This window comes from Heterodontus francisci, unplaced genomic scaffold (assembly GCF_036365525.1).
Source record: "Heterodontus francisci isolate sHetFra1 unplaced genomic scaffold, sHetFra1.hap1 HAP1_SCAFFOLD_54, whole genome shotgun sequence".
Taxonomy (NCBI): Eukaryota; Metazoa; Chordata; class Chondrichthyes; order Heterodontiformes; family Heterodontidae; genus Heterodontus; species Heterodontus francisci.
This window is the reverse complement of record NW_027140250.1, coordinates 6,418,422-6,490,510: the sequence shown is the minus strand read 5'-3', so window position 1 is coordinate 6,490,510 and position 72,089 is coordinate 6,418,422.

Sequence of the window (72,089 nt, the reverse complement as noted above, 5' to 3'; positions counted from 1 at the left end):
AAATAGAGGCATAAATACAAAAGCCAGGAAGATTTGCTGGACCTTCATAAAGCTCTGGTTCGACCCCAAATAAGCAACTGGCTCTGATATCACAGTCCAGGAAGGATTCAATGTCCTTGAGAGGTTTCACAGGACATTTACCAGAATGTTTCCAGGTTTGAGGGGTTTTGGTCACGATGTAAGGTTAGAAAAGCTAGTGGTATTCTCACTGGAGCAAATGAGATTCGGGGAGAATTCATGAAGGTGTACATGATTATGACAGGCTTACATTGGTTAGACAAGCAAAAACTGTTCCTATTAACTGATGGTGAGATTGAAGGTGCAAAAGATACAGGGGGAATGTGCGAATGGCACTGATCTGGAGATAGATGCCCATGAGGGTGCTGGAAAGAAAGGCAATCAATAATTTCAACAGAAAATTGGATGAGCACTGAAAAAAAAATCTTGCCAGTCTAAGGTGAGCGGAAGAGTAGGGTTGACTTGATTGCTCTGAAGTGAGTCAGCATGGGCCGAATGGCCTCCGTCTTTGCTGCACAAGAATCAATATCTCTATATCTCTAATCTTTCACAAGGTTATTCAGAGTGCTCCGAGGAAAGACAGACACAATTAAATAAGGAAACATAAGAAATGACCAAAAGTTTGGTAACGAATTTCAATGAGGATATCAAAGGAAGTGTGGGAGCTGAAGAGATGGTAGGACCAGGCAAGTGTTCCTAGAGTTATATTTAATAAGATAAGACATGGGCATGGATTGTGAGAGGGCAAGACTGGAGAATAATACAACCAAACAATAACATCTTGAATTTATTTTGCGCATTTAAACTGGAAAAACGTTGAAGGATAAGTCACATAAATTTATTGATGGGCATTTCGATAATGCCCAATAAAGGTATTAGGGAGGTAACCATAACCAGACGATTGCATTGTTGTTAGCACTTATATGACGGTAGAGAGGATTCAGTAGAGAATTCTGCAGCATCGGTCTGATAACAGCAAGAATGTGGCCGGTAAAAAACTAAAAGCCGAATGTGGTGTGTTTTATTTATAGGAACTTCCAGAAGGCATCCGACAAGATGCCACATCAGAGCCGCCTAAAAATAACGCGCTTCTACTTGGAGGCAACCTATTGGCTGGGCTGGGGAATTGGACAAACGGGTGGCGACAGATTAGCGTCAAAGGCTATGTGCTGAAATTGTCAGGTTATTGTTATTGTTGTCTCCCAGTGATCTCGACTCGGGTGGTACCTTTTTACTAAATGTCCAAATGAATAGGATGAGGGAATGGAGGCTCATTTATCTAAGTTTGCTGAAGAGTGTAACTTAAGTGCCACAGTAAATGGTGGAAATGAGAGAAACAACGGTGCAAAGAGACTTGATTATTTAAGTGATTGGTAAAACTGGGGGAGATTGAGTGCAATACGGGGAGGTGCAAGGTCTTCAATTTTGTACCAAAGAAAGATAGATCAGAGTGCTATCCTCATTGTGAGAAGCTGGGAGCTGTGGAGGAGCAGAGAGTTTTGCATGTCCAAGTACATAAATCACGAAGGGGAATATTGAAATCTCATAACTGTTCGACAGATATTTGTGAGACAAGTGTATTAAGCATTACAGTAACACGACAGTCAAATGTATTAGTAGGGATAGAGGAGGTCGTGAGGGTTTTGAAATGCATGCTAAAGAAAAATAAACTCAAGGCTTCTGGGTCCTCCATTCAATGTAGATCAGTAAAGAGAGCAATGATTGGTGAGGCAGCCTGTTGGCTGGGCTGGGGAATTGGCCAGCAGCAAGGCGACAGATTCGTGTCAAAGGCAATGTGCTGAAATTGTCAGGATATTACTATTGTTGTCTCGCAGTGATCTGAAACCTAGGATGGCAAAGGATAAAGGCAACAATGTTTTGGATCAATAAGTGGATGAAAGGTGGAGCATGGGAGGTCAGTCTGGTGTTCATTCATAAAGTCGAGTCTGAATGTAACAAAGACATAGAGGAGTGTTTCAATATCTGCTGGGCTGAGCAAGAGTGGAGTCGCAGGTGCTGCTGAGGTGGAAGGAGGTCATCTCTTTGACGGAGTAATACATGTGTATGGAGCATAATTTGGGGACAATTCGAGTGGAACTCGAAGCCAGAAGCCATCATGTGTATTGGAATTGGTGGCTGGGATAGACAGTTTGTGAGGACGAAAGGTGATGGATTTAGTCCTGTCGCTGTTTGATGGGAGAAAATTGTGACCATCCAAAACAGTATGTTGCATAAATAGTCTGATAACACAGAGACGGTAGGGGCAGCTTTGACAGAGAGAGGGAATATGGATGTCATCAGTGTACAAGTAAAATTATGGCCCACACCATTCGGTGAAAGGTCCAATGGAAATTCACCATTGAGGATGAAGAGAAACATCAAAGGTAATGCTGATGTGGGGTGAGGGGAGATTCCATTACTGGAGATTCTGTATCTGATCAGATGGATAACTGTGAAAACAAGGAAGGAAGTCTCACTGAGAGGCAAACGTCAGAGGCATGAGGAGGTGGTAGATTGTCCGAGAGGAAGTCGAGTTGACGAATATATGTTTTATCAGTGGCTGATGGGCTGAGACAGGGCTCTGGACCGTCAATTTAGGGAGGCAGATTTAGTCATCCTTTATTTTGGAAGGATGTGAGATTGGAAGCTCAGATCGGAAGGACGAATAGAGTAAAGGTTACAAAACATAATTTTCTGCCTGATGCAACAACTACGAAGGGGAATGAGGTCGGGGGTGTTTGTGGTAGGGCAAACGATGATTGCTTTGGTGTTCTGTACGTTGAACTGGAGAAAACTGCAGCTCGCACAAAACTGACAGTTGTTGTCTGAGCACACAAAGGCAGTGGAGAGTCGAGAATTATGCTGGAGAGCTGGAGCTGTGTGTTGTCAGCACACATGTCGAACATGACCCCATGTCTGTCGTTGTTGTTGCCGTTGGGAAGAATGCAGAAGTGGAAGAGGAGGATGCAAAAATCGTATGTTCAGGGGTTGGTGATTGAACAGTTTTGGTAGTGGGAGAATAGCCATTGCTGGAGATTCTCTGGCTATGGTCAGATCAGTGAGTCAAGAACCAAGCAAGGGCAGTTCTTCCATAAGCGGCCAATGTCGGAGGTATGGAGCGATTACGGGTGAGTTTTGATGCAGTTTTACAGGAATGCAGAGATGATGATGGCTTTGGTTATGACCGGATCTTACCTGGGAATGATAATTTTAAATGTAAGTTGTTGGGTGGATTGAGATCTAATCAGGGTGAGTGAATGCGACAGTGTGGGGTGAGCTGGACTTGTTGAGGGATGGATTTGTACAGCACAGTGTTGGATGGAAGGAAGGTTGAGATCCTGTTGCCAGTCAGGAGTGAACCAGAGGGTTATTGTCCGTCAGTGCCACAGGTCTATTTTTACAGAAGCCACAGTAGAATAAACCGCTAAACATGTGCAATAACAATAACAGACAGAGGAGTATCATTCACCCAATGATACGTGCACTAAGTTATCAGCTGCAATCTCACACATGGATTAAACTGTTTTCTTGTAAAGTTTCTCATATTAACTGCTCATGTCCTTGGATTCAATGTATACTGAGGAGACATCGGTGACATTTGTAAATGAATCGTTTCGAATGAATATTATCATTGCAATTATTTTAAACCAGTAAACTCTGCTGTGCATTATTGTGGAATCAATCTTGTATGATTACCGGTTTCAGTCTTATCCCCGGCAGAGGTCTGATGAATATAATTTGCTGGATTTTGAGATGTTTGTTTTGTCTGCACCATTTTCTTTACAATGCAGTCAAAGTTGCTGATGTAATATGTTTGTTCAATTGACTGCCACTAATAGCAATGATCAGGGGTATAGCCCATGTCATTGGAGACATATCCTCTGTATAAATTACTATCTGTTATAATGGATCAGTTCATCGTGACTGCCAGAGCTCTGATTCTCAGACCAACACAGGTCAATGCTTCACAAAGAAGCTAAATATCCTGTAATGCATATGATAGGACGTATTTACTATCCAGTTTTTTCAGCCTTTGGAGTTTCCGGTAAGCCGCTTTTTCTCCAGTTGTTAATGGTGTAAATTAGCATTATTTGACTGCTGTATCTGAAAATGCTTTACTCGCTGTATGTTTTACACAGCCGTCTGTTCACTTTGATCATTTGAATGACGGATTGTCATAAGTCTCTGTTCATTTGGTCCTGTAGCAGCTGCATAATAACTTTGATCACTGTTAGTCAATTCCTTGCATGATTACTGGTTTATTCTCTTTACTGGATGTGTTGTTGGATGATGGAATATCCTCATATTTTAGATGTTCGGGCTTGCATGAGCTTCTTTATGTCTGTCATGATTTTGTTAATCAAGCCCAATAGTTTTATTTGGTTAATGTCAGAACTAATTATACTGGAATCAGGTGCAAGGATTATGTATGCAGGAATATAAGCAATAGGAGAAGGTGTACGCCATTCGGCCCCTCGAGTTTCTTCGCCTTTCTATCTGATCATTCCTGATCTGATCTTGGCCTCAAATTCTCTTTCCTGTTTCTTCGTCATCACCACAGAATCCACGAGAGTTCAGAATTCTCTCCATCATAGACTGAATGGAATCAATGGCTCAGCCTCCACAGCTCTCTGGGCTCGAGAATTCCAACGATTCATCACCCTTTTCGAAAACAAATTCCTCCTCATCTCCTTCTGAAATGCTCGACTTATGCCGCCGAGTTCTGGATTCCCCCTGGAGGGAAATGTTCCTTACCATCCCCCAGTCAAGCTCTCTCAGACTTCAGCATGTATCAATACTTCTCTCATACTTCTAAACTCAAAAGAGCATCGGCCTAACCTGTTCAACCTTTCCCAACAAGAGAGCCCCTTCACCCAAGGAGTCGAATCGTGATCCTTCTCTGAACTGCCCTCAATGCATGCGTACTCTCCTTATGGAGACCAAAACTAGACACAGTAATATAGATGTAGTCCAAACAATGTTTTAGAACATTTACCAGACTATCAGGAGTTCTTAAAAGTTTCACTTTGTGGAACAAACCTGTCTTGGAATATTACTTCATAAAACTAATTTTGCTGATTTATAGTAACACAGTTCTCAGTGTTGCAAGGAGGCAGTAGTTTCTGCCTTCCCCAACATCATGTCTCACTTGGATTTCAGTATTTCTATTGGTCATCACTGTTGTTGTATTATTTCCTTGTGTGAACCGAATGCTGCTGCAAAGTTCTGGCAGGTGAACAGAGTTTGCTGCTGACACTTTATCATCTCCTTCTCTGATTCACTGCGGATGAATTTATGTACTTCACCTGACTTCAATTCAATAGTAAAAATGTTCATTTTCTGTTGTGCATTGTATTTGTTGGGATCCAGAGCCCCTCTCGTTATTTGCAGATTATGAAACGCAGCGTTGTTGCGTTTCTTTGTTGACCCAGCCCACAGACTAACTCTGAACTTCAAAGTTACAACAGAAAGCATTTCAATTACTGTGAAATAAAAACAGAAGTGCTGGGAAATACTCAACAGGTCAGGCAGCATCTGCAGACAGAGAAGCAGAATTAACGTTTCAGGTCTGTGACCCTTCATGAGAATTGGCAAGCCTTGGAAAGGAATTAAGTTTTATAGCAAGGGAAGGAGCAGGGGTGGCTTGGTGCGGAAGCGATAAAAAGGGAATGTGTGTGATCCGGCAGAGGTCAGGAGAGATAAAATAAGAAGCCGTCCTGAGGCAACAGCGAAGAGGGTGTTAATGCTTCCATTGAAAGACAAAGCATTCGTCCAGAGACAGTGTTAATAGCAAAGTTATGAGCAACTCTGTCCGCACGACGAACAGGCACATGGTTAAAAAATACAATACAATAAAAAAATATAAAGGCAACAAAGGCCAGACCTGCTCTAAAATTATTTAACTCAGTGTTCAGCCCGCAAAGCTGTAGCGTGCCTAACTAAAAGATGAGGTGCTGCTCCTCGAGCTTGCATTGATGTTAACTGGAACACTGCAGCAGGCCAAGGAACGAATGTGGGCATGAGAGCGGGTGTGGGGTGCTGAAATGGCAAGCGACCAGAACCTCGGGATCATGCTTTTGGATTGAGTGGAAGTGTTCCACAAAGCAATCAACCAATCTCCATTCGCTCACCCAATATAGAGACAGCACCACAGCGTAGGGCAGGCGATGGTATAGTGCTATTGTCGAGAAACTAATAACTCACGCACCCAGGAGCTGTTCAAATCTCCCCTCAGCAGGAAGTGGAATTTGATTTCACAGAGTAAATTTGGAATGGAAAGCTGATTTAATAATGGCCATGACACCATCATCGATTGTTATTAATGCCCATTTGGTTCATTTATTGCCTTTGGGGATTGAAATCTGCTGACATGTGACTCCAGACCCACGGCAATATAGTTGACTCTGAAATAGCCTGGCAAGTCACTAAGTAGTATAAAACCGCTAAGAAGTTAACAAGAATAATACTGGATGGAGGCAATGACCATCTCCAACAAGAGAGAATCTAATAATCTACGCTTGACGTTCAATGGCATTACCAGTGCTGAATCCCCCATGATCAACATCCTGGGGGTTACTATTGACCAGGAACTGAAGTGGAATAGTCATAATGTGATATGTTTCAATACATCTTACCTTTAAAGCATCCCAGCTCAACCAGTCCATACAAAGCTGCCCCTTTACCCTGGAAATCAGCCCAACAATCCTTCTCCTAACTGCCTTCAATGTGTGTATATTGCTCCTGAAGTAAGAGGACTACAATTGGAAACAGTACTCAAGGTATGGCGCCACCAACGTTCTAAGAACATTTTCACCCTGTGGAACTAGCTTGTTCTGTAGTCGTACTTTGTAAATCTAATTTTAGTGACTCAAAATGACACAGCTCACAGGCTGGCAGACACGGATGGTGGGGAAGGAGGGTGGTTAATGAATGTAGGAAGGCGGGCTTTTGGAAGGGGTGGGCTGTTCTCTGATGGGGCACTTTGATGGGCCACAGATTGCCCACGGAGGAAGACAGCCACGCCTATATGGAGGACACTCATTTTACTGATCTTAATTCCACCAGCGGCAGGAATAGGCCCTTAAGCAGGTAATAATAGGCCTCTTAGGGCCCTCAATTGGCCTCTGGCCGGGGAAGCCTTTTTCCACTCCCAATTTGTAGCAGTGCAATTGAAAGATGACGGTCCCTTCCTCCCCTTCCAGACATCGCACATCTATGGGACACACACTTCCTATTCTATCTCTAAGAGTGGGGTGGCATTACATCCAGGCCTAGTAGTCATCACACTTCCTCATTGGGAAAAGGAATGCCTTACTGCAGTAAGGGCTTCGTTGAAACGGTTAGAAAATACAATCCGATCTTGATACTGTGAACATTTTTTTTACAAGTAACTTATTGTGTACTGCAGAGGTGACATGCAATCATAAAACACATACTATATTTTACTAATACTATATACTATTTAGCTGACAGTAGCTGCTCGCCTAATCAAAGTTCAACTGCACTCTGGTGGGGGCTTCAAATTTGGCGCAGATGGAAAACTCTTTCGCCTCAGTCGCCTCTGTGCCAAACTTAAACTTAGACATACATGGTCTACAGTTTGTGGATGACTGCAGTTTCATTGCCCATACTGCTCCAGATTTCAAAGTCACTCTCGATCTCTTCAATTCTACACGGAAGGGACTTGAATGTCCTGTAATGTTGCCAAAAAAAAACTGTTATATCAATCTATTTGTGGTTATCCAAATATTCCATATCCGATATATGTTGAAAGAGAGACCCTGGAATGCGTTGAAAACTTCCCATAGCTTGGCAGCCACCTCTCTCAAAAGGCCGCCATTGATGGGGAGATCCAACACCAGATCAGCTATGCCAGCTCAGCCATCTGCAAACTACAGCAGCGAGTGTTTGCCGGTAGAGACTTCTGCAAGTTAGAAAAAGTGCTATTGTACAAACAGTTGTCATCACCGTACTCCTGTTCTGCAGTGAGACCTGAACTGTGTATCAGCAACACATAAAAGCGCCCGAGAAATTTCATCAGCTATGACTCTTTTCTGCATCCTCCAGATTAACGGGAAGAACCATTGAAAACACACTAGTTTCATTTTTTAAACCAGCTCCATTAGCATTCACGCAAATTTCCTTGAGAAAAACAAGATACTCCATTTGGATGCTCGAAAGTCGTATCCCTCGCCAGGTCCTGTTTTCCCAATTCTCAAATGTCCTCCAGGGAGGAAAAAAGAAATGCTTCAAAGACACTCAGAAGCTCTCTCTGAAGCGTGGCAGCTTTGATATTGATGACTGGGAGGAATTTGCTACCAACCGTTCAAAATGGTGACAACTTGTCAATCATGCTTTGAATCCAATCGCCTTAATGATGAGGCAGAGTGGCGACCGAGCAGGAAAGAAAAGGAATCAAATCCCACACTCGGGATCCCACTACCTCGTGTGAAGTCCTGTCCCACGTGCCCAAAAATCTGTGGGTCGAGAATTGGTCTATTCAGTCACATGATGACCCATGGCAGCCAATTGTGAACCTGTGTAGACGTCGTCCTCGAATCAAGGGACAGCCGACAATTTTACTAAATTTACCAATAACAAATGTAAGATTAATAGAATTCAGACAAGTCAAAATTCTCACAATTCAGACCTTTCCTTCAGACTTGCCTCTCTTCGAACTCTGGTCAGAGCATTAGCAATGACAATTTCATGTGCAAATGCCTGAAACAAAATTCTTCTTGAAACAACCTGGCTTTCTCTGTTCTGCTTTTTCTGCAGAGAAGCGAGTGGTTTGTGATTGGTGTAAAGCAATATTTACCAGTGACTAGTGGTCATATCTGCATTAAGACTGTTGTAAAGCCCGTACAAGATGACAACACTGGTTCAAATCTCAAAACCGGAGCTGGTGCAAATTTATTTCAATTCAATTAATTAATAAAGTTACTTCACTAATAAAAGACAATTTGTAATTGAAGGCTATTTTCAGGAATGGTGCCATGAAAACTGACATAGGGTGTCGCAAACACCCGCCTAGTTGACCTTCAGGGAAGGAAATATGCATGTCTGCTTTACATGTGACTCCAGACCCACATCCATATTGTTAACTCTTAACTGGCTTCTGAAATGGCCCAGCAAGCCATTCAGCTGTCAAGGGCAATTAGGGATGGGCAGTAAATGTTGGTTGTGCCAGGGTCACCCACTTCCCATTACGGCAACATCAATTATTATGCCTTGGGAAAAGTCTACTTTGTTCTAGTCACGTTAGTGATAATCTGAAGGAGATGAATACACTTCCAAAGATTTCCCTTTAAAAAGGGTCTCCAGGAGCTTGTCTAAGATGATTTCGGCCACTCCATATTGTGGCAATAGTTCAAATTGCACAATGTAAACTTCTACTCCCTCTTCACTAATTTTACATTTTCAGGTTCGCCATACTTCGCCAAGTCAGAGCGACGAGGAATTTCCACTTGGTCAATCTCATCTTTCATCTCCAAATCACGTCCTCCAGCTTTGAGTCTTCCATTCTCAATTCAAGATTGAATGCACATTCTATGTTTGTATATCTAAAAGATTACAGGTCAATTAGTTTATATGATAACAATATTCCGTACTAATCCTCTGAAGAGGATTATCAACACGATGGTGCCAAACAGTTCCACAGTGTAAGAAAATCACGAATTTTCTCCAAGAGTTTTCCACGTCCTCACCTCCAAGATGCAGATATGGAAGCAGTGATTGAGTGTTTCAGTGCCAGATGGACTAAGACAGTGCGAGTGGCTCGCGATGTTCGGGAGGTGCAAATGGGTATAGTTTATGATCGAAGGCTTATGAGATCTGAGGTTCAGATCAGGGACCAACAGAATAAACGTTAAAAAACATCGTACTGAGCCTGGCACAATAGCTAGGATGGGGAATGGTGTCAGTGAAATGAGTATGGACTCTGTGGTAGAGAGAAATATGATTGCTTTGGTATTTCATATATTTAGTTGGAGAAAACTGAAGCTCCAGCTGAACAGACATTTGTAGTATGGTCACACAGAGGCAGTGGAAGGTCGAGAGAATTGGCGGAGAGCTGGACCATGGTGTTGCCCGCACACATATGGAAGCTGACCACATGTCTGTCGGTGCTGTTGGCATTGGATAACATGTCGATGTGGAGAAGGAGGAGGCAAAATAGGAAGGTCAGGCACAGGCTGGTGGGTGGAGGGAATCCATTGCGGGGTAAGCTGTGGCTTTTATTGTATCGGTAAGACATGAACCAAGAAATGGCATTCCCACCGAAATTGCCCAATGTCAGAGATATGGAGAGATCACGGGCGAGGTCTGATGCAGGTGTGGAAGAGAGGGTGGAGATAGTGAATTTCGAGACCGCGACCAGGTTTTAAGATGAGGACCAGAATTTTAAACGTAAGCTGTTGAGCAATTTGAGATGTAATGTAGGTCAGTGAAAATCATTGCGTTGTGTGAGCTGCTGGACCTTTTGGGGGATGGAGATGTACGGTAGAGTTTTGGATAGAAGGAAGGTGGATGTTGGTGCCCCAGTGAGGAGTGAACTGGAGGAATAGTCTCAGGAGATGGCCCACTTCTAATTTTACTCGTCTTTAGCTACTGTTTTATTTACAATTATTTTATTTGCATAAAATAGCAGCGAGAGAGTTGTCAATGGAGCACACTCAGAGTCTGCCCCTACTATCACCCATAGTAAGTTCTCAGCTGCAACCCTGAGCATGTATCTAACTGCCGTCGTGTCAAAGTTCACATTGAACTGCTTGTGTCCCTGGATTCAGTATATCCTCTGGAAAACTCTGTAGCATTTATTCATGAATCATTAGGAGTGAACATTGTCATTACAATTGCATGAAGCCTGCATGTGAAGCCGCTCATTATTGTGGGATCTGTCTTGTATGCTTACATGTATCGGCCTTATACCCAAGAGAGGTCTGATTAAGATATTTTGCTGGACTTTAAGATATTCATGTTCTATGTACCATTTTATTAACATCGCAGACAAAGCTGCCGATGTAATGTGTTTGTTCCAGTATCTGTCACTAATAGCAATGATCAGGGGAATAACCATGTCAGTCGAGACTTATCCCCTATATAAATCAGGGACTGTGAATATGTATCAGCTCAGAATGACGACCAGAGCTCTGGATTTCAGAACAACATCAGTTGGTGCTTCTCACAGAAATGGGATATCCAGTAATATACCAGATTGTAGATATTTACTATCCAGTTCTTGCAACCATTGGAATTCCCGGTAAGCTGCTATCTCCAGCTGTTATTGTAGCAAATCAATGTTAAATCGACTGTTGTATTTGATAATGTCTTACTTGCTGAATGTTTTACGCAATTGTCTGCTCTGTTGAATGATGGGCTGTCCGATGGCTCTGAGCATTTGGTGTTGTAGCAGAAGCATATTGACTGTGATGATCTATGTTCAACAAATCCTTGCATTAGTATTGGACTATTCACTGTGATAAATGTTTTGCCCGTTGATAGAATTCCTCATATTCTAAATGCTCGGGCTTGTATGACATCCTTTAAGTGTAATGATTTATGTTGTTCCATCCCTGAGAATGTGCTCAGATTAATATCTCAAATTAATGTATTGGAATCAGGTGCTCGGGATAAGTGTGTAAGAATATAAGCAATAGGAACCAGCGTAGGCCATTTGGCCCCTCGATCCTGCTCCACAATACATTAAGATCATTTGTCATTTGATCGCTGCCTGAAAACTATTTTCTCCCTTATTCTCCACAATTCTTGAATAGCCTGTAGTTCAAAAATCTCTCTACCTTCTCCTTGAATATAATCAATGACTCAGCTTCTGCAGCTCTCTGGGGTCCAGAATTCCAAAGATTCATGACTCTCACAGAAAATGAATTCATCCTCAGCTCCACCTGAAATGTGCACCTTTTGCGCCCATCCCCCTCCCAAGTTCTTGATTCCCCCTCAAGGGGCAACATCGTCTCACCATTCTTCCTCAGAATTTCGTATTTCAATATGTCTCCCATACTTCTAAACTCTGAAGTATATAGGCTGAAACTCTTCAACCTTTCCTCTCAGGACAGCCCCTTTTAACACACACCAGAGTCATCGGAGTGAGGCTGCTCTGAACCTCCCTCAATTTATGTGTATTCGTCCTTAAATAAGGGGAACAAAACTGTACACAGTAGTCTAGGTGTGTTCCCTTCAAGGTTGTACGAGCAGTTATCAGACCATCAGGAGTTGTTGAACTAACCTGGCCTGAGATATTATTTCACGATTCTAATTTCGGTAATTTACAATGAGGCAGCTTCGTGTCCTCTTTCCCCAACATCAACGGCTGGATTGTAAAGGTACACCAACGCTGGTACCAGTGGTGGGGGTGGAGGGAGGGGAGGGGAGAGGGTAAGGGGACATGAAAGACACAGCGGGGTTAGGCTCGTAACAGACCCAGCTGCTGGCAGGGCCCGTCCTGACCTCAGCGGCGGATGAGACCTTGTAAAGGGCAGGAATAATGTGTAATGCCATTGGGGGTGGTGGGAGAGTCATTTTTTTTTTCATTAAATTTTATAAACGTTAAAATAAGCGTGTCTCTAAAAATTTAAACAATCATTTAGGGCAATAATCCCATTAAAACGACGTCGGAAACTGAGCATTGGCGCTGAAAGCCGTTGCCAGGGACGGAGGGACGGCTCGCCTCTCCCTCCACGTTATCATTAGTTTGGGAACAGCCGCCTGGGCCATGTTAATGAGCCACGGATTTAGAATCACAGATGCTCTGCGACTTAGTGACGTGTGTGAGGGTCACAACATTTTCCACCCGTCACCTATTTTGGCCCCATGAGTGGGTTTCACTGGAATTTCAATATTTTATTGGTTATCACTTTGATGAAGTATTTCCTTATGGGGATCTGACGCTGCTTCAGAGGTCTCGCAACTGAACTGAATTTGCTGATCACCCTTTAACAACCCCTGCTCTGATTCACTGCAGTTCAATGCATTTACTGTCAGAGGGATTCGTTGTAAATGTTGTATCAGTTTGGACTGGATTTCTTGGAATCACGAGCCATTCTCGTTAATTGCAGATTATAAATCGCAGTGTTGATGGTGTCGTTTTGTTGATTGAACAAATCCACAATCTAACTCTGGACTTTAAAATTGCAAGAGATGAAATTTCAAATAGCGCGGGTTCCGGTCTGGAAGAGGTACTCAATTTTATTTGTTCTATGTATTGTGGATAGATTGAATAGTGCCAGTTGTGGGAATGAGTGTCCACCTTACCTGTGTAGATGAATGTCCTGGGTTATTTGTGGGATGTGTAGTTAAGGACCGAATTCTGTACCGTTACATGCGCTTCTTGTGTACTTTGGTGTTAAAAGTAAATATTTGAATTGAAGTAAGAAAGCAATCCAACACAGAATGTGATTATTGGTGCCACCCAGTGATCTGGACTGAGGGCACAGCTTTTCACTACATTGCCACATAATTTGAATTAAGGAAGCGAGGGCCATCCATCTAGGTTTGCTGACGACTGCAAGTTAAGTGACTCAGTAAATAGTGCAGATGAAAAGAAAATAGTACAAAAGGGTTGTCGATAGTTTAAAAGATTTGATAAACTGTGGGTTATGGAGTTTAATATGGGGAGGTTTGAGGTCATTCACTGCGCACCAAAGAATGATAAATCGAGCAGATGAGAAAGGGGTCTAACGTTCCCTCTCAGCCTTCACCTGATCTTAACGTAACAGGGTTTAATTATAAACACACCCTGTTTAAAGCTCCCCCTTGGTGATTCCCTGTTCACTGCTTTCCAATTTTAAGGCAAGGAAACCATCCCAAACCATGTTATCTTAGGTTTAAAGAATAAAGGTTGAAATTCTACTAAACTTAACGCATAGGGATACAAGATGCGCCCACCCTCGCATGCATACGCAACACACACATGCAGTAGAGACAGAAAAGAGCCGAAACAATGAATTGGAATAGTTTGAGGCAGTATCTGAAGACGGATTTTTGTTATGGTTCTTTGAGCTCGCTGCAGAGTCCCTGATTGTAGTTAGACCTAGCTTTTCGTTAAGGCCCAGTATTATTCTTAAACCTTTCTCTGTGGAGGGGACATTTCTCTCTTGGCGTTCATGTGTCTTCAGTGCAGTTGGAGATCCATGAGAAAGGGAGGGAGAGCCAGTCAGCTGATGTCTTTTCAGTCCAGGAGCATTCAATCTCTCTGATTTCAAACCTTTTGTACAATTCAGAAAACCCAGGTTGCCAAGCAGGTTAGTCATGAGACTAGCTGGCTTGGCCACGTCTGTTTGTGTATTCGGCCATCTTAGCAGTAAACTTGGAATGTCCTTTACACGCCATAACTTGGTGCCCAAAGTCCATTTTAGGATAAATGGATCAGGGAAGCAACCCTTTTGTCCCTCCAAGCACAATCAGCCAGTCTGCAAATGATTCTTCAGGCAAGCGTCTGGTTATTTGCTTCAACAAGTCCTTTTTTCACTCCAGTAACAGTTTTAAAATCAATGTTCATATGATAAATTTAATCTGCCCCATTCTTGGCATTTGGGGATCTGCATGACAATAGATTCTTAATCGTGAGAAGCTCAGAGCTGGGGACATGCTGAGAGGTTTGCAGGTCAAATGCATATATCATTATAGGGGACAAATTAAAATTAGAAAACTGAGGTTGATAGACTTTCTGAGGTAATCATAAAAAGAATTAAGGATACAACGCAAGGGAATAAATTACTAGGCATAAATGGATGTTTTGTTGTTTGAAATGCAAGGAAGGAAAAATAAACTGGAGGTGTTGGGATTCTCCATGCAATACAAGTCAGTAAATAGAGCAGTGTTTCTTGAGAGGAACGGGTGTGGGTTAGGATAAAGGCAGCAGATTTCTACATCCAAAAGTCAATGGATAGTGGGGGGGGGGCGGGGGTGGGGCTGTCAGCCACGTGACAATTGGTACATTCGAGTCTGGATGAGACAAAGGCATGGATGTACGTTTCTGATGAACTGAGACAAGAGTGGAACCAAGAGTAGTGATGCTGAGATGTGGAAGGATGTGATGTCACGCTTTGGCGTGACACATGGTGTTATGAACGTGACTCATTTTTGTTAAAAATATATATTTTAAAAAATATTTAGTTAAGCTAAATAATGTGTCAGATTTTTTTAAATCAGGAGGACTGAGGGAGCCGTATTAGAAACAGTGTTGCTGTTTGTTACATGGCTTGGGTTAACGACAAGCAGAAGCTCTGACAACAGGGGCAGAAAGGTGACAAACACTCCTTTGAATGGACAAACCCAGTGGGAACAGAGAACATCTGGGTGGGCAGAAAACTGCCAAAAGTTTTGGTTGTCAGTCACTGTGTTTGTAATATAAATATGTATATATATATATATATATATATATATATATATATGTGTGTGTGTGAGTGTGTGTGTTTCTGTGTGTGCGTCTGTGTGTCTATGTGCACGTGCGTGAAGCGTGAAGATACCAAAGGGAACTTTAAAAAATAATGTTGGATTTTTAATAATTTGATCGATGTGATATTGTTTTAATTCATTGCTAATTATGATTTGTTCTATAATAAACAGTTAATTCTGCTGTTCAGTAAAGAAACATGGTTAGTACATTCTACTGTGGGGAAGATAATTGACTGGGTCCGTAATTGAGACCATTTTAATAATATGTTGTGACCTGTGGAAAGGTGGGAGTGAATGAACAGTGCACACCTCCAACCTCGGTCGTAACATGAGCATGACGCATAACCTGGGGTCATATAGTGTTCTGAGGGTCATTCAAAGACAGCAGCCATCAGGTGGATTGGAATGAATACCTGGGACACAGTTTCTGGATTGGAATAAAGGTGATGGATTCAGTCCTGCCAATGTTAGAGAAACGACAATTATGACCGATCCATAGACATTTTGTTGGATAAGTAAATAAAAGCAAAGTATTGCAGATGTTGGAAATCTAAGATAAAAACAATAAGTGTTGTAAATGTACAATGGGTCTGTCAGCATCTGAGGAGTGAGAAAGAAAGTTAACATTTCAGGTCCGTGACCTTTGATCAGAACTGTCTGAGTTGTGCTCATGCTGGATTGTGGAGGGTGATTTACCTGAGTTCTCATGTTGAGTGAAAATGTGGAGGCTTGTATAATCTGGAGAAGCGATTAGACAGAGTACAAGCTGTGGATAGAGAGAGAAGTTAAGTGAGAGAGAGAGCAAGCGAGAATGAATAGGGAAAATGAAATAGAGGGAGAGAGAGAAAGGCAGAGCAAGAATGAAGGAAGAAGGAGAAAGAGAGGGACAGAAGCCACAGTGTGAATAATTCATGAATATGAACTGTTTAATTTTATGTAACAATTATAGTGAAACTGTGAGTTGAAGGTATAATTAGGATTTTGCTAGATTGGGTGAGATTTACTGCTGGACTCACTCCCTGTGTGTTAGTCCCGTCATATCCTCAACCTGTTTTAACGAATATTCCTCTTAATTATTTCTGAACTGAGTAAATAACTTAATGGAAGCAGTTATTTACCGATGAATTGGTGCTTCACTTTGTTCGCTTTCCAAAGCCTTCAGGAGCTGCTGCCTCCCCAGTTCCCAAATGTCATTTTCTTTGCCTCCCTCCAATCCACTCATTGGCTCAGCCTCCATTGGCCTCTTCCCCGATCTGAAGTCTAAAACTCACCACAGCGGCTCTCGACATTTTCACTTTTTGGGTCAGCCCATATTAGCTCTCCTATCCAGTAAGCCAAAAACAGCTTCCCTGCTCCTCACTTACTCGGCCATTGGTCTGGAGGCTAAACTGGATTTAAACCAAAGGATTCCTTCTTTGAAAAACCCTTCGCCCTTCTACACTGGCAGCGCGCCATCACCGAGACCTTCCACTGTATCCAGTGATCATTTTATTTCACCTTTATTTTGACAAATCAATTTCCCAATCAATTATTGATAAATGTGTTCAAATAATATTCTGAACGAAATGGTGGATGCAGCAACAATGCTATAAATTTCACACCAGATCATGTCAAACTGCTGTTTTAGTTTGAGGTCTGATCAGTAATTTCTCTGCATCCCTTTCTATTTCTTTCAGTTAACCTGGTGGCAATTCTGATCCTGTCCCGAGGAAAGTGCCGTCTCTCCAAATGTATCACTCGCTACCTGGTGGGAATGGCAGTGGCCGATCTCCTCGTCGTTATCACAGATCCTATTTTGAGGTGGATTCCACGTATTTATTTCCCAGATTCATTCCTGTCCATTACTCCCATCTGTTGGTCAATTGTTTTCCTGATTTTTGCAACCACAATGATTTCTGTCTGGCTGACAGTCGCTTTCACATTTGATCGATTTGTGACCATTTGTTGTGAGAAGATAAAGATGAAATATTGCACTGAGAGAACAGCGGTTGTGGTTATTGGAACAGTGAGTGTGCTGTGCTCTTTACAAAGTCTTCCCTGGTACTTTACAATGGAACCTTTATATATAATTGATAATGTTCCCTGGTACTGTATCTACCAGCAAATATTCAATACTTCCCCCGCATGGACCGCGTTTGAGTTGTTTCATCGCATTTTAACTCCTTGTGTCCCGTTTATTCTGATTTTGCTGCTCAATGTTCTGATGGAAAGACGTATTTTAGTGGCCAGTAGAGACCGCAGGGGACTCCGGGGTCTCAGCAGAGGACAGAATCACAATGACCCAGAGATCGAGCATCGACAGACATCCATCATTTTACTGTTTAGTATATCTGGCAGTTTTATACTGTTATGGGTGACACAGTTTGTATTTTACATCTATCAGCGAATTACAAAACAATATCCTTCCTCCGTCAATGACACTCTTTATGTCATAGATTACACATCAGTAATGTTGCAGCTTCTCAGTTCCTGCACCAACACATGTATTTACGCTGTGACCCAGACTAAATTCCGAGAAGAGCTGAAGAAGATCCTGAAATACCCACTTAATCTAATTGTTAAGTTAGTTAAATTATAGAAAAAGTGAACATTTCGTGTTTTAGTACTAAGACCCACTCCAGATTCCATAACCTAAACTCAATACATGGGTATATATTTTCTGTTCACAGTTAAGAACCCTAATATGATTGTAAACTTGATTTTGTAATATTTTATGAATCATTGGACAGAATGAAAGCGGTTATCTTTGCAGAAGGCACAAGAATTGTTTCTCAAAAATGACGGTGCTAAAGAGCACAGCTGACCATCAATTGAAGCAGTTTTGTATCAAAGGGGCTTCTGTTGGCTTGATGACAGAGAGAGATGGTGGTGTACGGGTAATATTACTGAGCTGATGATCCAGAGGCCCACGTCAATCACTTGGGAATGCAGGTACAAATCACCGCATAGCAGCTGGTGGAATACAAATTCAATTAATTAATAAAAATCTGGAATTGAAAGCTGCTCTGAGTAATAGTGCGGTGAAATAAAAAGTGGAATCGTCGAACAATGTCGTTATGGAAGATGCCTGGGCTACATGTAATTCTATTCACGCATGTTGACAGAGAAAGAGGGAGAAATGGTGTGAGACAGAGAGCGAGAGATGGAGGGAGAGACAAAGTGAGGGACAGAGAGAGATGGAGATACAGAAACGTGGAGAGTAAAAGAGAGATTGAAAGATATATAGAGAGACGGGGGGAGCAGGATAGGTACAGACATGACAAAAGGGAGAGACAGAGGGAGGATGACACAAGTTGCAACAATCAGTAACAATCCCCATTCTCCGCCCAGTCATGTGTTCTGGTTTCGTGTGAATGTTTTAAGGGCGAGTGTTGGAACTGTCTTCTGCAAACGCCCATCGATGCTAAATCAATTATTCCATTTTAAATCTAAGATTGCCCTTATTGAATGCATTTCGGAAATTGAAAAAATCTTCTGTCACTCTCTGTCCCTTGGTCCTTCTTTTTCTGTGTGTGTGTGTCTGTGTGTATGCCTGTAAGTGTGTGTGCTTGAGTGTGAGCGCGCGCGCGCGCGCGTGTGTGTGTGTGTGTTTGTGTGTGCCAATGCATGTTTCTCTCTCATCTCTCAGAACCTCAGAAAAACTCCACATACATCTGTCAGTCATTTTCTGTTGGTTGCTTCTGGTGAGATCACAACTGCAGAGGGTGCACATCTCATGCAGGCTGGTAAGAAACCCATATCCCACTATTTATTGGCATGCTCTGTATGCTTTAAACATTTCTAATTGTTTCATTCATAACAATTGATCAAATCTGACAATGCTCACCGCTTGACAGTCACTATGTTTACTTTACTCCCAGGCTGATTACAAACACTGATAATAGTGTCGAGGAAAGTTCGAATTTACCTCAGTGTTTGGAAAATATCAAAGCCTAGTTCAACACCCAGCAAAGTATATTATATGATGCGCGGCTGAAAATGTTGTTACACTCAGCATGCACAGTACTTTCATGTTGCAATAAGTTGTCATTCTTCTTTGGCCTCTTTATCTCGAGAGACAATGGGTAAGCTTCTGGAGGTGGTCATTGGTGTGTGGAGCAGCGCCTGGAGCGGCTTTAAAAGCCAATTCTAGAGCGACAGGCTCTTCCGCAGGTGCTGCAGGGAAATTTGTTTGTCGGGGCTGTTACACAGTTGGCTCTCCCCTTGCGCCTCTGTCCTTTTTCCTGCCAACTGCTAAGTCTCTTCGACTCGCCGCACTTTAGCCCAGCCTTTATGGCCGCCCGTCAGCTCCGGCGAACGCTGGCCATGGACTCCCATGACTTGCGATCAATGTCATAGGATTTCATGTCGCGTTTGCGGACTTCTTTAAAGCGGAGACATGGACGGCCGATGGCTCTGATACCAGTGGCGAGCTCGCTGCACAATGTGTCTTTGGGGATCCTGCCACCTTCCATGCGGCTCACATGGCCAAGCCATCTCAAATGCCGCTGAATCACTAGTGTGTGTAAGCTGGGGATGTTGGCCGCCTCGAGGACTTCTGTGTTCGAGATATGGTCCTGCCACCTGATGCCAAGTATTCTCCGGAGGCAGCGAAGATGGAATGAATTGAGATGTCGCTCTTGGCTGACATACATTGTCCAGGCCTCGCTGCCATAGTGCAAGGTACTGAGGATGCAGGCTTGATACACTCGGACTTTTGTGTTCAGTGTCAATGCGCCATATTCCCACACTCTCTTGGCCAGTCTGGACATAGCAGTGGAAGCATTTCCCATGTGCTTGTTGATTTCTGCATCTAGAGACAGGTTACTGGTGATAGTTGAGCCTAGGTCGGTGAAATCTTGAACCACCTCCAGAGCGTGGTCGCCAATATTGATGGATGGAGTATTTCTGACGTCCTGCCCCATGATGTTCGTTTTCTTGAGGCTGATGGTTAAGCCAAATTCATTGCAGACAGCCGCAAACCTGTCGATCTGACTCTGCAGGCACTCCTCAGTGTGAAATTTTAAACCAGCATCGTCAGCAAATAGGAGTTCCCTGATGAGGACTTTCCGTACTTTGGACTTCGCTCTTAGACGGGCAAGGTTGAACAACCTGCCCCCTGATCTTGTGTGGAGGAAAATTCCTTCTTCCGAGGAGTTGAACGCATGTGCGAGCAACAGGGAGAGGAAAGTCCCAAAAAGTGTGGGTGCAAGAACACAGCCCTGTTTCACGCCACTCAGGATAGGAAAGGGGTCTGATGAGGAGCCACCATGTTGAATTGTGCCTTTCCTATTGTCATGGAATGAGGTGATGATACTTAGTAGCTTTGGTTGGCATCCAATCTTTTCTAGTAGTCTGAAGAGACCACGTCAAAGCTTTGGTGAGATCAATGAAAGCAATGTAGAGGGGCATCTGTTGTCCACGGCATTTCTCCTGTATCTGACGAAGGGAGAACAGCATGTAAACGGTCGATCTCTCTGTACGAAAGCCACACTGTGCCTCAGGGTAGACGCGCTCGGCCAGCTTCTGGAGCCTGTTTAGAGCGACTCGAGCAAAGACTTTCCCCACTATGCTGAGCAGGGAGATTCTACGGTAGTAGTTGCAGTCACCTCGGTCACCTTTGTTTTTATAGAGGGTGATGATATTGGCATCGCGCATGTCCTGAGGTATTGCTCCCTCGTCCCAGCACAGGCATAGCAGTTCATGTAGTGCTGAGAGTATAGCAGGCTTGGCACTCTTGATTATTTCAGGGGTAGGTCTGTCCTTCGCAGGGTTTTTTCCGCTGGCTATAGAATCAATGGCATCACTGAGTTCCGATTTGGTTGGCTGTATGTCCAGCTCATCCGTGACTGGTAGAGGCTGGGCTGCATTGAGGGCAGTCTCAGTGACAACATTCTCCCTGGAGTACAGTTCTAGGTAGTGCTCAACCCAGCATTATCATTAAGTGCTTCACATTTACCAAATGTGGTCACGTTTCCTTTGGCATTAAATGCCTCACACTTACTCGATGTGCTGCAGTGAGCATTATTATTTATTGACTCGCATTTGCCAGATATGGTCAGTGTACACCATTATTAAATGCTTCGTTTTTAGCAGATGTGGTCCAGTGATCAGTATGATTCAATAATTCACGTTTACGAGATGTTTTCCAGTGCACAGTACTATAAATTATTTACTTTCCCAGATTTTGTACAGTGTGCAATATTATCAAATGCTTCACATTCACCTGATGTGGTCCAGTGTGCATTATTATTAAATGCTTCCCATTTACCTGATGTGGTCCAGTGTGCATTAATATTAAATGCTTCCCATTTACCTGATGTGGTCCAGTGTGCATTATTATTTCATACTTCATATTTACAAGATGTGGTCCAGTTTGCAGTTTTATTGAGGATTAAACACTTCCAATACATGATACAATGTACATTATCATTAAACTTTGCGCATCTTCCACAGGTAGGTCTTTGTGCAAGGCATGGTGGTGGTGCAGTGCCGATGTCACCAGTTTATATATCTCGAGACGCAGTTGGATTCTCTGGGGCCATGGGTGCAAATGCCACCATGGCAGTTGGTGGATTTTTAGTTTCAGTTAATTCATAAGAATCCAGAATTGACAGCTAGTTTCAATGCTGCAGCCATGAAACTCTATTTGATGATCTTATCACCCATCTTGTGCACTAATGTCCTTTGGGGAAGAAATTCTGCAGTCCTTAACTGGTCTGGCCTACTGTGAGTCCGGACCCACAGCAATGTGTTTGGCTCTTAACTGCCCTCTGAAGAGGCCCATCAAGCCACCCAGTTGACAAGGGAAATTAAGGATGGTCAAAAAATGCTGTCCTTTCCAGCGATGCCCACACCCCATGAAATAATTAAAAATTATTGAACACTTCATATTTTCCACGTGTGTTCCAATTTCCATTATTTTTGAACAGTAGATATTTACCACGTATGGATTATTTACCAGTGTGCATTATTTACATTTATCAAACTTGGTTCCATTTGAATTATTATTAAATGATGCACATTTACCAGATACGGCACAGAGTGCATTATTATAATATTTTTTCATAATAACTAGATGTGGTCCAGTGTACGTTATTATTAAAGGCAGCACAGTGGCGCAGTGGTTAGCACCGCAGCCTCACAGCTCCAGCGACCCGGGTTCAATTCTGGGTACTGCCTGTGTGGAGTTTGCAAGTTCTCCCTGTGTCTGCGTGGGTTTCCTCCGGGTGTTCCGGTTTTCTCCCACATGCCAAAGACTTGCAGGTTGATAGATAAAGTTGGCTATTAGCAATTGCCCCTAGTATAGGTAGGTGGTCGGGAAATATAAGGACAGGTGGGGATGTGGTAGGAATATGGAATTAGTGTAGGATTAGTATAAATGGGTGGTTGATGGTCGGCACAGACTCGGTGGGCCGAAGGGCCTGTTTCAGTGCTGTATCTCTAAACTAAATGGTTCACATTTATCAGAAGTGGTGCAGTGTGCATATCACTAATGTTATCAGATTTACGAGAGGTGGTCCAGTCTGCATTACTAATATATTCATCACATTAACCACATGTGATCCCGTGTGCAGACTTTTAAATGTTTCACATTTGCCAGGTATGTCCCAGAGTGTATTATTATTAAATGTGTTGCAACTATTAGCTGTGGTCCAGTGTTCAATATTATTAAATGTTTCACATTTACTAGATGTCGTGCTGTCTGTATTACTAATATATTCATCACACTTACCATGTGTGGTCCAGTGTGCATTATTATTAAATGCAGACAGAAATGAAAATTGAAGGCAGAAAATTCAGAAATGAAAATGGAAGGCAGCAAATCAATGGATATTTCGGGAAGACAGAGCAAACGACAGTTCGAAAAAGACATTTGGCAGTGCTCAAAGATATCTGTTTCAATGCAAGTAGTATAGAAATAAAGCAGATGAGCTGAGGGCACAGATTGATACGTGGCAGTATGATATCATAGCTATTATAGAAACATGGCTTCAGGAGGGGCAAGAATGGCAGCTCAACGTTCCTGATTACTGCGATTTCAGTCTCTGAAGAAAGTTCAAGCCCCTGTGATTCTTTTGAAACTGTTGCCCTTTCTGCCCTTTTACACGTTTAATTTCCTTACAAAACACCCATAAAGTTCACCTCTTTGTTCGGAACTTCCGTTCGAAATGTTGCAGAAATTGAAGTTATTTTTGCTGGTGTCATTCACAGACAAACATCCATCTTTCATTTGTTTTTTGAAACACAAAGAAATTCAAGATTTTAGCACAAAAAAAAACATTTTGTCACACGGCCGTCCTTGGCGAAATGAAACAGCATTCTTGAATGCATTTCATTACAATGTAAAACGTAAATTGAAAACATTTTTAGCACTCATGGCACTCATTCGCTATGCTGGTAGTTAACAATTTTTTTTGTACCATGATTACTCATGTGAACCAATGAATTTAAAGTCGTGATAAAACACCTGCGCTATCTTTTTTTTTGTACCCGAAGTATGTACATTTTCCAAGTGATAAGGCTGTAACAATAAACTTCATCTGACTTTTCTGCATTTTGGCGTTTCAATTTTGCCACATCAGTTACTGGATTATGGTCAGCGTTTATATATCAGTGTTTCTTTGTAGTCGTGGCGGACGCATACTGCAAAATGTTTAAGAGCCATCAATAGTCCTAACGTTTCCTTTTCCACATTGGAACACTTTTATGGTGGCTATTCAGTTTTCTTGAAATGTCCCTGACTGTTTTTTTCGATGCCCAATTCGTCATCCTGCCACAGGGCTGCACCAACCCCCAGGTCGCTAGCATCAATCACTATCCTTAAGGGCTCATCAACATTTGCAGTTGCCTTCGTTAAGAAAACCTTTATCTTTTCACAAACTGCCTGGCATTCAACTGACCATTCTACCATGGTTTTCTTTTTCAGTAGCAAATCGGTAAGTGGAACAGCTACAGCATTAAAATTCATTGCAACATTTTTGTAGAAACCACACATCCCCAAAGGCCTCATGATTTCACGCTTAGTTTTAGGGATAGGGAACTCCTCTAAACCTTGTACTTTTGCTGTTCTTGGCAGCACTTGTCCTTGCCGCACCGCATGTCCGAGGTAGTTTACTCTGACTTTTCCGAATTCAATTTGTGCCAGATTTACCATTAATAAGGCGGCTTTTAATTCTATAAACAGGGTTTCAAGTTTTAAGTGTTTCTGCCAAGGTTTACTGTATATTAGTACATCATCAAGATACACAACATAATTAGTAAAACTGGCTATAACTTGATCTATTCGTTTCTGAAAAGTTGTTGCCGCATTTTACAGCCTGAATGGCTTCAGCCAGCACTGCTAAAGACCGTCTGGTGTGACAAAAGCTGATATTTCTTTAGCTCGAGGTCTCAAAGGAACTTGCCAGTATCCCTTTAACTAACCTATCTTTGCAAGAAACCAGGCACTGCCCACTCTGCCAATACAGGGAGGATTGAGCAGGAGTCTGCCTTCGTTACTGCATTGTCTTTTCTGTAGTCTATGCAAAGTCGTGTTTTCCCATCATGTTTACATCCAAATACTATTGGTGATATCCAGCTGTTTTGACTAGGTTCAATTATATTTTTCCAGCATGTATTGGATTTCTGCTTTTCCTTGGGACTGTTTGTCTGGACTTTAGCGGTAAGGATGCTGTTTTAAAGTAGAAGATTTCCCTCTATTCACATCATGTGCTGCAAAGCTTGTACATCCTAGCTTATCCCTACAGACTCTTTTAAATAAAAGTAAAACTATTGCAGATGCTGGAAAGCTGAAATAAAAACAAGAAATGTTGGAAATACCCTGAAAGTCTGTCAGCATCTGTGGAGAGAGAAGCAGAGTTAACGTTTCAGGTCACTGACCTTTCATTCGAACTGGGAAATATTAGAAATGTAATAGGTTTTAAGCAAATAAAGCAGGGGTGGGGCAACAGACAACGAAAGGTAACGTGTTGGTAGGACAGAGGGTCACAGACAATAACAGAATGGAATGTTCTGGAGAAAAGTATGTTGATGGTGTGCTGAAAGACAATGCCTTAGTGCAGCGAGGGTGTTAATTGACAGACAGCTCTCGCCCAAAGAAAAAACATGAAAGAAACCGTGGGTAGGCACATGGTAAAAATTAATGATGAAACAAACTAAAATAAAATTAAAAAAATAAAATAATGAATAATAGCAAAGAAAAAAATAACTAACATAAAAAGGGGGGCCCATCATGCTTTGAAATTATTGAACTCAATGTTCACTCCAGCAGGCTGTAGCGTGCCTAATCGGTAAATGAGGTGCTATTCCTCGAGCTTACATTGATGTTCACTGGAACGTTCCAGCAAACCCATGAGAGATAAATGGGCATGAGAGCGGGGGCTGGTTGGGGGTGAGGGCGAGTTGGAATGGCAAATAACTGGAAACTTGGGGCCATGTTTTTGGACTGAGTGGAGGTGTTCCACAAAGCGGTCATCCAATCTGATTTTGGTTTCACCACTGTAGAGGAGACCACATCGTGAGCAGAGAATACAACACATTAATTGAAAGAAGTACAAGTAAATCGCTGTTTCACCTGAAAGGAGTATTTGGGGCCTAGAATAGTGAGGAGAGTCGAGGTAAAAGGGCAGGTGTTACCCTTTCCAGGGAAGGTGCCGTGGGAAGGTGACGAGGTGGTGGGGGTAATGAAGGAGTGGACCAGGGTCTCGCAGAGGGAATGATCCCTTAGAAATGTTGACAGGGGAGGGGGGATGTTGCGTTTGGTCGTGGCATCATACTGTACATGATGAAAATGGTGCAGGGTGACCATTCATATGTGGAGGCTGGTGGGGTGGTAAGTGAGGACAAGGGAAACACTGTCCTGGTTCTGAGAGGGAGAGGAAGGGGTAAGGGTAGAGGTGTGGAAAACGTGCTGGACATGGTTGAGCTCCCTGTCAATCACAGGCGGGGGGAGGCGGGGTGTGGGGTGGAATCCTCTACTGAGGAAAATGCAATGTATATCAGAAGCACTGTCGTGAAAGGGTGAATCACCAGAGCTGCTGTGTCAGATCCAGAGAAGCTGGGAGAATGGAATGTAGTCCTTGCAGCAGGCAGGGTGTAAAGACGTGTGGACGATGTGTCTGTGGTTCGGTGGGCTTATAATGAATATTAGTACGCAGTCTATTCCCAGAGCTGGAGACAGAGAGGTCTAGGAAGGGAATGGAAGTGTCGGAGATGGACCATGTAAAGAAGAGAGAAGGGCGGAAATTGGAAGCAAAGTTGATGAAGTTTTGCAGTTCGGGGCGGGAGCAGGAAACGGCGACGATACAGACATCAACTTACCAGAAAAAGAGTTGGGGAAGGAATCCTGATTAGGACTGGAAAAATGATTGTTCGACATATCCCATAGAAAGACAGGCATAACTGGAAGCCATGCGGTTAACCATAGCAACACCTTTTACTTGAAGAAAATTAGAGGAGTTGAAGGAGAAGTTCATCGATGGGAGAGCTAGTTCAGCCAAGCGGAGGAGGGTGGTGGCTGATGGAGACTGGTTGGACCTCTGTTCAAGGAAGCAGCGGAGGGCTCTCAAATCGTCCTGGTGGGGGATGGAGGTGTAGAAAAAATGTACGTCCATAGTGAAGAGCAGGCGGTTTGGGCCAGGAAACTGGAAATTGCCAAACTGATGTAGTGCATCAGAAGGGTCACGGATGTAATGTGGGAATCGACTGGATCTGGGGAGAAACGATAGAGTCAAGATAGGAAGAAATAAGTTCTGTGAGGCAGGAAAAGGCTGAAACAATGGGTCTGCTGGGACAGTCCTGTTTTTGTAATTTAGGAAGGAGGTGGGAGAGGGTTGTCCAGGGTTGCGTGACTATGAGGTCAGAAGCTATAGAGGAAAGATCTCCAGAGGCGATGAGGACAGTGACAGTCCTATGGACAGAACTGTGGACAGTAGCTCGATGTTAACTGGTGGGGTCATATTCGAGGGGAAAGTAGGGAGAAATACCAGTCTGAAAGTTGGCACTGAGCCTCTGCAAAGCAGATGTCGGTACGCCAGACAACAAGAACACCACCCTTGTCTGCAGTTCTGATGACAATGTCGGGGTGAGACGCAGGTTCAGAGGGGGACGGGTTAGAGTGAGTGAGGGAGGGAGGGTATCGAGAAATTGAGATGGCTAATGCCCAGCTGATATTATTCAAAAAAGATCAACAATGGGTAAGAGGTCAGAGGCAGGGTTCCAAGTGGAGGGAAAATGCTGGAGGCAGGTGAAAGGGTCTGCTGGTCGGTGGTGTGGTGGGGGGGGGCTTGTCAAAGGAGTGAGCCCAGAGGCGCAGGCGATGGAAGAAGAACTCAAAGTCATGTCAAGCGAGAACTTCATTGAGATAGGGGCGTCGGAGGTCAGAACTGAGACCTTTCCGGACTGCAGAAGGCTCAGCGTTATGGAGAGGAAGGTCAGAGGGTACAGTGAATACATGGCAAGGGGTAAGATCAAAAGGGGTGTGGTCAGAGGTGAGTGAAGGCGAAGAAGGATCTGGAGGTGCATTAGTCCCCATCAGCAGTTGGAGCTTCCACCTGAATGGAAGGAAACAAGTTTTTGTTAATGCGTCGGATACAATGAAGGATGAAATGAAACTGCGGAATAGAACAGCTTTGAGATAAGGTGAGGCGGTGCTTCTGGAGAGAGAGAGAGGTCCAATGTGCTCATGTGGCAGCACATAGCACTGCGTGTGGAACTCAGTTTGTGGCAAGCACAGCAGTCCGAGGAATGCTGTATTTCTCAGAGATAGCTGGAATCTTCGGTGGATTCAAAACATGAAGGAAGAAACTTCAGTTGGAATCCACGTGGAATAATTCGGAGCCGGAGCCAATCACTGAGGAGGAGATGTGGTTGTGAAAACGTGTTTTGTTAGAGAACTTATCAAATACAAGGAGTGAAATACAACACAATGAAGCTGAACAAGTTAAAAGTGACAAACGGAAATCCACCGGAGAGAAGAGCAGAAGTTTTTCAAGGTAGGCATTCCTGGAAAAGAGGTGGCTGTGAAGTAAACACTAAAATAAAAGCAAAATACTGCAGTTTCTGAAAATCTGACATAAAAGCAACAAGTGCTGGCAATACTCATCAGGTCTGGCAGCATCTATGAAGAGCGAAGCTAAGTTAACTTCACAGGTCTGTGACCTTTCATCAGAACTGGCAAAGGTTCGAAAATAATTAGGTTGTAAGCAAGTGCACGGGATTGCGGTGGGTGGAAGAACAAAGGTGAATGTGTTTGACAGGAGAGAAGGCAGGAGAGATTAAATCACAAAGCTGTCCTGGGACAAAGGCAAAGAGTGTGTTAGTGCTTGTGGTGAAAGACAAAACATTAGTCCAGAGAGAGTGCCAATAGCAGAATACTGAGCAGCTCTGACTACATGAAAAGCGGGCACATGGTTAAAAAATAAAATGTGAATTATTTTCTAACCTTTGCCATTTCTGATGAAAGGTCACAGACCTGAAACGTTAACTTTGCTTCGATTTCCACAGACCTGCTGAGTATTACCAACAATCTTTGATATTTGGTCTTGTACTGATAACCCCTTGTGACGAAGGTCAATGTGCCATTTGCCTACTTAATTGCTTGCTACACCCGCATGCTAGCTTTTCCTAACTCCTGAACAACAACACCCAGTTCCCTTTGGACATCAACATTTTCCAACCTCTCACTTTTTAGGAAATACTCTGCCTTTCTGTTTTTTCTATCAAAGTGGACAAAGACACGTTCCCGTATTATATTAAATTTGTGCAGTTCTTGTCCATTCACTTCGCCTGTCCAAGTTTCCTGGAAGTCCCTTCTATCATCCTCATAACTTTCATTTCCAACTAGTTTTGTGTCATCAATTTCCGAGATATTACATTTGGTGACCATATCCGAATTATTTTTTATAGACTATGAATAGCTGTGGCACCAGAATTGATTCTTGCGAAACAGAACTAGTTACAACCTGCCATCCTGAGAACGAATAATTTATTCTTACTCTCAGTTTCTGTCTGTTAACCAATTCTCAGTCCATTGCAGTATCTTACCCCAATCCCATATGTTCTAATTTTATTTCCTCACCTGCCGTGTGGGACCTTATCAAACAGTTACTGAAAATCCAATATACACCACATCAACTGATTCTCCTTTATCAATCTTACAAGCAACATCCTCGTGAAACTCCAACAGGTATGATAAACATGATTTCCCTTTCATAACCGCATGCTGACTTTTCCCAATCATATCATTATTTTCTTTATATCTAATTATTGCATCTTTTATAATGGTTAGCATCCTTCTATCTAGGAACGGTGATGGACAAGCAGCAAACAATCCATTTAAGTGGGATGTCTTCTCTTGTTGTACCTTTGTTGATGGCTGTGAAGGCAATTCTTGAGAGGTAGATTCTGTGTGGGATGTGGCTGTGCATGTTAACTGTGTCCTTTAATTTAGTAAAATCCATATGTTAGTTTATTTCTCAGAGCTGATCGACTGAACTCTGTGATGTGGCTGTCCACGGCATACACGGCCATTCAGTAAGTAAATTCCAACTATATGTGTGTCTGTTTAAGAAGGATGAGGTCTTGCAACAAGAATTTGGGGAGCGAGGTAGCTGATTAAAAGCAGGACCTCAAAGCTTGCAATCTCTGGAATACTCCCCGTGCCACGTGCCAGTGAGGGTACGAATAGGAGGATAGGGGCATATGAATGCGAGGCTGAAAAGATGGTGCAGGAGAGAGAGTTTTAGATTCCTCGATTACTGGGTCTGTTTCTGGCAAATGTGGGACCTGTGCAGGTTGGATGTGTTGTACCTGAACCAGAATGGAACCAACATCATTGCTGGAAGATTTGCTCATGCTGTTGGTACGGGTGTGGGTGGAGGCGGTGAGCGGTTAATCTAATTTGACAGGAGGATGGGATACAGGCTGGAGGTAGAATAGAGGGTGATGCATAGTCAAATATAGAAGAGAAGCTAAGTCAGGCCGGAAGGCAGACCAAATATAGACCTGTTAAGGCACAAGCGAATAATGCAACGCTGTATTATCTGGTACCTCTCCTGTGGCCAGAGAGGATATGAAAATATGTGTCAGAGTCCCTGTTATCTCCTCCCTTGCCTCACATAACAGCCTGGGATACATCTCATCTGGGTCTCGGACTGTATCCACTTTTAAGCCCGCTAAATCAGCTAATCCCTGCTTCCTTCAAATGCTAATTTTTTTCGAATATTTTACAACCCGCTTTCCCTACATCGTCCTTTTCCATAGTGAACACAGATGAAAAATAACCATTTAAAACCTCACCTATATCCTCTGTCTCCTCACACAGATTGCCAAATTGGTCCCTAATGGGTCCCACTCTTTCCCTGGTAATCCTCTTGCCCTTAATATACTTATAAAACGCCTTAGGATTGTCCTTTATCTTGTTTTCCATTGTTTTTGCATGTCCCCTCTTCGCTCTCCTAACAACTTTTTTTTGTTACCCATTCTACACATTCTATACTCCTCTAGAGCCTCCGCTGTTTTCAGTGCTCCGAATGTGCCATAAGTCTCCTTTATTTTCCAGATCCAATTATCTATCTACCTTGACATCTAGGGTTCCTTGGACTTGTTCGTCCTTCCCTTCACCTTAACGGGTTCACGCTGGCTCAGATCCCTCACTACTTCCTCTTTGAATGACTCCCACTGGTCTGATGTAAACTTTCCGACAGGTAGCTGCTCCCAGTCCAGTCTGGCCAGATACTGTTGTACCATTTGGAAATCGACCTTCCCCCAATTCAGTCCCTTGATTTCCGGCCAGGCTTTGTCCATTTCCATAACTACCTTAAATCTTACAGAGTTATGTTCATTATCCCCGCCCCCCCACCCCACCCACCCCCCCAACACTACACTTCTACCACTTGCCGGGCTTTATCCCCTAGGATTAGGTCCACGTACTGGCTGAAAAAAGTTCTCCTGTAAGCATTTTAAGAATTCTGCCCTCTTTAAACCTTTTTACACGAAGACTACCCCAGTTAATATTAGGTAAGTTGAAATCCCCAACAAATATTACCTGATTGTTTTTACACATCTCTGGGATTTGCCTATATATCTGCTCCTCTATACAATGGTTGCTTCATGGCCAGCACAGACACGATGGGCCGAAATTCCTGTTTCTGTGCTCTATAACCCTATAACTCTATGAGTCTATGTGTCTCTCCTCTGTACCTGCTTGTATTCAGTAATTAGTCTCCTAATATTGGACAGCCTCTCACAGAACAGATCGACTGCACTCTGGGATGTGTCTGTCCTCTTTAACTTTTGCAATTCAGTAATGAAATTTCAAATGGTAAAGTATCTCTTTCATGGCTGTTCTACTATACTATGAAATGTCGCTCTTCTCTATAACTGTGATCGCTCCATAATTAAATTCCAAAAGTTGGAGTGTCTCTTTCCGGACTGGTCTACTGCAATTTTGGATGTGGCTACCCTCTTTAACCATGTTCATGGGGCAATTATTTTAAAAATATTAGAGGGTCCCCCTCCGCGCTTTTCGACTGCACTGTGGGTGTGGCTTTCCTCTTTGACTGTGATCTGTCAGCAATTAAACTACAAATGAGAGAGTGCCTCTCTCAGAGCTGCTCCACTGCCCTCTGCGATGTGGCTGCCCTCTTTGCATGCTTTCGTTCAGTAATTATAGTAAAAATGTTCGAGTGTCCCTCTCAGGATTGATCTACTGCACTCTGGGATGTGGCTGTCTTCTTCAACCATGATCATTCATCAAGTCAATTTCAAAGGCTAGAGTGTCACTCTCAGAACTATTCCATTGCACTATGTGATGTGGTTATACTCTTCAACTGTGTCCATTTAGTTACTGAATTCCAGGTGTTAGAGAGTCTATTTCAGGGCCTCTCTTCATTGTGGCTGTGCTCTACAATTGTGTCTATTCATTCATTACACACCATTAATTGCACGCCAAATGTTCGGGTGTCTCTCTCAGGACTGAACTATTGCTCTCTTTGATGTGGCTGCCCTCTTTATCTGTCACCATTCATTAACATATATCGGCTAAAAAAAAGTTTTATTTTTGTTCTAAAAACTTAGACTTCGGTGTGTTAAAAAAGGAGGGAAAAACGATTTTCAGTGGACTTGCAAATGGCTGGACTTTTTGTATGTTGGCTTTGTACACAATAATAGGACAGCAAGCTGTTACAATGAAGTCAATCGTGGCGCGGGGGGGGGGGTGGGGGTGGGGCGGGGATAGACCTCTTCAAAAACACATTTTGAATGACAATGGAGACACTGTGTCTAGCCACGTGATCATCTATTGAAGGCTTTTTGTTTTCACTTTGGACTTTTAGAAAGCAGTGAGTTGGACAAAAAGCAGACATTTTGAAACTTCCACCTGACCTGCCTGTAGACTATAGGAAAATACTTATATAAGAACATAAACATAGGAGCGGTAATCGCCCATTTAACCCCTCAAGCCTGCCCCACCATTTAATAAGTTCATGGCTGACCTACCCCAGACCTCAATTCCTCTTTTGTGCCAGATCCTCATAGCCCTCAACTTACCGATATTTCAAAATATCTAACTGCCTCCTCTTTACATATTTTCAATGATCTCGCTTCCACAACAATTCCAGGCGTTCACTAGATAGAAGAAATTCCTTTGCATCTCAGTTGTAAATGATTTTGCCCTTATTCTGTAACTATGTCCCCTAGTTTGAGATTCCCCCACTAGTGGAACCATCTTCGCAACAGCTACCCTGTCAAGCCCCCTCAGAATCTAGTTTCAATCAGATCACCCCTCATTCTTCTAAACTGTAATGAATAACGGCCTAACATTTTTAGCCCTTCCTGATAAGTCAACCCCTTCATCCCAGGAATCAGCATAGTGAATCTCGTTTGAACTGCCTCCAATGCCAGTATATCCCTTCTGCAATACGGGGAAAAAACTGCACAGAACTCCAGGTGCTGCTTCAGCAACGCCCCGTACAGTTGTAACAGGATCTCCTTATTTTTAAATTCCAACCCCCTAACAATAAAGGGCAACATTCCTTTTGCCATATTAATTACGTTCTGCACTTGCATGCTAATCTTTTGTGTTTCATGCACAAGAACACCAGATCGCTCTGTTCTGCCCTTTTTTGGAGTCTCTCTCCTTTTAAATAATAGCCTGCCTTTTGATTCTTCCAACCAAAGTGCATGACCTCACTCTTTCCTACGTTAAACACCATCTGCCAAGTTATTGCCCACTCACTCAGCGTATCTATACCCCTTCCAGATTCCTTATGTCCTCATCACAACATGTCCTGCCACCTAGTTTTGTATCATCAGCAAATTTGGATATATTGCACACTGCCCCCTCCTCCAAGTCTTTAATATTGATAGTAAATAATTGAGGCCCCAGGACTGATCCTTGTGGCACTCCACTTGATACGTCTTTTTAACCTGAAAAAGACCCATTCATTCCGACTCTCTGCCTTCTGTGAATCCTCAATCACGCTAATACATTATCTACAATACAGTGAACTCCTTTCTTGTGCAATAATCTTTTATGTGGCATCTTATTGAATGCCGTCTGGAAATGCAAATACACTACACCTACCAGTTCCCCTTTATCAACTCTGCGTGTTATATCCTCAAAGAACTCTAACAAATCTGTCAAACATGAATTCCCTTTCACAAAACCATCTTGACTCTGTTTGATTGCGTTGAGCTTTTCTAAATGTCCTGCTATTTCTTCCTTAATAATGGACTCTCGCATTTTCCCAACGATCGATGTTCGGCTGACTGGCCTCTCGTTTCCTGCTTTTTGTCTCCCTCCTTTCTTGAACAGGGGTGTCACATTCGCAGTTTTCCAATCTGCTCGGACCATCCCAGAATTGAATGATTTCCGGAATATTTTGACTAATGCCTCCACTATCTCTGTTGCCACTTCCTTTGAGACCCTTCGATGTAGGCCATCAGATCCTGGAGACTTGCTTGCTTTTAGTCCCATTAGTTTGTCAAATACTTTGTTTCTCGTGATGGAGACTGTTACAAGATCTTTCCTCCAATGACCTCCTTGCTTACCTGATATTTGTGGGATGTTTATAGCGCCCACTACGGTAAAGACCGTTGCAAACAATTGGTTTAAATTATCTGCCATTTCCCCGATTCCCGTTATCAATTCTGCAGCCGGATCCTGCAAGGGTCCCACGCTCACTTTGGCTATTCTCTCTGTAATGGGAAGCTGCATCACTTGCAATAAAAAATGCATTTGAAAGGTGGCAGATTCCTACTGCTTCCGGCCTCCGAAGAATTCCTGGACCCACTGTGGTTCGTCTTGCATCATCTGATTTGGGAAATCATGGAACCTGAAGAAAGCTTCTACTGCTATATTGTAACTGTGAGCCAAAGCAGACGTTTTGCTATACCCATGCTGAACGTCCTATGTGATGCCTGCTGCCAACGAATTGCCTTGAGCGCCTACCCATCACAAACTGTTCATCGACTTCACTTGTAGAGACGTCACAGAACTACAGGATTGTTACAGCGCATAAAGAGGCAATTCGGCCCATCGTGTGCACACTGGCTCTCTGAAACAGTAATTTCCTCAGTGGCACGCCGCTGCCCTCTTCCAATAAACCTGCATATTCTTCCTTTTCATATAGCTGTCTAATTCACTTTTGAATGCTTAGTTGAACCTGCCTCCTCCACGTTCTCAGGCAGAGCATTCCAGGCCGAAACCACTCGCTCCATGAAAAGGTTTTTCCTCATGCTACTTTTGCTTCTCTTAATGCATACTTTATAGTTCTGCCTTCTCGTTCTCGACCTTTTCACGAGTGGGAACAGTTTCTCTCTATCGGCCCTGTCAAGGCCTGTTTTTTTTTATTCGTTCATGGGATGTGGGCGTTTCTGGCTGGGACAGAATTTATTGCCCATCCATAATTGCCCTTTGAGAAGGTGAGCTGCCTTTTGTGCCGCTATTGAATTTGCAGAAATTTTATATAACTGACCATTTCAGAGGGAATTTCAGAGTCAGCCACACTGTTTTGGGTTTGGAGTCACATTAAGGCCAGACCAGGAAAGAACAGCAGGTTTCCTTCTCTGCAGGACATTATTGAGGCAGATATGTTTTTATTACAATCCACAATGGTTTCATGACTATCATTAGACCAGCTTTTAATTGCACATTTATTAATTGAACTCAAATTCTACCTTCTGGCATGGTGGCATTCGAAACCATGACACCAGAGCAGTACCCTGAGTCTCTGAATTACTAGTCCAGTGAGAACACCACAACACCAACACTGCCCCTTGTCAGATCACCTCTCGGTCTTCAGCAAGAAAAGCAGTAACAACTTCTCCAATCTACATAACTGAAATTCCTCATCCCTGGAACTATTCTCGTGAAACTCTTCTGTACGTTTTCCAGTGCCTTAAGTCTTTCCTCAAATGTGGCGTCAAGAATTGGATGCAATACTCCAGCTGAGGCTGAACTACTGTCTTATACAAGTTCAACATAACTTTCTTGCTCTTGTACTCTGTGTTCCTCTTAATAAAGCCCGGGATACTGTATGCTTTATTAACCGCACTCTCAACCAGTCGTGCCACATTCAATTACTTTTGCACCCAGACACCTAGGTCCCTCTGGTCCTGCACCCCCTTTCGACTTGCACCCTTTGTTCTCTCCCCAGGTTTTTCCTACTAATTACTTCACACTTCTCTGCATTGCTCTTCATCTGCCACCTGTCTGCCCCTTCCACCAAAATGGTTATGGCGTTTTGAAGTTCTACACTATCCTCCTCACAGTTCACAATGCATCCAAATCTCGTATCATCTGCAAACTGTGAACTTGTGGTCTGTACACCCAGGTCGAGGTCATTAATATATGTCAGTAAAAGCAAGGGTCCCAATTCTGATTGCTGGGGAACTCCACGACAACATTTCTCCAGCCCGAATAACATCCATTATCCACTTGCTTGCTGTCACTCAGCCAATTTTGCATCCATATTGCTGCCATCCTTTTTATTCCATGAGCTACAATTTTCTCACAATTCATTTTCTGTGGCACTGCATCAAAGGCCTTTGGAACGTGCATGGACAACACATCAACAGCATTGCCCTCATCAACTCCCTCTGTTACCTCCGCAAAAACAACTCCAGCAAGTTAGTTAAACATGATTTCCCCTTAAGAAATCCATGCTGGATTTCCTTAGTTTACTCACATTTGACCATGTGACTATTGGTTTTGTTCCAAAATATTTTTCAAGACGTTTTCCCACCACCAAAGTTAAACTGATGGCCTGCAGTTGCTCGGCTTATCTTTAGACCCTTTTCTGAACATGTCTGCAACATTTACAATTCTTCAATCGTTTGGCAGCACCCGAGAGTCTAAAGAAGATTGAAAAATTATGGCAAGTGCCTCGACGATGTCCACGCTCACTTCCCGCAGTATCCTCGGATGCACTTCATCCGGCTCTGGTGCATTAGCCACTTTAAGTATAGACAGCTTATCTAATACTTCCTCTCCATCAATTTTAAACCCATTTAGTGTCTCACCTATTTCCTCTTTCAACACTGCCTTGGTTGCATCTTCTTCCTTGGTACAGATAGATGTAAAGAATTCATTTAATACTTTAGCTGTGCCCTCTGCTTCCATGTGTAAATCCCCTTTCTGGTCAGTAAATGGCACCACTCCTCATTTCACCACCCGCTGACTTTCGAAAACGTGGGGATTTCCAGTAATGCTAGCTGCCATTCTCTTTTCATGCTATCTCATTGCTTCTCTTCGTTACTTTTTGACTTACCCTGTGGACCTTTTATATTCGGCCTGGTTCTCAATATTGTTTTCTACCTGGCAACTGTCACAAACAACCTTCTCTTCTTTATCTTAATCACTACCTCTTATGTCATCCAAGGAGCTCTGGGGTTGTTTGCCCGAATACCTGCCCCCCGCCCCCCCAACCCCCGAGGGAACATACCTTGACTGTGTCTGAACTATTTGGTTGATGCACCAGATTTCCTGCCAGGTTTTGACACCAATTAATTTGCCTCAGCTCCATTCTTACCCCATTGAAATTGGCCTTCCCCCAATTAGTTATTCTTACCCTGGATTGCTCTTTGTCTTTTTCCATAGTCAACCTAACCGTTAATGTACAAGGATCACTATCTTCTAAATGCTCTCCTACTGAGACTTGATCCGCTTGGTTCACTCATTCCCAGAAGCAGGTCTAGCAGTGCCTCCTTTCGTGTTGGACTAGCAACATACTGTTGAAGAAAATTTTCCTCAACACACTGTAGGAACTCTTGCCCCTCATTGCCCTTTACACGACTATTCTACCAGTCTATGTTGGTTAATTAAAGTCCCCCATTAAAACTACCATATATGTTTTGCACCTCTATGTAATTTCCTTGCAGATTTGTTCCTCCACATCATTCCGGCTAGTTGGTGGCCTATAGACATCACCAAGCAATATTATTGAACCTTTTGTGTTCCAGAGCTCCAGCCAAATTGATTCTGCCCTCGAGCACTGTCGGGCATTCTTTTTCTCCATCACTATAATGCCACCACCCCTTCCCCATTTTTACCTTTCCTACCTTTACTGAACACTTTGTATCCAGTTATATTTAACACCCAGTCCTGCCCATCATTGAGCCAAGTCTCTGTAAATGCCACAACATCATATTACCAAAAAGAAATCTGCGCCTGTCCCTAACCAGTCTTATTAATTACATTCCGTGGATTCACATACGTGCACATTAATCCTGATTCAGACTTTATTACTGTGTCCCTTACTCTAACCCACCTGACAATGTACTACTCCCTACTCTCGTGCTGTCTATCGCCCCCAGTATTCTATGCTCCTTGGTATTCCTCTCTGATACTTGCTCCTGTTTCCCAAACCCCAGAAAAGTTACCAGTTCTCCTTCTCTGAGCTCCCTCTCACGTTCGCATCCCCCTGACAATTTAAATTAAACCCTCCCCAACAGCACTAAGAAATCTCCCTACCAGGATAATCGTCCCAGTCCTGCTAAGATGCAACCATATGCAGGTGCACGGTACAGGTTCCACATGCTACAGGAGCGCACCCAATGTCTCAGAAATTTGATACCCTCCCTTCTATACCAGTTCTCCAGCCACGTGTTCAATCGTTGGATTCTTCTATTCTTATGCTTACTTGCACGTGGGACTGGGAGTAATACTGAGATTACTTATTTTGAGGTCCTGCCTGTTCATATCCTTCCTCGCTCCCTAAAAATCTGTTTTCAGGCCCTCATCCACTTTCTTACCACATTTCATTCACATTTTCTTTTATATTTCTGAGTCTCTATCGTCTGAGGAATTTCAAATTATACCCGTTCGATATAAGTCTATGCAGTGCGTCTAATACTGATGCCTAGTCAATGCCACTCTATAATCACCCCTCTCGTGTCAGAACAACAAATGTTCACCGCTTCTCTCTGTATTATGTTCCTCAGCCAATATCATCTCCATACCCTCATTGCCCCTTTAATCCACAAGTTTCAGACTTCCCAATGAGTTTACTAAATGTTACTTGATTCCACGGCTATTCATAGTCCATATACAAAGCATCAACTGTGTGATCCTCATCAACTCTCTCCAATACGTCAGCAAACGACTAAACCCCCTTGTACATACATGATTTACCATGAACATATCTGTGTTGCTTCACATTTATAATCTCATGCTTTTTGTAAACCGCAATTATCTTGTGCGAGATTATCGACTCCAGGAATTTCCACATCATTTCACGAGGTTTGCCTGATGGGGCTGCAATTACATGGTGTATCCTATCGCTACTTCTTTTGTTAAACAGGGCTTAACATTTGCAACCCCCAGCCCTCGAGCACCGCTCCCACTATATTGTGTTACAAGCTGTGCTGGATTGGAAGGAGTTAACTGCACCTGTTTGTTCAGTGACTGTGATTAATGTCAGTCTCCATGGACCCAAATTGTGTAACTGGAAATTTTACCTCTTCTACTAATAAGGGACACATTTCAATGTGTTACCACATCATGACAGAGGGAACATCGCCTCTGGCACTAACAGCGTTCAGCGGCATCAGAGGGAGGGAGAGAATGCATTTGAATCTCAGAACAATAGATTGGAATGCTGCAACCATGGGTCAGAATCTGAGAACAATAGATTGGAATGCTGCAACAATGGACAGGAGTTTCTCCTGGAAGTTTGTCTGTCTTTCTGCATATTATGATCAGCTATCTCTGAGCTGGCGGATTATGCTCGCACTTGCGATTATTCAATACATTTATTACCCCATCCTGGCTATTGTTGCTGTCCCTGGTAAGCTTCTCTATCCAGCTATTGATTTTACAAACCATGTCTAACTGTATTACTTCTCCTGCCATTTACTCTGCCCTCCTTGTTGTTGTTATTCCTGATAAGTCTCTGCATATGGCTCTTAACTCTAAAACACATTGCGAACTGTACTTCTAATATACTCTTTTAATATACTGTCATCTTTATTACTATTGGTGTCTCTGGTAATACTCTATATGCAGCTATTAGCACTTTAAAACTGATACATTATATGTGTCGACCACATTTCATGGAATTACTGTTCTTCTCAACTAAGCTTTGTATTTATTTTTTTACTTTATTTATTCATTCATGGGATGTGGGCAACGCTGGCTAGGCCAGTATTTATTGCCCATCCCATAGTGCCCTTGCGAAGGTAGTTGTGAGCTGCCTTGCTGAAACGCTGCAGTCTTTGTGAGATAAGTACATCCACAGTGCTGTTAGCAAAGGAGATTCCAGGATTTTGATCCAGCGACAGTGAAGGAATGGCTGCATAGTTCCAAGTCAGGACGGTGTGTGAATTGGAGGGGAACTTGCAGGTGGTGGTGTTTCCATGCAAGTGCTGCCCTTCTCCTTCTAGTTGGTAGAGGTCGTAGTTTTGGAAGGTGCTGTCTAAGAAGTCTTGGTACATTGCTGCAGTGCATCTTGCAGATGGTACACAATGCTGCCACTGAGCGTTGGTGGTGGAGGGAATGAAGGTTAGTGGATGGGGAGCCATTCAAGAGGGCTGCTTTGTCCGGGATAGTGTCGAGCTTCTTGAGTGTTGTCGGAGCTGCACCCAGCCAGTAATCGGAGAGCACTCCATCACACGCCTGACTTGTGTCTTGTAGATGAAGGACAGGTTTTGGGAGTCAGGAGGTTGAGTTCCTCGCCGCAGGTTCCTTGCCTCCGACCTGTTCTTGTAGCCACGATATATTTATATGGCTGCTCCGGGTCAGTTTCTGGTCAATGGTAACCCCTAGGATGTTGATAGGGGGGGATTCATCGATGGCAATGCCATTGAATGTCAAGGGGAAATGGTTAGATTCTCTATTGTTGGATGTAGGCATTGCCTGGCACTTGTATGGTGTGAATGTTACTTGCCACTTATCAGCCCAAGAATGGATATTGCCGGGGTCTTGCTGCATTTCTATATGGACTGTTCCAGTATCTGAAACGTCGCGAATGGTGCTGCACATTGTGCAATCATCAACGAACGTCCCAACTTCTGACCCTATGATTGAAGCATGGTCATTGCTGAAGCAGCTGATGATAGTTTTGCCTGGTACACTATGCTGAGGAACTCTTGCAGTGATGTCCTGGAGCTTAGATGATTGACCTCTAACAACCACAGCCATCGTTCTTTGTGCTGGGTATGAGTCCAACCAACGGAGATTTCTTCTCTCTGATTCCCAATGACTTCAGTTTTGCTGGGACTCTTTGATGCCATACTCGGACCAATGATGCCCTGTTGTCAAGGGCAGTCACTCTCACCTCACTTCTGGAGTTCAGCTCTTGTGTCCATGTTTGAACCAAGGATGTAAAAAGATAAAGAGCTGAGTGGCCCTGGTGTAACCCAAACAGAACGTCGCTGAGCAGGTTATTGCTAAACAAGTTCTGCTTGATGGCACCTTTGAAAACAGCTTCTATCACTTTCGTGATAATTTGAGAGTAGACTGATGGGGCGGTAATTGGCCGGGTTGGACTTGTCCTGCTTTTTGCGTACAGGACATATTTGGGCAATTTTCTACATTGCCGGGTAGATGCCAAAGTTGTAGCTGTACTGGAACAGCTTGGCTCGGGGTGTGGCAAGTTCTGGAGCACAGATGTTCAGGACAATTGCCAAAATATTGTCAGTGCCGATAGCCTTTGCAGTATCCAGTACCTTCTGTTATTGCTTGATATCATGTGGAGTGAATTGGCTGAATTCTGACATCTGTGATGCTGGGGACATCAGGAGGCGGCCAAGATGGATCATTAACTCTTCATTTCTGGCTGAAGATTGTTGCAAATGTTTCAGCCTGATCTTTCACACTGATGTGCTGGGCGCCGGCATCATTGAGGATCGGGATATTTTTGGAGCCACCTCCTCCAGTTAGTTGTTTAATTGTCCAACACCAGTCACGGCTGGATGTCGCAGGACTATAGAAAGGGACGACTACATCGTCCTTCTCCATAGTGAACACAGATGAAAAATAACCATTTAAAACCTCACCTATATCCTCTGTCTCCACACACAGATTGCCAAGTTGTTCCCTAATGGGTCCCAACCTTTCCCTGGTAATCCCCTTGCCCTTAATATGCTTATAAAACGCCTTAGGATTGTCCTTTATCTTGTTTTCCATTGTTTTTGCATGTCCCCTCTTCGCTCTCCTGACAACTTTTTTTTTGTTACCCGTCTACACATTCTATACTCCTCTAGTGCCTCCGCTGTTTTCAGTGCTCCGAATGCGCCATCAGCCTCCTTTATTTTCCAGATCCAATTATCTATCTACCTTGACATCTAGGGTTCCTTGGACTTGTTCGTCCTTCCCTTCACCTTAACGGGTTCACGCTGGCTCAGATCCCTCACTACTTCCTCTTTGAATGACTCCCACTGGTCTGATGTAAACTTTCCGACAGGTAGCTGCTCCCAGTCCAGTCTGGCCAGATACTGTTTTACCATTTGGAAATCGACCTTCCCCCAATTCAGTCCCTTGATTTCCGGCCCGGCTTTGTCCATTTCCATAACTACCTTAAATCTTACAGAGTTTTGTTCATTATCCGCGAAGTGCCCCCCGACACCCCACCCCCACCCCCGCCCCCAACACAACACTTCTACCACTTGCCCGGCTTTATCCCCTAGGATTAGCTCCAGTACTGCCCCTTCCCTTGTAGTACTTTCTACGTACTGGCTGAAAAAAGATCTCCTGTAAGCATTTTAAGAATTCTGCATCCTTTAAACCTTTTTACACGCAGACTATCCCAGTTAATATTAGGTAAGTTGAAATCCCCAACAAATATTACCTGATTATTTTTACACATCTCTGGGATTTGCCTATATATCTGCTCCTCTATCTCTCCCTGACTGTTTGGAGGCCTGTAGTACATTCCCAGCCAAATGATTGCCCCTTTTCGTTTTTAAGTTCTACCCTTTTGGCCTCATTTGAAGAATCTTCCAAGGTCTCATCCCTCCTTACTGCAGTAATTGACTCCTTGATCGACAGTGCCATATCACAACCTCTTGTTTCTTCTCCTGTCATGGCTGAAGATCCTGCACCCTGAAATATCGAGCTGCCGGTACTGGCCCTCCCTCAACTGTGTCTTAAAAGGCTGGAAAATGGGATTACAATGGGTGCTTCATGGCCAGCACAGACACGATGGACCGAAATTCCTGTTTCTGTGCTCTGTAACCCTATACGGCACCGTGGCACGATGGTTAGCACCGCAGCCTCACAGCTCCAGCAACCCGGGTTCAATTCTGGGTACTGCCTGTGTGGAGTTTGCAAGTTCTCCCTGTGTCTGCGTGGGTTTCCTCCGGGTGCTCCGGTTTCCTCCCACAGCCAAAAGACTTGCAGGTTGATAGGTGAATTGGCCATTATGAATTGTCACTAGTATAGGTAGGTGGTAGGGGAATATAGGGACAGGTGAGGATGTGGTAGGAATATGGGATTAGTGTAGGATAAGTATAAATGGGTGGTTAATGGTCGGCACAGACTCGGTGGGCTGAAGGGCCTGTTTCAGTGCTGTATCTCTAAATCTAAATAACTCTATGAGTCTATGTGTCTCTCCTCTGTACCTGCTTGTATTCGGTAATAAGTCTCCTCATATTGGAATGCCTCTCTCAGAACAGATCGACTGCACTCTGGGATGTGTCTGTCCTCTTTAACTTTTGCAATTCAGTAATGAAATTTCAAATGGTAAAGTATCTCGTTCATGGCTCTTCTACTATACTATGTGATGTCGCTCTTCTCTATCACTGTGATCACTCCATAATTAAATTCCAAATGTTGGAGTGTCTCTTTCCGGACTGATCTACTGCAATTTTGGATGTGGCTACCCTCTTTATCTCTGTTCATTGGGCAATTAATTTAAAAATATTAGAGGGTCCCCCTCCGCGCTTTTCTACTGCACTGTGGGTGTGGCTTTCCTCTTTGACTGTGATCTGTCAGCAATTAAACTAGAAATGTGAGAATGCCTCTCTCAGAACTGCTCCACTGCCCTCGGCGATGTGGCTGCCCTCTTTGCCTGCTTTCGTTCAGTAATTATGGTAAAAATGTTAATGTGTTCCTCTCAGGACTGATCTACTGCACGCTGGGATGTGGCTGTCTTCTTCAACCATGATCATTCGTCAAGTAAATTCCAAAGGCTAGAGTGTCACTCTCAGAACTATTCCATTGCACTATTTGATGTGGTTATACTCTTGAACTGTGTCCATTTAGTTGCTGAATTCCAGGTGTTAGAGTGTCTATTTCAGGGCCTCTCTTCATTGTGGCTGTGCTCTACAATTGTGTCTATTCATTAATTACACACCATTAATTCCACGCCAAATGTTAGGGTGTCTCTCTCAGGACTGCTCTATTGCTCTCTATGATGTGGCTGCCCTCTTTATCTGTGACGATTCATTAACAGAACTCTGCTAAAAAAAAAGTTTCATTTTTGTTCTGAAGACTTACACTTTGGTGTGTTAAAAAAGGAGGAGAAAAACGATTTTCAGTGGACTTGCAAATAGCTGCACATTTTGGATGTTGGCTTTGCACACGATAATAGGACAGCAAGCAGTTACAAAGAAGTCAACCGGGCGGGGGACGGGGGACGTGGTGGGGGGGGGGGGGGTGGGGGGCGGGGCGGGCGTTGACCTCCTCAAAAACTCATTTTGAATGACAGTGGAGACACTGTGCCTGGTCGCGTGATCATCTATTGAAGACATTTTTGTGTTCATTTTGGACTTTTAGAAAGCAGTGAGTTGGATAAAAAGCAGACAATTTGAAACTTCGACCTGACCTGCCTTTCGACTATAGGAAACTACTATATAAGAACATAAACATAGGAGCGGGAATAGCCCACTTAGCCCCTCAAGCTTACCCCAACATTCAATAAGTTCGTGGCTGACCTACCCCAGACCTCAACTCCTCTTTTGTGCCAGCTCCTCATAGCCCTCAACTTCCCGATATTTTAATAAATCTGTCTACCTCCTCTTTACATATATTCAATGATCCAGCTTCCACAACAATTCCAGGCGTTAACTACCCTCTGATGGAAGAAATTCCTTTGCATCTCAGTTTTAAATGATTGTCCCCTTATTCTGTAACTATGTCCCCTAGTTTGAGATTCCCCCGCTAGTGGAACCATCTTCTGAAAATCTACCCTGTCAAACCCCCTCAGAATCTAGTACGTTTCAATAAGATCACCCCTCATTCTTCTAAACTGTAATGAATAACGGCCTCACCTTTCTAGCCCTTCTTGATAAGTCAACCCCTTCATCCCAGGAATCAGACCGAATAACATCCATTGTCCACTTGCTTGCTGTCACCCAGCCAATTTTGCATCCATATTGCTACCATCCTTGTTATTCTATGAGATCCAGTTTTCTCACAATTCATTTTATGTGGCACTGTATCAAATGTCTTTGGAACGTGCATGCACACCACATCAACAGCATTGTGCTCATCAACTCGCTCTATTACCTCCGCAAAAACAACTCCAGCAAGTTAGTTAAACATGATTTCCCTTTAAGAAATCCTTGCTGGATTTCCTTAGTTAACTCGCATTTGTCCATGTGACTATTTGTTTTGTTCCAAAATATTTTTCAGGAAGTTTTCCCACCACCAAAGTTAAACTGATGTCCTGCAGTTGCTCTGCTTATCTTTACACCCTTTTCTGAACAAGCTGTAACATTTACAATTCTTCAATCATCTGGCAGCACCCCAGAGTCTAAGGAAGACTGAAAAATTATGGCAAATGCCTCTACGATTTCCACGCTCACTTCCCTCAGCATCCTCGAATGCACTTCATCCGGCTTTGGTGCATTAGCCACGTTAAGTACAGACAGCTTATCTAATACTTCCTCTTTATCAATTTTAAACCCCTCTAGTGTCTCACCTGTTTCCTCTTTCAACACTGCCTTGGTTGCATCTTCTTCCTTGGTAAAGACAGATGCAAAGAATTCATTTAATACTTTAGCTGTGCCCTCTGCTTCAATGTCTCAATCTCCCTTTCTGGTCAGTCAATGGCACCACTCCTCCTTTCACCACCCGTTGACTATAGAAAGCGTGGGCATTTTCTATAATGCTAGCTGTCAGTCTCTTTTCATGCTATCTCTTTGCTTCTCTTCGTTACTTTTCGACTTCCCCTGTGGACCTTTTATATTCGGCCTGGTTCTCAATATTGTTTTCTACCTGGCATTTGTCACAAACACCCTTCTCTTCTTTATCTTAATCTCTACCTCTTTTGTCATCCAAGGAGCTCTGGGTGTGTTTGCCCTAATTTTCCCCCTCGAGGGAACATACCTTGACAGTGTCTGAACTATTTCTTCATTCACGGTAGCCCATTGTTCATGCATCGGTTTTCCTGCCAGGTTTGGACTCCAAATTATTTGCCTCAGCTCCATTGTTACCCCATTGAAATTGGCCTTCCCCAATTAGTTATCCTTACCCTGGATTGCTCTTTGTCCTTTTCTATAGTCAGCCTAACCATTATGATACAATGATCACTATCTCCTGAATGCTCTCTTACTGACACTTGATCCACTTGGTCCACCCATTCCCAAGAACCAGGTCCAGCAGTGCCTCCTTTCTTGTTGGACGAGCAACATACTGTTGAAGAAAATTTTCATCAACGCTCTCGAGGAACTCTTGCTCCTCATTGCCCTTGACACGACTATTCTCCCAGTCTATGTTGGTTAATTAAAGTCCCCCATTAAATCTTCCCTATAATTTTTGCACTTCTCTGTAATTTCCTTGGAGTTTTGTTCCTCCACCTCCTTCCTACTAACTGGTGGCCTGTAGACATCACCGAGCAATATAATTGAACCTGTTGTGTTCCAGAGCTCCAGCCAAATTGATTCTGCCCTCTAGGACATCCTTTTTCTCCAGCACTATAATGCTAACCTTAATCAATACCACTACTCCGGCCTCTTTTATCCCTTTCCTACCTTTACTGAACACCTTGTATCAGGTTATATTTAACACCCAGTCCTGCCCATCATTGAGCCAGGTCTCTGTTATAGTCACAACATCATATTTCCAAAAATAAATCTGCGCCTGTACCTAACCAGGCTTATTAATTACACTCCGGGGATTCACATACGTGCACATTAAACCTGATTCAGACTTTATTACTGTGTCCCTTACTCTAACCCACCTAATAATGTATTATTCTCTACTCTCGTGCTATCTATCTCCCCCAGTATTCTGTGCTCCTTGGTATTCCTCTCTGATACTTGCTCCTGTTTCGCAATCCCAGACAAGTTACCAGGTCTCCTTCCCTGAGCTTCCTCTCACGTTCACATCCCCCTGACAATTTAAATTAAACACTTCCCAACAGCACTAACAAATCTCCCTGCCAGGATAATCGTCCCAGTCCTGCTAAGATGCAACCTTGTGCAGGTACAAGGTACAGGTCCCACCTGCTCCAGGAGCACACCCAATGTCTCAGAAATCTGATGTCCTCCCTTCTATACAAGTTCTCCAGCCACGTGATCAATCGTTGGATTCTTCTACTCTTATGCTTACTTGCACGTGGGACTGGGAGTAATACTGAGATTACTTATTTTGAGGTTCTGCCTGTTCATATTCTTCCTCGCTCCCTAAAAATCTGCTTTCAGGACCTCATTCTCTTTCTTACCACATTTCATTCACATTTTCTTTTATATTCCTGATTCTCTATCGTCAGAGGAATTTTAAATTATACTCGTTCGATATCAGTCTATGCAGTGCTTCTAATACTGACGGCTCGGCTCCATACTCACCCCTCTAGTGTCTGAACAACAAATGTTCACCGCTTCTCTTTGTATTATGTTCCTCAGCCAATATCATCTCCATACCCTCACTGCCCCTTTAATCCACGAGGTTCAGACTTCCCAATGAGTTTACTAAATGTTACTTGATTCCACGGCTTTTCATAGTCCATATAAAAAGCATCAACAGTGCAATCCTCATCAACTCTCTCCAATGCGACAGCAAACGACGACACCACCATTGACAGACATGATTTACCATGAACAGATCTGTGTTGCTTCTCATTTATAATCTCACGCTTTTTGGAAACCGCAATTATCTAGTCCCAGATGATAGACGCGAAGAATTTCCCCAACATTCCTCTTGGTTTGCCAAATGGGGATGTAATTACATGGTGTATCCTATCGCTACTTTATTGTTAAACAGGACTTAACATTTGCAACCCCCAGCCTTCTAGCACCACGCCCACTTTATTGTGGTACAAACTGTGCTGGATTGGAAGGAGTTAACTGCACCTGTTTGTTCAGTGACTGTGATTAATGTCAGTCTCCATGGACCCAAATTGTATAACTGGAAATTTTACCTCTTCTATTAATAAGGGACACATTTCAATGTTTTACCACATCATGTCAGAGGGAACATCGCCTCTGCACTAACAGCGTTCAGCGGCATCAGAGAGAGGGAGGGAATACATTGGAATCTGAGAACAATAGATTTTAATGCTACAACCATGGGTCAGAATCTGAGAACAATAGATTGGAATGTTACAACAATGGGCCATAATCTGAGAACAATAGATTGGAAAGCTGCAACAATGGATAGGAGTTTCTCCTGGGAGTTTGTCTATCTTTCTGCATATTATGATCAGCTATCTCTAGACTGGCGGATTATGCTCGCACTTGCGATTATTCAGTACTTTTATTACCCCATCCTGGCTATTGCTGCTGTCCCTGGTGAGCTTCACTATCCAGCTATTGATTTTATAAACCATGTTTAACTGTATTACTTCTCCTGCCACTTACTCTGCCCTCCTTGTTGTTGTTATTCCTGATAAGTCTCTGCATATGGCTCTTAACTCTAAAAAGCATTGCTAACTGTACTTCTAATATACTGTTTTAATATACTCTCATCTTTACTACTGTTGGTGTCTCTGTTACTATTCTATATGCAGCTATGAGACCATTAAAACTGATTCATTATATGTGCAGACCACATTTCATGGAATTACTGTTCTTCTCATCTAAGCTTTGTATTTATTTTGTTTTTTTATTTATTCATCCATGGGATGTGGGCGTCGCTGGCTAGGCCAGCATTTATTGCCCATCCCATATTGCCCTTGCGATGGTAGTTGTGAGCTATCTTGCTGAACCGCTACAGTCTTTGTGAGGTAAGTACATCCACAGTGCTGTTAGCAAGGGAGATTTCAGGATTTTGATCCAGCGACAGTGAAGGAATGGCGATATAGTTCCAAGTCAGGACGGTGTGTGACTTGGAGGGGAACTTTCAGGTGGTGGTGTTTCCATGCAAGTGCTGCCCTTCTCCTTCTAGTTGGTAGAGGTCGTAGTTTTGGAAGGTGCTGTCTACGAAGTCTTGGTACATTGCTGCAGTGCATCTTGTAGATGGTACACACTGCTGCCACTGAGCGCCGGTGGTGGAGGGAATGAATGGCAGTGGATTGGGTGCCATTCAAGAGGGCTGTTTGTCCGGGATGGTGTCGAGCTTCTTGATTGTTGTCGGAGCTGCACCAATCCAGTAATCGGAGAGCACTCCATCACACTCTGACTTGTGCCTTGTAGATGAAGGACAGGTTTTGGGAGTCAGGAGGTTGAGTTACTCGGCTAAGGTTCCTAGCCTCCGACCTGTTTCTGTAGCTACGATATTTATATGGCTAATCCGGTTCAAGTGCTGCACAATGGTAGCCTCTAGGATGTTGATAGGGGGGGATTCATCGATTGTCATGCCATGGACTGTCAATAGGAAATGGTTAGATTATCTCTTGTTGGATATGGGCATTGCCTGGCACTTGTATGGCGTGAATGTTACTTGCCACTTAGTCCAAGAATCGATATTGTCCGGGTCTTGCTGCATTTCTATATGGACTGTTTCAGTATCTGAAGAGTCGCGAGTGGTGCTGCACATTGTGCAGTCATCAACAGACATCCCCACTTCTGACCTTATGATTGAAGGATGGTCATTGATGAAGCAGCTGATGATAGTTTTGCCTAGATCACTATATTGATAAACTCTTGCAGTAATGTCCTGGAGCTGAGATGATTGACCTCCAACAACCATAACCATCGTCCTTTGTGCTGGGTATGACTCCAACCAGCGGATATTTTTTTTTCTTTGTTTCCCAATGACTTCAGTCTTGCTAGGACTCCTTGATGCCATCCTCGGACCAATGCTGCCTTGTTGCCAAGAGCAGTCACTCTCACCTCACTTCTTGAGTTCAGCTCTTGTGTCCATGTTTGAACCAAGGCTGTAAAGAGATAAAGAGCTGAGTGGCCCTGGTATGAGCCAAACAGAGCGTCACTGATCAGGTTATTGCGAAGCAAGTACTGCTTGATGGCACCTTTGATGACAGCATCTATCACTTTACTGATGGTTGAGAGTAGACTGATGGTGTGGTAATTGACCAGGTGGACTTGTCCTGCTTTTTGCGTACAGGAAATATTTGAGCAATTTTCCACATTGCCGGGTAGATGCCAATTTTGTAGCTGTACTGGAACAGCTTGGCTCGGGGTGCGGCAAGTTCTGGAGCACAGGTGTTCAGTACAATTGCCAGAATATTGTCAGGGCCCATAGCCTTTGCAGTATCCAGTACCTTCAGTTATTTCTTGATATCGTGTGGAGTGAATTGGCTGAATTCTGGCAGTTGTGACGCTTGGGAGATTAGGAGGAGGCCAAGATGGATCATTAACTTTGCATTTCTGGCTGTAGATTGTTGCAAATGCTTCAGCCTTATCTTTCACACTGATGTGCTGGGCACCCCCATCATTGAGGATCGGGATATTTGTGGAGCCACCTCCTCCAGTTCGTTGTTTAATTGTCCAACACCAGTCACGGCTTAATGTGGCAGGACTATAGAGCTTAGATCTGATCCGCTGGTTAAAGGACTACTTCGGTCTGTCTATCGCATGCTGCTTACACAGTTTGGCACGCAAGAAGTCATGTGTTGCAGCTTCACGAGTTTGATACCTCATTTTGAGGTATGCCTCGTGCTGCTCCTGTCATGCTCTCCTGCACTCTTCATTGAACCAGTCTTCTGGCTTGATGGTGATAGCAGACTGGGGGATACGCTGGGCCATGAGGTTACAGATTGTGGTTGAGTGCAATTCTGCTCCTGTTGCTGGCCCACGGCGTCTCATGTATGCCCAGTTTTGCATTGCTCTATCTGTTCTATATCTATCCCATTTAGCACAGTGGCTTTGGTCACCATCACAAATACCTTTTCCCTATCTACAGTCTCCATCCCCCCACCAGACCAATGACTGACGCTGAACCAGACTGTTCACAACCTCGATCTCTATGACCCGCAACTCAGTTCTGATCCTATATCCTCTTCAGTACCCAATATATTTACTACAACCTACCTAATATCACCCGTTTCCACCTCTGTATAAGCCTGTCTGCTGCACAAACCATCATCCAAACATTTGCTTAATACAGATTCCCAGTGCTTCCCTGCGCACCCTCCCAGATACTACCTTCATAAACCAGAGCCCACCGAACAATGTACTGCCCATATCCCAGCTCACAACAAATCCCAATCGACAGTCGCTCCTGTGCTGACTGAACTACAATGGTTCCCCATCCAGCAGAACCTCAGTTTTAATACACTTAGTCTTGTGTTTGAATCCATACATCGCCTCCCCCTACAATTAATCCCATTCCACTATCCGCTTCCCATATTCCTACAAGTTGTCCCCCTTTAAGCATTCATTAATTCTCTTTTAAAAGAAAACTTTGATTCAATAAGGAGGTAGTCACAGAGCTGTTTCACCTCCTGCAACACGACCAGGAGATGCGTACCAGGGCAAGGATGGCGCAGCCAGTGGCCTTCAATGTTGCAGTTTCATTGAACTTCTCTGCACCCGGAGCAATGCAGGCAGGAGCCGGCAACGTATCCAGTGTTTCACTGTATACTGTTCATCGATGCGTCCGGTAGATGACAGATGTCATCTAATACTGGGTGAGGCGAATACATTGTTTTCTCCCTCTGCAGGGAGCAGGACGATGTGAGGTCCCAGGGCTTTGCCAGGAGAGTGGGATTCCCAATGGTGTACGTGGCTCTGTGGAGCCTCGCATGTCAATGGGGAAAGGTAATGGATCTGAAAGAACTCTCACTCCATTATTGTACAGCCGCCGTGTGACCATGCACAATATATCATTTTGGTGAATGTCCACTAGTCTGAAAGCAGCCATGATACCTTCATTCGAAGCAGTGGGTGTTCCCAACGTCTTCGACCCTCCAAGGGAAACCAAAATGTGGTTTTCCAGAGACAAAGACCACCAACTCTATCCATAGCTAATGAATTCTCCTCGCCCATACATCCACCCTTCTGTCGCCAACCAACCAAGCACTGCTTCCAATGCGTGAACCACCCAGGGCGAGCACTCCAGTACACGCTGGAACAGGTGCACAACTTTGTGGTTTTCTGATGCACCCTTCATATCATTGCCATCATGGCAACACAGAAATCGGCAGCCGACTCATGTAGTGGAGGAGGAGGAGGATATTATCTGGATCCCTTCAACACTGACAGGTTGTGGGAAAGTTCCTGATAACACTCCAGCACAAATAGTATAACTTTTTTCTTACACCAATGGCTCACCCATTCAGCAAGAGTAAGAGTAAGAGGGGACATCAGAGACGCTCCATCACAGGAATAGAATTAACAATAGAAGTAGACCAAGTGGCTCCTCGAGCCTGCTCCACTATTCAATAAGATCAGGGATGATCTGTTTGTGTCTCGAAGTCCACAATCTCATCGATCCCCGATAACCGTTGATTTGCGCACTTAACAGTAATCTATCCACCTCCCCTTGAATAATATTCAACACCCTGCCTCCACCGCCTGTACAAATACATTTTTCTTCGTCCTAGAGGTGTCTGGCAAAGAACCATCGATAAATTACATCACCGAAGGAGGCAAGTCAGCCCATCGTGCTTGTGCCTGCCCAAAAAAAAACTAGCCGCCCAGTCTAATCCCACCTTCCATCACCTGGTCCATAGCCTTGCAGGTTCCAGCACTTCAGATGCTTGTCCAGGTACCATTTAAAAGAATTGAAGCTTTCTGCCTCCACTACCGTTCCTGGCAGTGAACTCTAGACACCCACCACCCTCTGTGTGAAAATCGTTTCCTCATGTCTCCACTAATCCTTCTACCAATCAACTTAAATCTGTTCCCCTTGTAATTTACCTCTCTACTAGTGGAACCAGGTCCTTCCTGTATGCTCTATCTAGGCCCCTCATCATTATGCACACGTCAATTAATTCACCCCACAGCCTTCTCTGTTCTAAAGAAAACAAACCCAGCCTATCTAGTCTTTCCTCATAGCTCAAACTTTCAAGATCTGGCAACATTCTTGTAAATCTCCTTTGGACATCTTCCAGAGCAATTATGTCCTTTCTGCAATGTGGTGACCAGAACATTATGCAGTACTCCAGCTATGACTTAGCCAGTATTTTATACTGTTGCAGCATTATATCCCTGTTGTTGTATTCTATACCTGACCAATAAAGGAAATCATTCCATGTGCCTACTTCAACACTCTATCTAACTATCTATCTACACCATCAGCGACCTGCAAGGTCTCTCACCTCTTCTAATCCTCTCAATGTCCTCACGTTTATTATATATTTTCTTGCTTTATTTGCCCTCCCCAAATGCATTACCACACACTTATCTGGGTATAATTCCATGTGCCACTTTTCTGCCCACTCAACCAAACCACTGATATCTTTCAGGAGTCTATGACTATCCTCTCCACTGTCGACTGCCAATTTTTGTGCCATCGGCAAATTTCCCAATCATTTAATTCTAAATCATAATATATACCGCAAACAGCAGAGGTCCCAACACTAAGCCCTTTGGAATGCCACTGCAATCAGCTTTCCATTATCAAAAACATCCGTCAAAGTCTTGCCTTTGTTTCCTATCTCTGAGCCACTTATGGATCCAACGTGCGGCATTCTCCTGAATCCCGTAGGCTTTTCATTTCACTGATCAGTGTGCCATGTGAGACCTTGTCAAATGTCTTACAAAAATCAATGCGATGCTTGTTGCAGAATATGGAATTTATTTTTGATTTGTTTTGAAATGCTTGTACGTTTTAAACTCTAAGCTTTATTTAATGAAAGAAAAAGATTGACATCTCTTAATTAATGGCAAGGACTAGCCTTTCCTATCTGTGCTCGCTGACTCTGCCACAATCATTGGAGATCCGGGTGTCCAGCGATGATTATGGTTCCAGATCAGGTGTAGTACACGCAATGCACCCTGAATGTCAACGGAACACCACCATACTTAAGAGGCATCTGGATCTCCAGCCATTGACCTGGTCCAAGTCCTGGTATAGTACTGACTGTGGCCCCGCTCCCTCAGTGACTGACCACACTACTTGTCTGGGGATCCAACAATGGGTCTGGTCCCTGGCTTTCTGTAGTACAAGAAATAGGGCCTGCTTCCTGTCTTTCCCGCCATCCCCGCCACCCTTACCTGGTACTGGGTCTCCAGACAAATGGATGCTCCCAGACCTGGTGTAGTACCGGCAGCGGCCGCCCATCTCAGATTGGCTCTGGTGATCACAATGCAAAGTCATAGTAACTGCGGCTCCAGTGATGGCCTGGTCCCAGGCCTGGTTCAGTACCATCTGTAATGCCGTTCAGTGACTGGCCCCAGCGAACCCGCCATGCTTAGCTGAGGTCCAGGTCTACAGCAATGTTCCTGCCTCCAGGCCTGGTGTCGAATCAGCAATGGGTCCCACTCCCACATTGATCCAGGTGACACGCCACACCTGGTATTTGGGACTCCAGTGATAGACCTGGTTCTGAGGGCTCATGTCGCATCGTCAGTGGCTGCTGCTCGGCGGTTGCTTTTTGGCATCCCTACAACATTTCTCGGGGATTCATATGCCCAGAAATGGTCCTGGTTCCAGGCCTACTGCAGTAATGGCAATGGCTCCAACGCCAAACAGGCCCCAGTGACACCACCACACTTATCAATGGTCTGGTTCAGCAGCTATTGTCCTGGTCCCAGGCTTGGTTTAGTGCCTGCAGTGGTCCCAATCCCAATTCTGAAGAAGTGTCCCTAACCTGAAACGTTAACGCTTCTTTTCTCTGCACAGATGCTGCCAGGCCAGCATTTCTTCCTTTTATGCCCCAAACCCTGTATAGCCCTGGAGATGCTGCGGTACTCAACCGAAGTCTGTACCTCCTTTTCTGGATTTTCTCCTCGGGCTGGTCCAATATGGCCAGTGGCCTACTATCCCTGACTGTCGCTGCTGACCCTGCGTCACTTAACTGAAGTCGAGATTCCAGCCATGGTCCTGGTAACGGGTCTAGTATGGTGCCAACAGTGGTTCCCCTGCACCCTGATGGTTCCCGTCCACCTTTCTTCACTTACCTGGGTTCCGTGTCTCCAGAAATGCTCCTGGCCTCAATCCTAGTTTAGTGATGGCTGTACCCACCCCCTACTGTTCCCAGCAAATCTGTCTCACTTTTCTATGGTCCATGGCTCCAGCGATGTATCAAATCCCAGGTCTGGTGTCGTTTCGAGCATTCGGCCATTCCCTGTCTGGCTCCGGTGACTTTGCCATATTTACCTGCAGTTCAGGTCACCACGATGGTCCTGTTCTCAAGGCTGGTTCAGTACCGGTAGTGGGCCTGGCCTCCAGCGATTGTCCTGCTCCTAGGCCTAGTGCTCTAATGGTAGAATTGCCTGTACCCTGACTGACCCTGGTGACTGCATCACATTATCTGGGGCCTGAACTTCAGCAGTAAACTTTTTCTCAGTACCAGCAATGGCCCGAACTCACTAACAGGCCCCAGTGACTCTGCTGCTCTCACCTGTTCCCATGTCTGGTGTACTATAGTTAGTGACACCGCTACCTGATGGGTCGCAGCGGTGCTGACACATTTATCTGTAGTCTGGTCTCCAGGGATAGTTGTCATCACAGGCCTGCTGTAGTACCAGCAGCTCCACGGCTTCCAGTGGCATTTCCAATAGTACCGAGCTATTGGTCCTGTGACTGTTTAACTCGTTTAAGCAGGCGGGATCTCTTTGATTAAATAGATCGGGACCAGGCACCAGGCAGTTAATTGCCCTAGTGCCACTCAACTGAGTTGTGGGATGGTCCAAAAGACCGCGGTGGTGTTTCGTTCAACTTTTTGTCCTGTCATTTGGAACCTCGTTGGCGCCACTAAATTCAGCGCCTGTCTCTAACAGAAAGCTCTGTCAAAGGTATAGTAATTGAGTCCATCACTGAATGTGTAACAAATCTACAAATGTCACCCATACTTCTTCAAGCTGCTGCTGTTATTTCCAAACTGGTGTTAAGTTTATCTTCTTTATAGTTAACTTAGTGATAATTAGGATTATTTGTTTCATTGAATTTGCAGTGGACTCATTTCCAATCATTGTTTTGAAATCATTGAATTCAGTGCTGCTTGTCACAGGCAAGGGAATCCCTCAGTCAATCCAGCACTGAACGTTCTATACAAGATCAAAGTGCAGAGGATGCTGGAAAGCTGAAATAAAAACAGAAAGTGCTGGAGATGCTCAGAACGTCCGGTAGCATTTGTGGAGGGAGAAACAGACTTAATCGTTTAGGTCGCTGACCCTTTGTCAGGACTGCGAGTTCTTTGAGATGGAACAGTTTTCAACCCAAGCAGGGAAAAGACCAAATGAGCAGGATTATGACTGGCGTAGAGTTCAACAATTTCAGCATCATCCTTTTGTCTTTTAATCTCTCCTTCCTTCCAACTTGTCACAGACCTCAGTTTTTCCTTAAATGTCAATCATGTGTAGGATTGCCGGTCACAGTAACACATTTGAAAATCTCAGTCAGTCCTCAATCAAGCTTGTAACTTTGCTCCCAGCCTGATAAATAATTTGCCTGTTTATTTCCCTTCCTCACAGTTAACTTGGTGACGATTGTCATCCTGTCTAGAGGCAAGTGCGGTCTTTCCAAATGTGTCACTCACTATCTGGTGGCCATGGCAGCAGCGGATCTACTGGTCATTATATTCGACCTGATACTGAGGCACATTCCGGTTGTTTACAATTACCAGTTTTATTTCCGGGATTCCATCTACGTTTGCAATATCCATGCCATCCTACTTTATGCAGCCACAGACGGTTCTGTCTGGTTCACCGTCACTTTCACCTTTGATCGAGTTGTGTCCATTTGCTGCCAGAAGTTGAAAATAAAGTATTGCACTGGGAAAACGGCAGCTGTGGTTCTGGGAACAGTGACTGTGCTGAGCTGTTTAAAGAACATTTTCTGGTTTTTTATGTTAACAGGTCAGTATATGATGTACAACCAACCCTGGTTTTGTGATATAACAGATGATGCTCTCTTCTCTCTGGTCTGGGCAGCAATCGAGTTCCTCCATAACATTCTAACCCCGGGGGTCCCATTTGTGGTGATTCTGTTGCTAAATATTCTCACCATTAGACATGTTTTGGTGAGCAGCAGAGGGCGCAGGAGACTCCGGGCTCACAGCAGTGCCGAGAGCCAGAGAGACCCAGAGATGGAGAGCCGACGGAAATCTATCATTTTACTGTTAGTTATCTCAGCCAATTTCATACTTTTATGGGCAATGTTAATGGTGGTTTTGATATGCACCAGAATACATTATATGAACTTTCGTGCTGGGTCTGTGACTCCACTTCCTGGTTCTGTGCGGGAAATGGCCTTCATGCTGCAGCTCCTGAGCTGCTGCACAAACACTGTGATTTATGCCGTGACCCAGACTCAGTTCAGAGAGCAGTTGAAGAAAATGCTGCAATATCCCTTTACACGAATTGCTAAGTTCATTCAATGATAAGAGGGACTGTAATCACTGACCGTTTCTGAGAGATTCTCGTTTTATTTCACTTTTTCAAACAGCCGGGGGTTGGGTCTGTCACTATAATTGCAGAGCGGGTCGGACTTGCCGCAGTGGTGTCACAGCAAGGGCAGGCTCTGTTCACAAGGTGACGGGGTATTTGGGCAGGGCCTGTTTCACAAGTGGAAGGGGTAGTTGGCCGGGGATTGTTGCTCCCGCTAATGGGGTAGTTTGCTCGGGCCCCTTCCACATGCTGACGGGGTGGTTGGTGGATATTGTTTTGCATGCTGACAGGGGCGTGGAGTGGGGCGGTTTGCTATAGGAAAAGAGCGAGTGCAGGACCAGTCATTATTTGGTGACATTGCAGGGAAGGGTTCTCTTTCCCAAGGTGATCGGGTCATGACCGCGGAACATGTTCTCCAAAGTGATGCGGGAATGGGCTCGGGGATGTTCCACATGGTGACGGGGCGTGGGGGTGGGATATGTTCCACTTGGTGATGGGGCTTTGTTGCAGGTTCATTTTCCCCTGTTAACGGGTGAGTGGGGGCGAATCCTGTTACCTTGGTGACCAGGAGTGGAGCAGTGACTGTTCCCAATGGTGAAGGCAGAAGGGACAGGGTCTGAGGTCCCCAGCACCGCCCACCGTGCTCATGCACTGGAGCAGAGGGACTGCGCGAGGGGATCGCGTCAGGAGCGGCCCCACCTACCAGCTGTCTCCATAGCAACGAGGATAAAAAAACAACTGAAATAGAAAATATAGTGGGAATCTTCAGCTTGAATTCTTCATCATCATCTCGAACACATTAGAACACTTTATAATTCTTTGTAACACTTTGCAATTCTTTGTAACGCATTATGACATGCTCTACTCCATTGTAACATTTTGTCAGCCTTTATAATCTTCTACTATCCTTTAAAATACTTTTTAATCCTTTATAGCCGTTCAGACACTTCATAACACACTGTAACCCTTTATGGCACTCTATAATACTTCTTAAATAGTTATAGCACAGTTTAACACTTTATAATGGCGACAGCCTTTATACAGCATGGTAAAACTTCAGAATCTTTCGAAACTTTTCTAATCTTTCAAATCGTTTATAATCCCTCAGAATCCTTCAAAAATCTTAAGCTTCCTTTATAATCCTTTCTAATACTTTTTAATCCTTTGTAACCCTTAATATCCTTCATAACAATTGATGGTAATTTACTCATCTTTGCAGCCCTTTAGCCTCTATTGAATGTTGCTGGAGGGCGCAGAGTGTAAAGAAGGGAGTTTGGTAAGTGAGTAGATTTTAAGGCTTAAAATCTTTAAAGTCTAGTTTTAATTGTGTTTACATTTGGCAATTAATTGAAATTACTGTTTAAGTTAAGAGGCAAGTGAGGTTTCTTACAATCTTAACCAGGGATGTGCAAGCTCTCTAAGAGAAGCTGTAGCTAGTTAATTAGGTAGCTAGCTTAAACTGCTTTCTGAGCTCCAGCAAAGCTGACAGATCATTGTTTTCAGAGAGTGTAAATTCACTGGAGTCTCAGAGTTGCGTGTTTGCATTGATTGCTGCTGGAGGGCACAGAGTGTGAAAAAGGCAGTTTGTTAAGTGATGGAGTTCGGTGAGAAGGGAAACTACAAATTAATTAAAAGAAAATAAATGTTATCATATTAACACTAAAGATGGCAAGACAGGTGATATGTCACAGCTGCAGTGTGTGGGAGCTTCTGGGTGCCACGGAAATCCACGGCAACTACATCTGTAGTAAGTGTCTGCTGCGTGAGGTGCTATGCTCATATCCTTCAGCGGGCGGCCGAGCTGCAGAGTCTACGATGCATCAGTGAAGGGAAAAGTTACCTAGACACTTTGTTCCAGAAGGCAGTCCCTATAGATGGGGTCACCTGTTTTGGTCACTGATCAAGGAGAGTGTGACTGTAAGTCAGACAGGGAAGGGGGTCAAGAAGGTAGCAATGCTAGATCCTCGGCCCTTGCAATTGGCAAACAAGCTTGAGGTTCTTGCAGCGAGGGCTGTAGTTTGGATTGGCTGACTGACCGTGGCACCATGGTACATTAAACCGTTCAAGTGGCGGGAGCAAAATCGAATGCAGTTGTAGAGGGGACAGTATAGTGAGTGGGTGGACATTGTTCTCTGCAGCAAAGAGGGAGAGTTCAGAAAGCTGTGTTGCCTTCTGGTGTCGGGGTTCTGCACTCTTCTCAGGGCTGGAGAGTAACTTACAGTGGGAGGGGGAGGATCCACTGATCGTGGTCCATGTAGGTACTAACAAAATAAGGAGGACAAGGAAAGAGCTTCTGCTTAGTCAGTATGAGGAGCCAAGCAACAAATTATGAAACAGAACCACAAATGTACTAATGTCAGGCTTATTACCTGCGCCATGTGCAAACAAATTTAGGTCAAATGAGATTAGAGAAATGTATGTGTGGCTCAAAGACTGTTGGCGAAGTGGATTCCTATCCATGGACTTTGACACCAGAACGGGGGAAAGAGGGGGCTGTATCGACAGTCTGCGCCTGAACCATGCTGGGCCCATAGCTCTAGCGAATCGCATAACTAGGAAAGTAGAGAAGGTTGCAAACTAAAGAGTTGAGGCAAGGAATGATGTGCTCAATCAAAGAGTAGAGACAAGGCAAGAGAGAAAGGGATGAATATGGAAAAGATAAACAGACTGTGACAGGATTGGACAGTAATGACAAATCTAAGCGTAAATCGGCAGACAAGGCTAGAGTTTACAAAAATAATAACAGGACAAAACTAAAGGTTGCGTATCTGAATGCACGTAGCATTTGAAAACAAAACAGATGAACTGATATCGCAAATAGAATTAACTAAACAATCTGATAACCATGATGGAGACATGGGTGCAGGATGACATAGCCTGGAATCTGAATATTGAAGGGGACATGACATTTAGGAAGAACAGGAAGTTAGGAAAATGTGGAAGGATAGCTCTGTTAATTAATGTTGGTATTAGCACATGTGATATGAATGACCTATGCTCAGGAAACTAGGATGTCGTCGCGGTTTAGGTGGAAATGAGAAACGGTAAAGGCAAAAAGTCACCAGTGGGAGAGTTGAACAGCTCCCCGAACAGTAACTCCAATGTAGGACGGCCTATAAAGAAATAAATATTCGGTGCTTGTCAGAAAGGTATGGCGATATTTAAGGGCAGAAATTAATCTACATATAGATTGGAAAAGAAATCAGGTGGGCCAAAGTATCCAAGACGAGAAGTTCATCGAATGTCTTCAGGATAGTTTCTTACAACAGCACGTTCTGGAGCCAACCAGAGAGCAGGCTATACTAGACCTGGTATTGTGCAACAAGATAGGATTAATTAATGAAATCATCGTGGAGTGGCCACGAGGCAGCAGCGAGCATAATATGATTGATTTTTACACTCAGCGTGACGGAGAGAAGAGTGGGTCTAAGACAAGTATTTGAAACTTAAATAAGAACAATTATGAGGGCATGGAAACAGAGCTAGCAAAGGTGAAGTAGCAAAGCAGATTAGGTGCAAGTCAAGGGCGATGCAGTTGCAGAGTTGCAGTTGCAGAACTTTAAGGTGGTATTTCAGAATATACAGAATATATACACTCCAACGAGAAAAAAACAAATTCCAAGGGGAGGACCCACCATCAGTAGTTAACAAAAACCGTTAAAGATAGTATCAAACTGAAAGGAAAAAAAAACATATAATTGTGCAAAGTTGGGTAACAGGTCAGAAGATTGGACAGAATATAAAAACCAGCAAAGAACGACTAAAATTAATAAAGAGGGGAAAATAGAGCACAAGAGAAAGCTGACGAGAAATATTAAGACAGATAAAAAACGTTTCTGTTTTAAAAAAAAGATTCAACCAAAAGATCATTGGTCTTATGGAAAGTGTTTATAGGGAAACAATAAGGGAAAATAAGGAGATGGCAGATGAATTGAACAGATACTTTGCATTGGTCTTTACAATAAAAGATACAAGCAGCATCCCAGAAATAGCTGTAAATCAGGAAATGGAAAGGACGGAAGAACGTGAGAAAATTACAATCACCAGGGGAGTGGTGCAGAACAAATTGTTGGAGTTGCGGAATGACAAGTCCTCGGGTCCTGATGGACTTCATCCTCGGGTCTTTAAAAGAAGTGGCTCGTGAGATAATTGATGCGTTGATTTTCATTTCGCCAAATTCCCTACATTCGGGGAAGATTATATTAGACTGTAAAATATCCAACCTAACTCATTTATTCGGAAAAGGAGGGAGACAGAAAACAGGAAACTATAAGTCAATTAGCTTATCATCTGTCATAGGGAAGATGTTATACATTATTCTTAAAGACGTTATAGAGGGCACTAAGAAAAATTCAAGGGAATCAGGCACCGTCAACATAGTTTGCTGAAAAGGGAATCATGTTTAACCAATTTATTGGAGTTCTTTGAAGAAGTAGCACGTGCTGTGGATAAAGATGGACCTGTGGTTGCACCGTACTTAGATTTGCAGAAGGCATTTGATAAGGTGGCACATCAAAGGTTTCCGTGGAATTTAAAAATTCATAGAGTAGGGGGTAACATTATGGCATGGATAGAAGATTGGTAAGATAACAGGAAACAGAGAGTAGCATAAAATTGCCATTTTCTTGTTGGCAAGATGGAACGAATGGCGTGCCAAAGGGATCAGTGCTGGGACATCAACGTTTCACAATTTATATAAATGACTTGGATCAAGGGACCGATGATATGTTTTCTGAATTTACTGGTGGCACAAAGATAGGTAGGAAAATAAGCTGCAAAGAGGACATCAGGAGGCTACAAAGCGACATAGATAGGTTAAACGAGTGGTCAAATATCCAACAAATGGAGTTAACGAGAAAAAATGTGAAATCGTCCATTTAGGCAGATTAAATAAAAAAATAATCATTTATCTAAATGGTGAGAAATTGCAAAGTGCTCTGGGTGGCCTCGTGCATGAATCACAAAAGATTAGTATGCAGGTACAGCAATTAATAAGGAAAGCTAAAAGACTTTTATCATTTATTGCGAGGGGAACTGCATACAGAAGTAAGAATGCCATGCGTCAGCTTTCCAGGGCATTGGTGCGACCACATCTGGATTGCTCTGCACAGTATTGGTCTCCTTATTTAAGGAAGGGCGTAAAAGCATTGTAAGCAGACTACAGAAGGTTTTCATGACTTATACCTGGAATGGGCGAGTTGTCTAATGAAGAATGGTTGGACAGATAGGTTTGTATCGGCCGGATTTAAGAAAAATAAGTGGCGACTTGATTTAAACATAAACGATTCTGAGGGATCTTGACAGTGTGGAAATGAAGCTTCCACTTGTGGGAGAATCTAGAACACGAATCACTGTTGAAAATAAGGAATCGCCCATTTATTACACAGATGAGGGGATTTTATTTTCTCACAAAAGGTTGTGAGTCTTTGGAACTCTCCTCCTCAAAAGGCGGTTGAAGCAGAGTCTTTGAATATTTTTTAAGGTGGAGGTTGATAGATTCTTGATAAGCAAGAGGGCAAAATATTATTCAGGGTTGGCGGGAATGTGGAGTTGAGATACAAATCGATCATCCATGGTCTTATTGAATGGTGCAGCTGGCTTGAGGGGCCGAATGGCCCACTCCTGCTCTTAATTCGTATGTTCATATGTAACTGGCTATGCCACGAACATGTGGTTCCAGAACAGCTGGCAGCTACATTTCAATGTGGAAAACTGTCCAAGTATGCCCTCTCCACAAAAAGGAGGAACAATTGAACCCACTTAATTACGACCACATCAGTGTGCTGTCGGTCATCAGCAAAGTGATGGAATAAACATAGAAACATAGAAAAATAGGAGCAGGAGTAGGCCATTCGGCCCTTCGAGCCTGCTCCACCATTTAATACGATCATGGCCGATCATCCAAACTTAGTAACTTGTTCCCGCTATCTCCCCGTATTCCTCGATCCCATTAGACCTAAGGACTATGTCTAACTCTTTCTTGAATATATTTAATGATTTTCAGCCACCTGCTTTCCATTTGTAGAGTATTCTACGGGTTCACCATTCTCTGGGTGAAGAAATCTCTCCTCATCTCAGAAGTAAATGGATTACCCCTTATCCTTAGACTATGACCCCTGGTCCTGGACTCCCCCGCCATCGGGCACATCCTTCCTGCATCGAGACAGCCCAGTCCTGTTAGGAATTTGCAGTTTTCTATGCGATCCCCTCTCATTCTTCTAAACTCGAGCAAACACAAGCCTAATCGACCCAAGCTCTCTTCATAAGTCATTCCTGCCATCCCAGGAATCAGTCTGGTGAACCTTCGCTGCACGCCCTCCATAGCAAGAATACCCTTGCTCAGCGAAGGAGACTAAATCTGCGCACAATACTAAAGAAGTGGTCTCACCAAGGCCTTGTGTAATTGCAGCAAGACATCCTTGCTCCTGTACTCGAATCTTCTCGCTCTGAAGGCCAACATACCATTTGCCGTTTTTTACTGCCTCCTGCACTTGCATGCTTACGTTCAGCGACTGGAACTAAGGCTGCCCCTCAAACTAAGGCAGCCCCTCAAACTAAGGCAGCCCCTCAAACTAAGGCAACACATCAAAATAATGCAACACATCAAAATAATGCAACACCTCAAACGAAGGCAACACCTCAAACTAAGGCAACACCTCAAACTAAGGAAACACCTCAAACTTAGGCAACAGTCAAACTAAGGCAACACCTCAAACTAAGGCAACAGTCAAACTAAGGGAACCGTCAAACTAATGCAACACCTCAAACTAATGCAACACCTCAAACGAAGGCTAAACCTCAAACTAAGGCAAAACCTCAAACTAAGGCAACACCTCAAACTAAGGCAAAACCTCAAACCAAGGCAAAACCTCAAACTAAGGCAACCCTCAAACTAAGGCAAACCTCAAATTAAGGCAACCCTCAATCAAAGGAAACCCTCAATCAAAGGAAACCCTCAATCAAAGGCAAACCTCAAACAAAGGCAACAACTCAAACTAAGGCAACACTTCAAACTAAGGCAACACCGCAAACTAAGGCAACACCTCAAAATAGGCCAACACCTCAAACAAAGGCTCCCATCAAACTAAGCAATATCTCAAACTAAGGCAACACCTAAAACTAATGCAACACCTCAAACAAAGGCTACCATCAAACTAAGCAATATCTCAAACAAAGGCAATCCTCAATCTAATGCAAAACTCAGACTGAGGCAGCAGTCAATACAAGGCAACTCTCAATTTAAGACAACCCTCAAACTAATGCAACACCTGAAACTAAGGCAACCCATAAACGAAGGCAATTCCTCAAATTAAAGCAATTCCTCAAACTAAGGCAACCCTCAAACTAACGCAACACTCAAACTAACGCAATCCTCAAACGAACGCAACCCTCAAAGTAAGGCAACCCTCAAACTAAGGCAACCCTCAAACTAAGGCAACGCTCAAACTAAGGCAACGCTCAAACTAAGGCAACCCTCAACAAAGGCAACACCTCAAACGAAGGCAACATCTCAAACGAAGGCAACACCTCAAACTAAGACAACACTTCAAACTAAGGCAACACCTCAAACTTAGGCAACACCTCAAACTTAGGCAACACCTCAAACTGAGGCAACAGTCAAACTAAGGCAACACCTCAAACGAAGGCAACACCTCAAACGAAGGCAACACCTCAAACTAAGGCAACACCTCAAACTAAGGCAACACATCAAACTGAGGCAACACCTCAAACTAAGGCAACCGTCAAACAAATGCAACACCTCAAACGAAGGCAACACCTCAAACGAAGGCAACACCTCAAGCTAAGGCAACACCTCAAACTAAGGCAACACCTCAAACTAAGGAAACACTTCAAACTTAGGCAACAGTCAAACTAAGGCAACACCTCAAACTAAGGCAACAGTCAAACTGAGGGAACCGTCAAAGTAATGCAACACCTCAAACTAATGCAACACCTCAAACTCAGGCAAAACCTCAAACTAAGGCAAAACCTCAAACTAAGGCAAAATCTCAAACTAAGGCAACCCTCAAGCTAAGGCAACCCTCAAACTAAGGCAACTCTCAATCAAAGGAAACCCTCAATCAAAGGAAGCCCTCAATCAAAGGCAACCCTCAAACAAAGGCAACACCTCAAACTAAGGCAACACCTCAAACTAAGGCAACACCTCAAACTGAGGCAACACCTCAAACTAAGGGAACACCTCAAACTAAGGCAGCCGGCAAAAAAAGGCAACACCTCAAATTAAGGCAACACATCAAACGAAGGCAACACATCAAACGAAGGCAACAACTCAAACTAAGGCAACACATCAAACTAAGGCAACACATCAAAGTAAGGCAACACATCAAACTAAGGCAACCCTCCAACTAATGCCATACCTCAAACTAATGCAGTACCTCAAACGAATGCAACACCTCAAACTGAGGCAACACCTCAAACTAAGGCAACACCTCAAACAAAGGCAACACCTCAAAATAGGCCAACACCTCAAACAAAGGCTCCCATCAAACTAAGCAATATCTCAAACTAAGGCAATCATCAATCTAAGGCAAACCTCAGACTGAGGCAGCAGTCAATACAAGGCAACTCTCAATTTAAGACAACCCTCAAACTAATGCAACACCTGAAACTAAGGCAACCCATAAACGAAGGCAAATCCTCAAACGAAGGCAATTCCTCAAACTAAGGCAACCCTCAAACAAGGGCAACCCTCAAACTAATGCAACCCTCAAACTAGCGCAACCCTCAAACTAAGGCAACCCTCAAACTAAGGCAACGCTCAAACTAAGGCAACGCTCAAACTAAGGCAACCCTCAACAAAGGCAACCCCTCAATCAAAGGCAAGCCCTCAAACAAAGGCAACCCTCAAACTAAGGAAACCCTCAAACTAAGGGAACCCTCAAACTGAGGCAACACCTCAGACTGAGGCAACACCTCAAACTAAGGCAACAGCTCAAACTGAGGCAACACCTCAAACTAATGCAATACCTCAAACTCAGGCAAAACCTCAAACTAAGGCAAAACCTCAAACTAAGGCAACACCTCAAACTAAGGCAAAACCTCAAACTAAGGCAAAACCTCAAACTAAGGCAACCCTCAAACTAAGGCAACCCTCAAACTAAGGCAACCCTCAATCAAAGGAAACCCTCAATCAAAGGAAACCCTCAATCAAAGGCAACCATCAAACAAAGGGAACACCTCAAACTAAGGCAACACCTCAAACTAAGGCAACACCTCAAACTAAGGCAGCCGTCAAATAAATGCAACACCTCAAATTAAGGCAACACATCAAACTAAGGCAACACATCAAACTAAGGCAACACATCAAACGAAGGCAACCCTCCAACTAATGCCATACCTCAAACTAATGCAATACCTCAAGCTAATGCAACATCTCAAACTAAGGCAACACCTCAAACTAAGGCAATACCACAAACTAAGGCAAGACCTCAAAATAGGCCAACACCTCAAACAAAGGCTCCCATCAAACTAAGCAATATCTCAAACTAAGGCAACACCTAAAACTAATGCAACACCTCAAACAAAGGCTACCATCAAACTAAGCAATATCTCAAACTAAGGCAATCCTCAATCTAAGGCAAACCTCAGACTGAGGCAGCAGTCAAAACAAGGCAACTCTCAATTTAAGACAACCCTCAAACTAATGCAACACCTGAAACTAAGGCAACCCATAAACGAAGGCAATTTCTCAAACTAAGGCAATTCCTCAAACTAAGGCAACCCTCAAACTAACGCAACCCTCAAACTAACGCAACCCTCAAACAAAGGCAACCCTCAAACTAAGGTAACGCTCAAACTAAGGCAACGCTCCAACTAAGGCACCCTCAACAAAGGCAACACCTCAAACGAAGGCAACACCACAAACTAAGGCAACACCTCAAACTAAGGCAACACCTCAAACTGAGGCAACATCAAACTAAGGCAACACCTCAAACTAAGGCAACACCTCAAACGAAGGCAACACCTCAAACTCAGGCAACACCTCAAACTAAGGCAACACTTCAAACTAAGGCAACACATCAAACTAAGGCAACACCTCAAACTAAGGCAACGCTCAAACTAAGGCAACGCTCAAACTAAGGCAACCCTCAACAAAGGCAACACCTCAAACGAAGGCAACACCTCAAACTTAGGCAACACCTCAAACTTAGGCAACACCTCAAACTGAGGCAACAGTCAAACTAAGGCAACACCTCAAACTGAGGCAACACCTCAAATGAAGGCAACACCTCAAACGAAGGCAACACCTCAAACTCAGGCAACACCTCAAACTAAGGCAACACCTCAAACTAAGGCAACACATCAAACTAAGGCAACACCTCAAACTAAGGCAACCGTCAAACAAATGCAACACCTCAAACGAAGGCAACACCTCAAACGAAGGCAACACCTCAAGCTAAGGCAACACCTCAAACTAAGGCAACACCTCAAACTAAGGAAACACTTCAAACTTAGGCAACAGTCAAACTAAGGCAACACCTCAAACTAAGGCAACAGTCAAACTAAGGGAACCGTCAAACTAATGCAACACCTCAAACTAATGCAACACCTCAAACTAAGGCAAAACCTCAAACTAAGGCAAAACCTCAAACTAAGGCAAAACCTCAAACTAAGGCAAAACCTCAAACTAAGGCAACCCTCAAACTAAGGCAACCCTCAATCAAAGGAAACCCTCAATCAAAATAAACCCTCAATCAAAGGCAACCCTCAAACAAAGGCAACACCTCAAACTCTGGCAACACCTCAAACTAAGGAAACACCTCAAACTGAGGCAACACCTCAAACTAAGGCAACACCTCAAACTAAGGCAGCCGTCAAATAAAGGCAACATCTCAAATTAAGGCAACACATCAAACTAAGGCAACACATCAAACTAAGGCAACACATCAAACGAAGGTAACACATCAAACTAAGGCAACACATCAAACTAAGGCAACACATCAAACTAAGTCAACCCTCCAACTAATGCCATACCTCAAACTAATGCAGTACCTCAAACTAATGCAACACCTCAAACTAAGGCAACACCTCAAATTAAGGCAACACCTCAAACTAAGGCAACACCTCAAAATAGGCCAACACCTCAAACAAAGGCTCCCATCAAACTAAGCAATATCTCAAACTGAGGCAATCCTCAATCTAAGGCAAACCTCAGACTGAGGCAGCAGTCAATACAAGGCAACTCTCAATTTAAGACAACCCTCAAACGAATGCAACACCTGAAACTAAGGCAACCCATAAACGAAGGGAATTCCTCAAACTAAGGCAATTCCTCAAACTAAGGCAACCCTCAAACTAAGGCAACCCTCAAACTAATGCAACCCTCAAACTAACGCAACCCTCAAACTAAGGCAACCCTCAAACTAAAGCAACGCTCAAACTAAGGCAACGCTCAAACTAAGGCAACGCTCAAACTAAGGCAACCCTCAACAAAGGCAACCCCTCAAACAAAGGCAACCCCTCAAACAAAGGTAACCATCAAACTAAGGGAACCCTCAAACTAAGGGAACCCTCAAATTAAGGCAACACCTCAGACTAAGGCAACACCTCAAACTAAGGCAGCCCAAAGACTAAGGCAACGCCTCAAACGTAGGCAACGCCTCAAACTGAGGCAACGCCTCAAACTGAGGCAGCGCCTCAATCTAAGGCAACGCCTCAATCTAAGGCAACCCTTAAAATATGGCAATGCTCAAACTAATGCAGACCCTCAAAATAATGCAGCCCCTCAAACTGAGGCAACCATCAAACTTAGGCAACCCTCAAACTAATGCAACACCTGAATCCAAGGCAACCCTTAAAATATGGCAACGCTCAAACTAATGCAGACCCTCAAACAGATGCAGCCCCTTAAACTAAGGCAACACCTCAAACTAAGGCAGCACCTCAAACTAAAGGAACCATCAAACTAAGGGAACCCTCAAACTAAGGGAACCCTCAAACAAAGGCAACCCACGAACGAAGGCTGCAACTCAAACTAAAGCAACACCTCAAACTAATGCAACACCTCAAACTAATGCAATACCTCAAACTAATGCAACACCTCAAACTAATGCATCTCCTCAAACTAAGGAAACCGTCAATCAAAGGCAGCACCTCATACTCAGGCAACACCTCAAACTAAGGCGGCCCCTCAAACTAAGGCGGCCCCTCAAACTCAGGCAACACCTCAAACTAAGGCAACACCTCAAACTTTGGCAAAACCTCAAACTAAGGCAACACCTGAAACTAAGGCAACCCCTCAAACAGATGCAGCGCCTTAAACTAAGGCAACACCTTAAACTAATGCAACACCTCAAACTAAGGGAACCCTCAAATTAAGGGAACCCTCAAACTAAGGGAACCCTCAAACAAAGGCAACCCACTAACGAAGGCTGCAACTCAAAGTAAAGCAACACCTCAAACTAATGCAACACCTCAAACTAATGCAACTCCTCAAACTAATGCAACTCCTCAAACTAATGCAACACCTCAAACTAATGCAACACCTCAAACTAAGGAAACCGTCAATCAAAGGCAACACCTCATACTCAGGCAACACCTCAAACTAAGGCGGCCCCTCAAACTCAGGCGGCCCCTCAAACTAAGGCAACACCTCAATCTAAGGCAACACCTCAAACCAATGCAACACCTCAAACTAAGAGTACACCTCAAACTAAGGCAACACCTGAAACGAAGGCAACTCCTCAAACAGATGCAGCCCCTTAAACTAAGGCAACACCTCAAACTCAGGCAACACCTCTAACTAAGGGAACGCTCAAACTAAGGCAACCCAATAACGAAGGCTGCAACTCAAACTAAAGCAACACCTCAAACTAATGCAACACCTCAAACTCATGCAACACCTCAAACTAATGCAACACCTCAAACTAATGCAACACCTCAAACTAAGGCAACACCTGAAAGTAAGGCAACACCTCAAACAGATGCAGCCCCTTAAACTAAGGCAACACCTCAAACTCATACAACACCTCTAACTAAGGGAACCCTCAAACTAAGGCAACCTACTAACGAAGGCTGCAACTCAAACTAAAGCTACACCTCAAACTAATGCAACACCTCAAACTCATGCAACACCTCAAACTAATGCAACACCTCAAACTAATGCAACACCTCAAACTAATGCAACACCTCAAACTAATGCAACTCCTCAAACTCATGCAACACCTCAAACTAATGCAACACCTCAAACTAATGCAAAACCTCAAACTAATGCAGCACCTCAAACTAATGAAACACCTCAAAGTAAGGAAACCGTCAATTAAAGGCAACACCTCATACTCAGGCAACACCTCAAACTAAGGCGGCCCCTCAAACTAAGGCGGACCCTCAAACTAAGGCGGCTCCTCAAACTAAGGCAGCCCCTCAAACTAAGGCAGCCCCTCAAACTAAGGCAACACATCAAAATAATGCAACACATCAAAATAATGCAACACCTCAAACTAAGGCAACACCTCAAACTAAGGCAACACCTCAAAGTAAGGCAACACCTCAAACTGAGGCAACCGTCAAACTAATGGAACCCTCAAACTAAGGCAACACCTCAAACTAAGGCAACACCTCAAACTAAGGCAAAACCTGAAACTAAGGCAACCCCTCAAACAGATGCAGCCCCTTAAACTAAGGCAACACCTCAAACTAATGCAACACCTCAAACTAAGGGAACCCTCAAACTAAGGCAACGCCTCAAACTAAGGTAACGCTCAAACAAAGGCAAGCCACTAAGGAAGGCTGCAACTCAAACTAAAGCAACACCTCAAACTAATGCAACACCTCAAACTAATGCAACACCACAAACTAATGCAACACCTCAAACTAATGCAACACATCAAACTAAGGAAACCGTAAATGAAAGGCCACACCTCGTACTCAGGCAACACCTCAAACTAAGGTGGCCCCTCAAACTAAGGCGGCCCCTCAAACTAAGGCAACACCTCAAACTAAGGTAACACCTCAAACCAATGCAACACCTCAAACTAAGGCAACACCTCAAACTAATGTAACACCTGAAACTAAGGCAACCCCTCAAACAGATGCAGCCTCTTAAACTAAGGCAACACCTCAAACTAAGGCAACACCTCAAACTAAGGGAACCCTCAAACTATGGGAACCCTCAAAGAAAGGCAACCCACTAACGAAGGCTGCAACTCAAATTAATGCAACACCTCAAACTAATGCAACACCTCAAACTAATGCAACACATCAAACTAATGCAACACCTCAAAATAATGCAACACCTCAAACTAATGCAACACCTCAATCTATGCAACACCTCAAACTAATGCAACACATCAAACTCATGCAACACCTCAAACTAATGCAACACCTCAAACCAATGCAACACCTCAAACTAATGCAACACCTCAAACGAATGCAACACC